The following is a 72,089-nucleotide window of genomic DNA, read 5'->3' on the forward strand; positions in this document are numbered from 1 at the left end:
CCAAAGTAGGACTGTGGCTCAAGTGGCAGAATACTAGCCTTGAGCTAAAAAGCTCAGGGACAGTGCCCAGGCCCCAGTACTGGCACAAAAAAATAAAAATAAAAATATTGAAATAATTGAGACCACGTGTCTTTCAAGGTAACACTAGCTAGCAATCACTAATAGCATCAAGACACCTTCTCCAATTCTCCCATGTCATCCTTGACTAATTGGTCCATTTTAGAACACACACACACACCACCACCACCACCACCATCACCACCACTACCATTACCATCACCAACATCAGAGTATCTATATTTAGAGCTTCACATTGGCTCTGAGCTAACCAATGGCTAAACCTATGGATGGATTCAAATTTGCAAGACTACAAGGAAGTGGTAGAACTGTGGAAGGTAGGGTCTATCTGGAGGAAGTAATCTCTGGGGAAGGGTATCTCTTGACGTGGACTGGGCTGTGTGGCCTTTCCTACCTTCCTGCATGAGGAGAGCAGCTTTGTTCTGCAATCCTCTGCCTCGCCACCAGCCCATGGTGACGGATGGAATCCCCAGAACCATGCGTCAGAAGGAATCTCACCTGCTGAAATTTGCTGCAGGTGCTTGTCATCCCTAAATGGATTATCCTATGCTTCCAAAATTTAGTTTATTTTAAACAGTTATCTTCCTCCAGCCTCATGACAGCTTTTAAGACTAGAGGGGACAACAACATCTATAATAGTGGAATACGCATACTTGGAGTAAAACATACCATATGTATGTACATATTACAATTTATGTGTAGATATGCACATAGACACGTATACATAACATATATTACACACATAGTTATGTGTATATATATATATATATATGTATGTATATGTATATACATTAGAGAGAGAGCCAATACCAGAGCTTAAACTCAGTTCTGGAGCTCTCATTCAGTTTTTTATCCTTAGCTGCCACTCTACCACTTGAGCCCTGCCTCCAGTCCAAACTCTCCACTCATTAAATGGAGATAAGGCTCTTGGATGTGTCTCCCTGATCTGGCTCTGAACGCTGGTTTTCAGATCTCAGCCCCCTGAGTTGCTAGAACTGTAGGTGTGAGCTACTGATGCTTGGCTCAATGTTATTTGTTTATATTTCAAAAAATAATCAATAAGATATTTCCCAAAAGTCATGGGAAGCAAAGCAATTCTGATGTAATCGCGGCTGATGAAGGAGCCCAGAAACCATGAATAAAATGCAGCAATGATTCTTCTCTTCCTTACTAATCTCAGGCCTTCTCTTTCTGCAGGAAGGGCATAAAATTATTTCCAGAGAAATACGAGATTTTTTTCTATCAAAGAAGGACAGAGGTTATACAAAGATTGAGAAACACCTTTAGAAATGGACCCGCTGAGTAACTATCTAAACATCACCAGAGACAACACATTTTCCCTGAGAGGCATGTTCAGGAAGGAGGTGTATTGAAACCATTAATCTCCCCTTGGTAAATGGAGCCGAAAAATCAGATTATAAACACTACAATACTAGCTCGAGTGGCTCCTCTGAGGTTTAACCGCAGTGATATGTCAGACTTCTTTTGTTGTCTTACAAGATACGACTCTGAGTCACATGAACAAGATCCCCAAATAGGGATTTACTTCTTTACAGAACTGCTAATCCTGTATCCATTTCAAAAAGGAAAATGAAAAAAAAACAAACTGCTCTTAGAGTCACCAGTTTTAAATAAATAAATGTGACACTCTGATCTTTTTAGTCTTTAACTTTCACTGAGGTCTTGTACCAATGTGGCTGATTGTGATATAAGAGCAAATTCTTCTCAGAAAGAATAGTGGATGAGGAACGTAAAAACTTTTATAACAAATTCAAAGCAAAGACAGTCTCAAGATATTAAATACCCAATGAAGAATCTTCTTGCACTAATAGCCAAATGTAATTCTTAACCTAAAGTAGAAGCAAACTCAAATTGTACCCAATTCAGGACTAACCGTAATTTTTAAATCATTTTGCCTAACTGGTCCATTTTAGAACACACACACACACACACACCACCACCACCACCATCAACAACAGAATATCTATATTCAAAGCGTCACATAACCTTGTTTTACTCCCAGATTTACAATAGCAGAACAATTTCAGTCACACAGTTCAAAAATATTGTGAACGATTTACCACTGTAAATGACTTTTAAAAATAAAAGATATCGGGCTGGGAAGGTGGCTCAGTGGTAGAGCGCGTGCCTTGCATGCCTGAGGCCCTGGGTTCGATTCCTCAGCACCACATAAGCAAAAAGAAAAAACCCGGAAGTGGTGCTGTGGCTCAGTGGTAGAGCACTAGTCTTGAGCTGAAGAGCTAAGGGACAGCGCCTAGGCCCAGAGTTCAGGCCCCCCAAACGAATCCTAAAGAAAGAAAAGAAAAGAAAAGAAATCGGAGCAAATGAAGACAAGTTAATGAGGCGAAGTTTGTATACCAATTGCCAAGCAAATCAGAATCTATGTAGAATATGAGTTTGGAAAGCCAGAGGAAGTGGGTGCGAATTGTTGTGTATTGTTTTCCTACAGCTCAGGAGAGAGTCAAAACTTGGTAAGTATTTGTTGAGTGAATTGAGAAAGTCTGAAGATTTCACACGTTTGGCTTGTTTCCATCCATTGGTTTGAGCTCCAAGGCCAATGCAATCCAGAGCAGTTCAGGTGCTAATGCCTGGGGCTTGCGGATGAGAAGAGGGCTCTGGGCACTATTTACAATGTGGGACTGGTTGTTTTGGAGTCAGGGTGTGAGTCCCGAGCTAAGGCAGAAGAGCAAGAGAAGGCAAACCTCATGAATGCAGGATGCAGGTTCCATTTGGGAGCATACACAGACTAGCTTGTGCCCAAAATTATTGTCCAAAACATTCTCACAAAAGCCCAGCTGGGCTCCTGTCTCATACCAGCCTGCGCGATCTGCGGGGCGCCTGGACATGGACGCTCTTCCGTCCTGGCATTCATACTCCCGGTGGGTTGGGCGAAGCGTGCGTAAATCTGAATCCAATGTAAAAACTCGACTTCTAAACGACGGCTTTTCCAGTCTGACCTCCATCTTCAGTGACTGAGGGCATTTTTGTGTTTGCAATACACCTATTGTCACGAACTAGATATGAAGTGTTCCTATTTCCAGACGAATGGGGTTGCCAGGGGAAGCTGGGCCCTGGCCCGCCCTCTTTCCTCTGGGACGCGTGGCCCCCTTCGCCCATGCCTTCGCCCCGCATGGAGGAGCAGCACGGGGCGCTGTCTAGTCCCGCAGACTGGTGTGCCTGTGGCCCCTGGATCCTTCCCTGCGCCCCCCCGCCCCCGTCCTCAGCATCTTCGGGGGAGGCCCCGAGAGCGCACACCCCAGGCTCCCGTCCCCTGCCCAGGCTGCAGCCCAGCGAGGAACAGCCTGGAAGCTCAGCCTCTGTCACCCAGAGCATATCCCCCTGCTGGAACCTTCTCTCACAAGCCGCCTTTGTTCGCAGCTCCCCGCCCCAGCTCTCTGCAGTCCCCCAGCTGTTCTCTATCAGAGCCTGAGCCGTGCCAGCGAGCGCTGGCGCACGGGAGCGCACGGAGCCCCGGCCCTCCAACCGCCCCCCCCCCCATCTCTGCAAATATTTTTACATGTTAATGGGTTCCACTCACCCACAACCCAGGGGGGTTAGAGAGCGGGACTCTGTGCGTCCAGGAAATTAGCAGCCCGAGGACACTGCTTGGCGCCTAAGTTCTGAACCTCGGGTCTCTAACCTTGAACTGTGGAGGCCAGGCTGCCAGCGCATAGTTTTCTAGTGACAGAGGTTAGATGAGTGGTTGACAGGGAAGTTGCTTCGAGCCACAAAAAAGAAGAAGAAAAAAGAAGAAAGGGAAAAATATAGGCCCTGTCTTTTTCCTCTGAGAGCAAGAATAGCTTTTTAAGCATCGCTGGAAAGACTTGGCAATGTTTGTTTTCTCCGCTTATTCCGGTTCAGTAAGTAGGCGCAAACAATATTTGCCCTGTGCTCTGGTACTTGGTTGATCATGTCCCTTTGGAGTCTTTGTAACAGAAAACAGGGCATGTAACAGAAATACTGGTGCCGAAGTATTGGCTAATAAAATGAAAAGTCGGATCTTATACAGGAAGGTGGGCCAGTGGTGTGTATTTGGAGGAGAAAGCAGAATGGTGGGTGTACACGTTTTCTTTCAACACACCTATTTATCTTGCTTGCATTGTGTTAAACGGGTTTAGGGCCTGATTGGAAGCAGAATGAAAAAGAATTTCAAGCTACCCGTTATGGGCTGAATGGATGCTTGTGTTTTCCCACATTCAAAGTGAATCCTTAATATTCAATATGGTATTGTGTGGAGACAAGGGTTTCTGGAAGATTAAAAGAGGTCTGTGAGTTTGAGGCTCATGGTTACATATGTGAAATCATTCTTTAAACTAATTGAATTAGGTAAGATTTATTCTTACTTGCCCCAAATAAAACACAGCAAAAAATAAAGAATAAATTCACAGCAGATCTAGTCTCAAGATAGGCTGCAAATTTCACAAGAGCTGGAAACAAATGAACAAACGGAACAAATAAAAAATGAATTAACTGACATGTAATGGACTCAGAGCACAAAGAGTGTAATTAAAAAAAAAAGACTAAGCCAAAGCCCAACAAAATAAGTATAAGGAATTGGGGAGGGGAGGGACAAGGAGAGAGGGATAAGAAAATGAAGCGGAAGAGAGGAGAATGTAGGCAAGAATGCATTGTATCTATCACAGAAATGAGAAGGATAAGGAAGCGTTGAGTTGAAGAGGGGTGAAGACCTTAAAACAAGGAGAGGAAGGCCGGGAGGAGTGGGTGGGAACATTAAAGGCGTGACACTGATCAAGAGACACTGTATTCACAAATGGCTCCAGTGAATGCAGCTCCCTTGTGAAACTTCTTACAGAGAATTAAAATACTAAAAAGTAGAATAAAAAATGTCCCCAATCCACTGTGGTTTCCAAAAACACGAGGAGCTAGCAAAGGAAGCGATGGCATTGTCCAAAAGAATTGCATTCAGGACCTGACTCCTCTGTACAACACCTTAATAATAACAATAAAATGATATTTCTGAGTCAACCTGATGGAGCTGGGAGGGGTGGGTTTGGGCTGTTCAGTGGGGAAATGTCTGTGTGCTCCCAACCAAAGTGGGAATTCTAATTGGGCACCGCTGGCTCTGGTCTCTAATCCTATTAGGAGGCTGGGATCTGAGGATCTCCTCTGTAAGCCCTGCTCAGACTCTCAGTCCTTGAGACTCACCTCCAATTCACCACCAAAAAGCCAGAAGTGGAGCCATGGCTCAAGTGGCAGAGTGACAGCCTTGAATATAAAGCTCAGGGAGGGCGACCAGGCCTTGAATTGAAGCCCCAGGACTGTCTCCCCCAGCTGCCCCCAGCTCCCCCTCTCCCCCCCCACACAAGGAAGCTCTCACTAATGGTTATCAAGAGGCGTATAGCCCCCAGATATCACAAGGGTTGGTAGTTGTTGCATCAGACAACAAGCAAGTGCCACTCCAAAGTTGCCTGAGTTTGTGATCTCTCTCCTTCGTACAACCAACAAAGGCAATGTGAGGAATTAATGTCAATCTTCAGACTGATGAGACAAGTTTGACCAAGCAGATATCAGTCTACACCAGGAGTTCTCAACCATTTTGCTTCAAGGACTACTTGGATGTCTGATGAAGCTTCTCTAAATCTCAGCTACTAGATCCCTATAGGCATTGATGACCTTGTTCTTTACTGTTGCTGTCATCCCTTGCTAGCTTTCTTGATCACAATAGTAATGCACACCTTTGTAAACAGTGCTTTTAATAAATTCCGCTCAATTTGACCATAGTTTCTATGTGTTCTGCAAACACCTCACTGTTACATGTGACATGATTGAAATAAAAGAAGTTCTTTCTTTATGAGTTTTTATTAAAACTCTACCAGATTAAAAAGTAGTCAAAATTTCCCAGACTTAAAGAATATGACATTACCTGTGGCATACAATTGTCAATTACGTGTATTGACATTAAGCAAAGTCAAATCAATCAAGCTACATACTTGACTACATGCATGGTTTTGTTCCTCTGTTCAAGTTATGTTATTAAATCAGTACTTTTCTTTAAGTGAGGACTGGAAATATAACTCAGTGGTCGAATGCTTGGATATCAGCCTCATTCCCAATTCAAAAAAAAATTGAAACATATCATGCTCTAAATATGTTGACAGTATTGCTGGGGGACTTTCATAATACTACCTGTATTACATTACATTACCACCTTTCTTTTATATATTTATGTATTTATATAACATATACTATAATATATGACACGTGTATATCTGTGAACTAGGGTTTGAACTCAGGGCCTCACACTTTGTAAACAAATGTTCTACTACTTGAGCCAAGTAGTGTGTTGTCTACCTTTCTTTTAAAGATGCTTAACACGTCACTTCTTGAATACAGCAAGTCATTTTTCCCTCTGCTGTGGTTCTGAAAAGATTCAGAATGAAAACTGTAATTGAATTCTAGAAAGTGTATTAAGATCTTGAAATATGGATTTTGTGTATTACCTTACTCTCTTCCATTTTATTTTTCCTACTCTTTATTTTACTATTTCAATTTTAGTTAGGTTTTCTACGATAGATAAATAGATAGATAGATAGATAGATAGACAGACAGACAGACATTATGAGAGATATTATATAGAAAGCACCTTAAATTATTTCTGGCCTAGCAAGTACATATGAAAGGTACAAATTTATAGTTTGTTTAGTTTTGAGGTTTTTGTTTTTCTTTGGTACTACTGTGGTTTGGATCTTGCTAGCCAAACACTCTACCACTTCAGTGATACCCCCAGCTCGTTTTGCTCAGGAGCTTTGAGACAGGCTCTTAGTTTTGCCTAGGATTTTCTGGACCAAGACCCTCCTATTTTATGCTTCCTGCTGCCGTGAGATGACAGACATGTGCCACCACGTAGCTCTTTTCTGTTGGGAGGGAATCTCATGATTATTTTTACCCACACTTACCTGGAACTGAAATTGTCCTGATATCCACCTCCCAAATATCCAGGATTATAAGTGAGTGCCACTGCAGTCCTGCCCAAACTTATGGTTGCTTGACAGATGATTTCTATTAACTAAAGGCAAACGTGTACTTTAGCCTTACTAGTTAATCCTAATTTTATTAACATAACCCAGAGACTATCTGGCATAGAATTGTTCTGATCCTAAAAAGTCTACTCGTGACTATCTATCAGATACCAATGATAGTTTATAGCCTTCATCTCCTTTCTCAGAACAATGAACAATAAAATGGTCAAAATTATTTGTTAACTATGTTAACGATTAAATGGGTCTCTTCTTAAACTATTTGAAGTCTATCGTATTTCAAAAGCATTAAGTACAGTCAGAATATTGGGATTGGCCCCAGTTGCTAACCTAGTGACTTAAACTCATTGATTTTGTTTCTTCATCTGCAAAATGAGATTCCTCTCATAAAGTTGCAACAGTGCAATGAAACAATGCAGGAGAAACCCTTAGAACAGACACTGCTGAGGTAAATATTAGCTGTATCAATTTTAATGAGATTTTTTTTTCCGGAATCTTGATAACATACTCTCATACTAGTTATGACCATTTCAAAAGATCTGATAGAAAACGCATTCAGAGCAGAAGGGAAAAGACTTCATAAATAGCAAGTAATAAACCAGGTACCAGTGGCTCACTCTTGTAACCCTAGCTACTCAGGAGGCTGAGATCTGAGGATCGCAGTTCAATGCCAGCCTGGGCAGGAAAGTCTGTGAGACTCTTAACTTCAATTAACCACCAGAAAACCACTTAGTAGAGCACTCTCCTTGACGGCGCTCAGGCCCAGAGGTCAAGCCCCATGACGGACAAAAAATGAAAAATAAAAATAGCAAGTAACACATGAATATTTTTTAAATCACATCTTTAATGGTTCTTTTTTACTTCTATTCATTTTGTCAAACCACTTATCCAGAAGCTACTTAAATTTCTGAGTAAGCCTTCTCTCAAATTGCTGCACCTGATAGGAGAATTAAGTCCCGCCAAGACTTTTCTGACGTATGCAAGGCTCCTAGATTCAACCTGTAGGGCTGCAAATACAAAGCAGAAAAAAACCCACACATAATAAAAAATTTTCCAGGTGGTTTATGCCCAGTGTAACAGTGTGAGTTCATCTTACCCAGTGAAGCCATCTTTTTTTTTTTCTCCTTAAAGTTGGGCCTTTATAAATGATAGTTTTTGTGAATGTTTAGCAAATATAAAAAGAATCCCTCTTCAGTGGTCTCGTGGGGCTGGTTGCATCAAAGGTAAGCAGCATCTGCATGCAGCCCTCTTCTCACATTTCATACTGACTCTATGGAAATCAGCATGTCACATCTACTGCTTCCTTTCGAGGAGAACTCTGTTAAACACTGCCAGAATGCATTGCTTCTAATTGGAAAGGATCAATCAGCCTTTGTAAAGTCTCCAAATTCGAGCGCCCACCTAATCTTTTAGAGCTAATTGTAGCATACATCAAGACCAGGTACCAGAGGATGTCCCAATCTGCACAAATCAAATCAAAGCAATACGGGTTTCTTTCTGGAATACTAGGCTATTTTGAAGTTAGTTTTATGTAACATCTGAACATCTGAGAACAGATCTTCAGCTGAAATAGTAACTGTTGTGGTACTTGATGATTACACATGGCAAATTAGCTTGAAAATACTGATACATGATGTAAGCGCCCTTAGAAATTCAGTCTGTTTTATTCAAGACCATTTAAATCCAGAATAGTTTATTTTGTTCTGTAAATTTTATAAAGGCATTTTGCCAAAAGCATTAAATATTTGATTTTACTTGTTAAGATTTGCAGGAACTGCTTTAAATTTATTATAAAAAATAACAGCTACAGTAACACATTTTCCCCTTTCATTAAGGTACTGAAAAACGGACTTTAAGAGCTTTTCCATAAAAATGCTCTAAAATATTCCATTAAAATTAAAAAGGCAACTGGCATTTCACACGTGGTCAGATTTAACTATTCTAAGTTATTTTAGGGATATTCGTCCCCAAGGACCAAACTACCTGAGAGACCAGCTGTGTTCAAAGGGGATGTTGCTCTCCCAAAACGGACCTCCAGAGAGAGGTGGGCGGAGACAAAGCATTGCCAGACCAGAGAAAGGAAGGATAATTCTAGGTTAATTTTTATTAATATCTTACCTTCTCCTAATCATCACTGTAGAGGAAAATACGTAGTGGAGCAAGGAGGTTGGAACGAAAGCCCATTTCTAACGTTCATAGCACGTGATCCTATGTTGGCAATGTTGAATTGAGAATCTTACTAGCAAGCAATCTTCCAGGTTGTAAAAAAAAAAAAAAAAAACAGCATCTTTGAAGTGATGCAATATATGCATGCTTTCCGTTTGGTATGTTTCTCCTTGGTCAGTGTTGTTTTACAGCAAATTAATACATTTCAAATATGGATCAAACATTAGTAAGTTTTCCATGTATTTCAGGATGGCAGTCTATTATAAACATAATTCAATTAGTCTTGGAATCAGAATATTAAATATTTGTTTTACTGTCCCAAATATCAGGAATTTAAATTACATTTTTAAGGTATTTACAATTGACTTTTGCACCTTAAAGCTTGCCAATCTTTCACTAGACTATTTGTTAGGGTCTCCCAGACCCAAACAAACATAACATACCTTTTTATTCCTTAGAGCCAGATGATGATGCCTATGGAATTTTATATTTATGGTATGATATATTATCAAAAAGGTAAAGTAACGACTATAAAAATGTTAAGAATCGTGGACGTAAACGATACAACCCACTCAAATTTAAAAATGGGAAGACTTGCCAACAATGTTTGTATCCTACTTCCTGAACTAGTGGTAGAAACAGAACACTGAACCAGGAATATTTTTGTTTCATTTGCTTGTATGTTCACAATCAAATAAAAATCCGAGAGTGAAGCACTGTATACCCATGGAGCATAATTCTGACTCCATTTACTCCTTCATTTGACCCTAAAAAAGGCGCTCATTTTCAAGTGACTGCTATACTTCACCAGGTTTTCTTCCAAGCCCAGTAAGACTGGGAAAACAAACTCATAAGCAACACTTCAGTCTTTTATTTGTACAAGGGCAGTGCAAATAATGTGAAAAGCCAGAGCAATGGTAATTTTCGGATGAGTCCACTGCCTTTTGTTGATATGTCCCAAGGTCTTAGCTTCTGTTCTAGAATGGCTCCTCCTCATACACAGTTAGACCTTATTCAAAGAGAATGATCCCTTCAGCGTCACAAGCACCCTGGCCACTTGCTAGCCAGTTGGTGGCCTCTGGCTTTTCTTCCGCATAAGTTAAGGCAGGGGCCACTTACAGTCCATTCGCCTGCTCGTTTACTGTGAGCTCAACCCTGTTGGTTGGCTGGAAAGGTGCCATACCTTTACGAGAGCCTAAGGGATATTGGATGGCTGTCATCTTTCTCCTGCTTCCACAAATGCCCTGGCAGAGTTACCGCACCTGGACACTGCGTTCCCGCAGAGCGCCTTGTTAACCAGAATTATAGAAAACTTGGACGAACTTCAGAGAACAACTACTAAAATGGCTAAGTGACTGAGGGGGCCAATTTATAAGGAGCTCAGAAATGTTTGGTTAAGAGGTAATTATACTAAAAAAAAAAGGTGTGGTGACTTTGGCACTGAGTTTAAATTCTAAGCCCCGCCTCGCCAGCCAGTGGACTCTCTTTAGGCCTTTACGTTTAGAAATGTTTTCAAGGAGGGGTGGAGGGCTGCTTCGGTCTGCTTGGGTGGTATTCGTCCTCAAGGGGAGTTCCTTCTACAAAGAAGCACAAAAGGCAACACCATGAGAACAGAGGGCTCACCGAAGCCAAAAGAGAAAGGCTTCCTAAAAGAAAATCTTCCCAGGAGTCATGAAGAACCAACCTGAGCCGTAAAGGGCCGGCTCGCCTGTTCTTCCAGGAAGTTCAAGATGGATCCACACTACTGACTGCCCCTGGCCGCTCAACGGGTGTAATTACCATTTGAGAAGAGCGACCGAGTCCAAAGGGTGCCAGGGGGTCTAGAGAATGTGCTGGGTGCTGGCTGCATGCCATGTGTCTGCACCAGTGAGTTTCTACTTGGCCAAGGAGGAACTCTTAAGAACAATTACAACAGTCAGGGAGGCTGAGGCAGAGATTGTTACCTAAGAGCATTTACCCAAATATCTTTCAAGTCTCAATACAGAAAAAGAAGAGCAAATAACGGAAGTAAATGAAGTCAACCCTTATATGTGTGTGTTGCGTTTCTGTTGAACAGTAAGATTTGGCAGAGTCATTACTACGCAAAAGTATATTATGCCTATCCTAGGAACAGGATGTGCACTGTCTCCCCAGTTCAGATTAGACTAGAAGGCCTCATTCCTCAAGCGTGTTAAAACCCACATCCGCAATGCCCTCTACAATACCGCACTCAATAAATGAACAATTCGATGCCTCAGCCCAGGCAAGAACGTGGGTCTGAAATCCCAACCCACTCTTCTGATAGTCCAGCCACTCTTCATTTATAGTGCTTTTCATTCTGCATCAAGGAAACGGGATGGGTTAACCAGGAGCAGAACGATCTGAAGCTACTAAAGCTCAAGTTTGCAGCCCCTGCACTTGAAGTCTTCCAAGTGTGGACTTACAATGTTTTCTCTTCAAGAAGGGCCCACACCACTGTGTGACTCTCATATTGTATGCTGAATGGTGGAAGGCGAAAGTGAGCTCTAGCCAAATTTCTGAGATGTGACTGAAATATTAAAACATGGATGACATTGCAAGTTAAAGTTTGCATTAATCTAGAGTCACTTTTGACAACTCCTCTGCAGTTAAACATGAAAATTCATCTGAAGAGGTTTATCATCTCTACTATATTACTGCCTTTCAGATGAGTATCTTGTCCGAATAATCACATTTTTATTCTCTACATCTGTTATCATTTGAAACTACCAGTGACCACTCTGAGTCATCACATTGTATTACCACAGCTAGAATTCTTCGCTAAGACCATCAGAAGTTTCTGCACCAGTTCTTTTCTATGTAGTGGAAATTGATATTTTTGAAACCTGAATCTACAGGACCATAATTTGGCATTCTACTTCAGTCCTTTAAGAACTTCATTTAGGACATTCATCTTGTCTTCTGGAATTTCCTGTGTGCTCCCTGAAATGAAATAACTTCCAGCTGAACCTTCATTTTGTCTTCTTTCCATGTGACAGTTTAACTTCCAGATCAAACCTTATCATTTAATCCAAAATAAAGACACTGTATTGCAGTATACAAAATCAGTGTCAGACTGACCTTAGTAATTCATTTTTTATCATGACTGATAAACCAATTTTTAGGCTTTGAATGTAGACACCCAAAGCTTTGTAGGGTCTTTTAACCTATTGATATTTCAACAAGATCTTCAAAAAAAACCCCACACACACCACACACACACACACACACACACACACACACACACACAAAACCACTATCCACTTTTGTGGTGGACCAAATCAAGATTGCATGCTCTTGTTTTTCACAGCAGCAACAAAATTATAAAACTAAGACTGGGCACAAAACACAAGTTTTGCCTTCTTCCATGTTCTTCCCCTCATCTTACTGAGTTGGTGAGAAGATGCTGAACCCAAAATAGCAGCTCTGTGCTGCCAGTCATTTCCAAGCCAGAGAGGAATTGATAGATCGCCCTTGCAGGGCTGGTGTTTGGAAATATCCAATGAAATGACTGCATGCAGTCAATTATTTCAGGGGAGAACTGGTAGGCTAATGTGGTAATTAAATTGAGAGCGGATGGGAACTGCTATACTGGAGGGTGATTTTTCTCAGCAGTCCTAGTTAATACTTTGTATGTGTTTTCATTTTTAAAAACATGTTTGAAATACTGGTGCAAGGAAAAGGAATTGCCTCTCCATTGGAAAGATATACATTTAAATGCCTTTACATTCCAGTGCAGATAACACACGGACAATTTTCCAGGGTCTTCTTACAGTCAATATGATTTCCTTGATTTTAATTGTGATGAACTCTGAAGTCAGAAATAATGTATGTGGAAAACATATCCCAAAGCAAAGACATTGTGTATCAAGACCAAACTGCCTGGTGTTAGGTAATTATTTCCTCCTGAATATTCTGTCTGCCATATGTTTTTTCACGGTAATCAGCCTCTGGTTCTTCCATCTGGCTAACTCTTCTAGTTCCAACTGGCATTTTTGGTTGTCCATCTAGCTAACCAGCCAGGCAGCTAGCAATACTAAGCCATTACAGTAGGCATCGGTCCAGTTATTTGTAATGCAGTAGGGAACAAGCGTATTTCTGTACATAGCTCTCACAACTGCCTCATAGTTATGCACTTAGGGATAGACAAATCCAAATCTGAAATCTGAGAGAAAGAGTCCTGCCCATTTCCCTAAAGAAAAAGCAAGCTGTTAACTTGTAGCATTTCATCTTTGAAGGACTCTTAACCAATAGCCACCATCTTGCTCAGTCCCTGATGCTACAAATACAAAGACTAATGAAAGGGAACTGTAACCGTGTTAAGAATGAATTAAGAGAAGTTGGAAAAAGTTAGGAACAATTTAGGGAATACAAGCCAAAATATTCCAAGGTAGAGTGACTGGCAGAGCCAGTGATTAAAAACAGCTTCTACTATACTTCAAAAATGTCTCATTTTTCCTAGATTATAAAACATCACACACCAATGTGAACTTACTAAATATTAATTTGGATAAGTAAGTAAATTCTTTCTCATTTTTTGGAGAACAAGAGTCTCACTGAATAGACCAAGCTAGCCTCCAACTTGGGATCCTTGTGTATCAGCCTCCCCTGTGCTGAGATTAGAAGAGTGTGTGACCACACCCACTACGCATACTCTTTTTTTTGGGGGGGGGGGTGGTCAAGGGGCCTGAACTCTGGGCCTGGGCGCTGTCCCTCAGCTCTTCAGCTCAAGGCTAGCACCCTACCACTTGAGCCACAGCACCACTTCCAGCTTTTTTCTACTTATGTGATGCTGAGGAATCGAACCCAGGGCAAGGCAAGCACTATACCCAGCCCTCACTACTTATACGTTTAAAGATACAATTGCCATGGGGCTTACGGAGTGTCAATCACTCACATTCTGCTCAAAAGAGCTGCTGAGAATTCACCAAAAATATTTGTCACAAATCATTGCAAACTAAGAAATGTTATTGAAGTAGATTGTTAGGAGAGGTAAACTCTGTATGGAAGACAGTTAAGAGCATAGATCCAGAGACCATATTGCTTGAGTTTAAATGATGCCAGAGCTAGTAACTTAATTTCTTGGTTCCTTATTTTCCTCATCTGCAAAATAGGAGCAATGGTGGAGACTATTTCGCAAAGTTATTAGGAGTCTTAGACAAATAGCTTAAAACAACATGGATTGTTTTTATAATGCTGGCCATAAAATGTAAGATGCGAAGATCCGGCAGGGCTTGCTTGCTCTTCACGTTGTAGATGAAGCCTTGTTGCTACATCCTCATGTAGCAGATGGGGCAAGGAGGGTCCCATAAACTCATTTCAGAAGGGTTTGTTTCCACAGCCTTGTGATGTGATCATTCCTAAAACCCTACTTTTAAATACTAGCGCATTGTGAATTCAGTTATTAGCATGTACTTTGGAGAGACACTAACATTTGAACTTTGCATTTCACAGATTCAGAACAATTGAAAAATAAAAATTAACAATATTATTTATAGTATTATTTATCATGTTATTGACTATTTGTGGACAAAACACACTGGTGGCTATGAATATTGCTGAAATGCGACTTTAAGGCCATGCAAAAAGAAAATAACACTCTGACTGTTTGAGTGTATTTTAATGTTTTTATTCATTAACCAATGAGTTCACACCTTCAAGTATAATGATATAAATGTGCAGTGTTATTCACCATCATAGAAATTTATATTAAAAAGGAATCTTAAACTACATCAAATGTGGAAATATTTCAAGCCCATATTTAATACACAAAATCTTGTTCTCTTAATAGTCAAGTAATTAGTAGTTGTCAGATCCTCTTGTTTTACATTGATTGAATAAAAGTTGGAATCGTGATCTTATGAAATAACTATTTGACAAAGGGAATAAAAATAAGTAACTATAAATAATTTATATATTATAGTTAGTACTATAAAATTAATTGAAAAACACAGAGAACAGTGGATTCTAATTAGATAAGATGGTCATAAAATGTCTCTATGTACATTGAGGCCAAAATCTGCAGACGTAAGAACTATGCAGGAAAAGGAAAAGTTAATAGCCTGAGGAACAACATTTGGAAAGCCCTGTATTAGTAAGAGAGAGAGGAGAAAAAGATGTGGCACATTTCTTTTTAAAAAACTTTTTTTTTTTTTGTTGTTGGTTGTGGGGCTTGAACTCTGGGCCTGGGCGCTGTCCCTCAGCTCTTCAGCTCAAGGCAAGCTCTCTACCACTTGAGCCACAGCGCCACTTCCTCTTTTTTAAAAACTTTATTGTACATATGATGTACAGAGGGGTTACAGATACATATGTACGGTAATGAGTACATTTCTTTTCCAACAGTGTTAAGCCCACCCTCATTTTTTCCCATTTCCCCTCCCAAGCCCTCTCCCTGGTGTTTTTGTTTCTGTGCCTTTGTCTTGTATATAAGCCTGTCTGAGTTGGGGAAGGGAGGGGCAATCACAGACCTGGTGGGACAAAGGGTGAATCAATGTAACAGAGACACTCACTAGACAGTGTGTTGGAGATGTGACAATGTCTACAACTCAAGAGAAAGCCAATCCAGCCGGCGCTGGATGTGTGGAGTAAAGAGAAAGACAGCCTAATACAAGAGAGGTGGGCATCAGCGTGCCAAGAGCTCGGTCTGTAAGCCAAGGTACTCAGGAGGCTGAGATCTGGAGGATGGAAGATCAAAGCCACGAGGCGGGAAAGCCTGGGGCCTCATCACCATTAACAGACAAAACGCTGGACTGGAAAAGTGGCTCAAGTGGTCGCAGTGACCCAGCACCGGCTGTGGCAAGCGAGTTTCAGCACAACCCCCTACTCTTCAATAACAACCGATTCAAATCAGTGCTATTCTCACCTTATTTTCACCCTATTGAAAGTATATTCATTTCCTAATAAACTTTCATTTTCTAATACATTTTATTATTTATTTATTTCAAAAAATAAAGAGTAGTAGGCATAGGTCAGATCGTGTAGAATCGTGAGAAAACTAGGATTTTATTCAACGTGTGACGGGAAGCATTTTGGGGTGTCACGAATGATTCAGTCAGGGGCTAAGCCAGCGTTTCAGTTCAAGATTGATTTTGGGCTCACAATCCTGCCTCAGCCTCCTCAGAGCTGGGTGGGAAGCTATTCTATACCCTTAGCAAGGGCACAGACACAATAAGGTTTTTATTTTTCGAGGATTATTTGATTGTAGATTACTTTAGCTGTTTTGGTGAAGGAGTGTCAATATTTGTCACATATGGTATGGAGTTTATGGCAAAGGCTCCATAAACATATAAAAATAATGAATAATGCATAATGTTTCTATTTAGCTGAAAAAATAGAGGATTTAAAAGAAATTTTTAGTTAAAGTCCTTGAAACGGTGATTTCTGCATATACTTGAAGGCCTGAAACAATAGATAATATTTTAAAACTCTGTCTCATACTCTGGGGGGAAAAAAGGCACCTGTTCTCACACACACACACACACACACACACACACACACACAGAGTTGATACCTGAGGGCCTATCTCATATATAAGGTACATATTACAAGCTGAATACATATTACAAGCTGAATGAATGATCTTAAATCTGGCTTAACACAATTGAGACTTCTAAATTCCAGCAAAACCAATCTAGAGAGACTTTCAACCCAGAATATGGAGTGCTCTCAGAGAACAAAGACCTTCTTTGAAGATAAACTCCTACTAAAATATCATACATCATTTGAACAAACCAGCCACCAGAAGGGAGGGCCAACAGAAACAAGACAGGAGACTTAGCCCCCTGGAAACTGGAAATGGTGATTGTATACAGATGGATCTTATTATCTCTTATTATATCTTGCTCATGCTTTGGCTCCCATTCAGGGCCAATGCAATATCTCTTAAAATACCATAATTACCATTTCTACTAATTCCTGAAACTCATCCAGAGTGAACCAAAGGTAACTTATGCATGAGATTCAACATGGGGCCCACAAAGGGGTCGCTCGTGGCAGCTGGATGAGTTAAATACCCTCAGGACTGGTTAGTGGCCTGTCACTGAGAAACCAAACAGACTGCCACCTCTACCCCGAGTCACGTCGCTATCTGGCGCCGGATAATCTCCCCTCAAGGCTTCGTTCAACAGCTGCCTGAAGCAGGGGGGCGGCCACCGTTCCTGGAGCCTCGCTCCCGCACCCCCCCCACGCATCCCCCCCACGGATCCCCCCACGCATCCCATCCCCCCACATCCCCGCACGCATCCCATCCCCCCACATCCCCCCACGCATCCCATCCCCCCACATCCCCCCACACCCCCCACGCATCCCCCCACGCATCCCCCACCCCCGACGACAGCCGAGCCCAGCGCCCGCACGGTGAATCTGGGGCACCCCAGAGTTGAGAGTCGGAATGGCCCACTTTGGATCCCTCGCAGGCCTGACGCACGTTGTTCTTTCCAGTTCTCTCCTGGCTGCGGCGTGGTACTTTCCAGCCCGTCTTCTCATTTCGGAATTCACACTCATTTTCGACACTCCGGGCTGGAGGTGACCAAGCTCTGCCCAGGGATTTAGGGCGGATCCAAGAGGCGGCCACGCCCACCCGCGAGACCACGCCCACCCAGGAGAATGCCACGCCCGCCAGAGGCGGCCACGCCCCCTCCCCGCTCCTCGCCCTCGGCCTCTTCCCGACTGTCTATTCTCCGCAGGGCCACGTCCCCCTACATCTGCTGGATGAGCCCACGCCAATGAGAAGAGGGCGCCGAGGCAGGTGGCGTGAGACGACTGTCTCACGAGGTTTCCTGTGACCATTTCTCCGGCACTGCTGAGGGCAGCCTCGGCCGGGCCGCGGTGGGGGCCTCGCGTCCTGGAGCCCCGCGCGCTGATTGGCCGGTCGCCTCGCGACCGCGGAAAGGAACCCGGATGTGCCCGGGAGGTCGAGTTGGCAGGCGGGGCGGCGGGCGCCGGTGGGGCGCGGGGATCCCGGGCCATGGCGCAGGGCTGGGCGGGCTTCTCCGAGGAGGAGCTGAGGAGACTGAAGCAGAGTCGAGGTGCGGAGCTGCGCGGGCCGGGGAGCCGGGGCAGAGCCGGGGAGCCGGGGAGCCGGGGAGGGCCGGGGAGGGCCGGGGAGCCGGGGAGCCGGGGAGGGCCGGGGAGCCGGGGAGGGCCGGGGAGGGCCGGGGAGGGCCGGGGAGGGCCGGGGAGCCGGGGAGCCGGGGAGGACCGGGGAGCCGGGGAGCCGGGGAGGGCCGGGGAGCCGGGGAGGGCCGGGGAGCCGGGGAGGGCCGGGGAGCCGGGGAGGGCCGGGGAGCCGGGGAGCCGGGGAGGACCGGGGAGCCGGGGAGCCGGGGAGGGCCGGGGAGCCGGGGAGGGCCGGGGAGCCGGGGAGGGCCGGGGAGCCGGGGAGGGCCGGGGAGCCGGGGAGCCGGGGAGGACCGGGGAGCCGGGGAGCCGGGGAGGGCCGGGGAGCCGGGGAGGGCCGGGGAGGGCCGGGGAGGGCCGGGGAGCCGGGGAGGGCCGGGGAGCCGGGGAGGGCCGGGGAGCCGGGGAGCCGGGGAGCCGGGGAGGGCCGGGGAGCCGGGGAGGGCCGGGGAGGGCCGGGGAGGGCCGGGGAGCCGGGGAGGGCCGGGGAGCCGGGGAGGGCCGGGGAGGGCCGGGGAGCCGGGGAGGGCCGGGGAGCCGGGGAGCCGGGGAGCCGGGGAGGACCGGGGAGCCGGGGAGCCGGGGAGGGCCGGGGAGCCGGGGAGGGCCGGGGAGGGCCGGGGCAGAGCCGGGGAGCTGGGGAGGGCCGGGGAGCCGGGGAGGGCCGGGGAGGGCCGGGGCAGAGCCGGGGAGCCGGGGAGGGCCGGGGAGCCGGGGAGGGCCGGGGCAGAGCCGGGGAGGACCGGGGAGCCGGGGAGGGCCGGGGAGCCGGGGAGGGCCGGGGCAGAGCCGGGGAGCTGGGGAGGGCCGGGGAGCCGGGGAGGGCCGGGGAGCCGGGGAGGGCCGGGGCAGAGCCGGGGCAGAGCTGGGGAGGGCCGGGGCAGAGCCGGGGCAGAGCTGGGGAGGGCCGGGGCAGAGCCGGGGAGCCGGGGCAGAGCCGGGAAGGGCCGGGGAGGACCGGGGAGCCGGGGCAGAGCCAGGGAGGGCCGGGGCAGAGCCGGGGCAGAGCCGGGGAGGGCCGGGGAGGACCGGGGAGCCGGGGCAGAGCTGGGGCAGAGCCGGGGGCGGGGGGGGGAGGGCCCTGGCTGGCCCTTCCGGAACGCGAGCCCCCGAGCTCCGGCTGGGGACGGGACCCCCGCCGCCCGGGCCGGGAGGCCGGCGTGCCCCGGGCCTGCTCCGGGCCTGCCCCTCGGGCGCGGACGCTGGTGGCCGGCCCGGGTCTGCGTGACGGGACCGGGCCGGGGTCCGCGCCGGCGCGGTGCGCGGTGCGCCCGCAGCAGCCGCCCGGGCTGCGGTTGCCGGGTGGTTTCTGCCGGAAGGGCTCTGGGAGATGGTGTGTCACACACGTGTGTGCGCAGGCTGTGCGTGTGTGCATAGACACGAGTGCACGCACCCACCCACCGTGCATGTACATGTACACACATGCACGTACACACACGTCCCGCACACGCACACGTGTGCTACCCTGGGTGGGTCAGCCAGGACCTGTGCGGCTCCGCGGCCTCACCGACCGGTGTCCAGCTAGTTGGTACGTCTTTATTGTGATGTAGCGGGCAGGGAATCCTTAATGCTTTGCTTTGATTGGTGTTTCATCAAGGTCGGTGTGGAGATCCTGTCATGAGTACCACTTCATGAGAAGATGCCGCACTCTTGGTACCAAATACACTAAGGAATTTATCTGTGAATAAAATGAAGTCCTGCCATGCTCCTTACTACGTTGGGAAGGTCCGACGTGCTGAAGTACCTTTTACCGCACATGGGAGAGTAACAGAGGGCTCATGAGTGGGAAAGGGAGCACACGAGTAACAGAGCTTCCATGCCGATTACATAGATTGGCAAAACTTTGACTAGTCTAAAGACGGTACAGATTATCTCATAAGTGTTCTACTACTAGATGTGGTGAGGTGACTGTCTAGTTGAGTGACTCATCCATTCATATGTCTTAGATGTTCACGAGTGTAGAAACTCTTGCATCTGATCACACTTCCAAATTCTAGGAATTAGCTTCTGGATTAGGGGTGCCAAGACAAACGAGCTATCCTAAACCTTCAAAGAGCTATTGCCTAATGAGACAAATCAGGAATAATGTGATAGTAGATGGTATACACGATGTTGCCACAGAAGTAGGAAGAACTTCATTATGGTAGGGAATTAGATGGGACTTTGGAAGAGTTACAGGAGTTATTAGCAGTATGTCAGGGGAAAGAAGATTTAGTATAAATTCATTATATTAATATTAATATATTAGAAATTACAGTTGGCTATGTAGAAGTATATTTTAACTTATCTGGCAATTTGGGATAAGTAGAGGATAGTAAGAAAGTGAATATCAAAGCTCCAGACTTAATAGAGAGATGGACATTGAATCACTAGTCTATTGCTATCTTGAAAACAGAGAAAGCATTGTAGCATCTCTGTATAGCCATAGTCTAATACAGTGATTGGCCTAAAGACACCACCTGTTTTCATCTTAGATTTCTCATTTGTTAAACTCCAATAAATGGATCAAAAATACAGTTAAAGAACATAGAAAGATTAGATTGATTGCCAGCAAAAACAGGACAATATTCTGTAGAAACACCTGCATGTACATTGGGCAACATGATCCAGATTGTTCTTAACCATCTTATTTATATACAACAAGCCCATTAAAAGAGAGGTGGATAAATAGGATGGCTAAACATAATCTAGTAGCTGAACATATTAATTGTACAGCTAATAGGTAAAATTAAAAAGTTGTTGATGAATGTGTACTCTGATGCCATATATTTAAGGTCAAAAATCATGTAAGGCTGATATGTTCTTTTAGAAACATAGCAAATCTAGGACTGGGAACGTGGCTTAGTGGTAGAGTGCTTGCCTAGGACTTATGAAGCCCTGGGTTCGATTCCTTAGTACCACAGACACAGAAAAGGCCAGAAGTGGTGTTGCGCCTTAAGTAGTACAGTGTTAGCCTTGAGCAAAAGAAGCTCAGTGCCCAGGCCCTGAGTTCAAGCCTCAGGACTGGCAAGAAGAAAAAGAGGAAGAAGAGGAAGAGGATAGCATAGCAAAGGAATGAAACATCAATTTCACTTTGGGAAGCATTGACTATGTTATGACCAAGGAAGGTCAAATACAAAGGGAATTTCAAAGGCATTGATGATTATGAGTCAGGTTGAGACAAGTTAAGCTGAAGTAACAAATATCAACTATTTAAAATAATGCAGCTTCGCTTTTCACTCTGGCGTCTTGTCTGCGGTGGGTTATCAGCTGACCATCATGACACCCTCCACACCATCTTCTGGTGCTGTTGTAGTTCACCCTGCAGGAAGAGAAGAAGATCGAAGGTTGACATGTGCTTTCTCCAGTAGATGACTTGTGTCATTTCTACGTTTGTTTTTAAAAATATTAAGTGATACGAATTTGGGAACAAAGGATACATCTCTCTTATATCTTCAAAGTTGGGATATGGCTCATCATGGTTTTATTTGTAAAACTTCTTAAAAATAAATCTTTACAGATTGGAAGCGTGTGTGACATATACATACATATATTTCCATGTGTGTTCTATTTCATTATGAAAAGCTTGAAATTTTTCATTCATATATGAAAATATTCTTTAGGTTGATTTGCCATACTTCTGTCATGTAATAATGATGATATGAATCAGTTTCTCAGTGTCTTTTTTTTTTTTTTTTGGTCAGTACTGGAGTTTGAACTCATTTCTTGAGCTCCCTTGGCTGGCTGGCCTAGCCGGCACTGTAGCACACAAACTATGCCTCCAGACTGACTTCTTTGCTAATTTTTCAATTTTTTTTTGGTTGTGGGTCTTGAACTCAGAGCTTGGGCGTCATCCCTGAGCTTTTTCACTCAGGGTTAGCACTCTACCACTTTGAGCCACAGTACTACTTCTGGTAGTATTTGGAGATGAGAGTCTCACGGACTTTCCTGCCTGGGCTGTCTTCAAAATGTGACCCTCAGATCTCAGCCCCCTTAGTTACTAAAATTACAGGCATGAAAATCTGGTGCCTGGCTTCTTTTGCTAATTCTTTAGGAGATGTCTTCTATCCTTTTTTTCTTGAACTGGCCTCATATTTCAATCCTCCCTGTCTCAGCCTCCTTAGTAACTGGGATTCCAGTATGAGCCACAGGCACCTGGTTTCTCATTTATTTATTCTGTCCATTGGCCATTTTGCTTATTCCTGCACAAATACCACTGTGTAACAAACCTTAATAATGTTCTTGATATTAATAGTCTAGTACCCTTGCACGTTTTCTATTTTATTAGCAAATATCAGCTGTACAGCGAGCTGGGCTCGCTGTGACATTTCTGTATATACATACAATGTTTCCTCATCAAAATCGCCCTCTATCACGCTCCTGTGGGTTGCTCCTTCAAGAATAGGTTTCACTATTGGTTTATGTTGCAGGTAAACTTGCCGCATTTATCCTGATTTACTGTCCTCATTCACCACTTTCCCCTTCTCATCCCCATCTCCCCAGCACAGCCTGATTGGCTTTCCTGTTTTGTTTTATTGTGAAGTAGTTGTACTAAGGAGGTTCACCATGGTCTTTCAGACAAGAATATATTTTAATAACGATAGCCCTCTCTGTTGTTTCCTCTTACCCTTTTATGTAACTCTTAAAATAATATTACCAAATTTCTGGAAACTAGGATAGGAATTTCTTTGGAATCTTTGGATCCGTTTGGAGAGATTTGACATCTTTATAGAGTATTACTGTATTTAGGTATTTTTTGATATTCTCGGTAAATTCTCAAGTTTCTTTCTCGTAGAAATTTCAACTATCTTTTTGTTTTACATATTCCTAGATACATGAGCATTTCTGGTATTGAAATATTTTCACTTTAAATTTTCTATTTGCTGCTGATACATAGCACAAGATACTAATTGATATTTCATAGAAAAGGAAATATAAAAATGGTATCACCACCAATGTGCAGTGAATTAGGAATTAAGAACAAAACAGAGAGATCACCTCATTACCTACTTTATTGACAAAAAGCTTCAGAAAGTAGCTTGTATTAAACTGAAAGTGCATCCACAGATTCATACATTAGCAGAGGAAATGCACTGTGAAAAGCGGCTTGACACTTGCTCTAAACTTACACTTTTCTAATCAAGTAGTCTTTAAACAGTAGCTAAGGCAGAATTTTGTACATGAGACAGAACAACCAAGTTCACAGAAGTAGTTGCAAGCCACTGGTCACCAGAACTTTTAACCCAGAGCTTTTAAGTCTAGTTTGGGAAGTTTAAATAAGAGGCCTGTTTTGCTTCAAAGTTCAAATGTAGAAGTAAAAAGGCCTATCATTTGTAAGGACTCATAATTTCATTTCCTGAGCATTTTATAGCAATTGCTATTTATACATCTTTATGAAATAGGTATAAAAGTCAAATTCTCTTGTTTGTCCTAAGAGGTCAATATTGGCATTACAAGAGCAACAAAGTTTAATAAAGGATTTGGTTTATGCTTTAAATTTTTTCTCACTTGCTTTATCTTCTTCCATTACTTTGCAAAGGTTAGTATTAAAATTAGTTTGAGTCTGTTGATGGGATCCTGGCTAGACTTTGGTAAATAGAACCTTTAATAAAACAATTTAAGATTAGCATTTCTAGAGTAAAGGACTTTGCTCAAGTGCATTTCTTTTTTTTGGGTCCGGTTGTGGGGCCTGAACTGTGGGCCTGGGTACTGTCCCTCAGCTCTTCAGCTCAAGGCTAGCACTCTACCACTTGAGCCACAGCGCCACTTCCGGCTTTTTTCTTATGTGTTGCTGAGGAATCGAACCCAGGGCCTCGAGCATGCAAGGCAAGTGCTCTACCACTGAGCCACCTTCCCAGCCCCTCAAGTGCATTTCTGTTGAGCTATCTACTAATGTATGAAGTAGCCCAATAAACAGTTAAAGAAATCCCATTTGAAAACTATCCACCATTTTCTTCCAGAAAGGAGGTAGTACCCTAAATCATATGTAAGACATCAGAAAACTTGTCTACCTAATTTGATCCAAGTTCATTGTTCTAATAATTAACAAATCAAGTTGGAATGAAAATGTTGGGGATGGAGACGTGGCTCAGCTGGTAGAGTATTAGCCAGTGAGTCAAAAATGTCAGGTACCCGCATCCCTGTATCAGACCCAAACAGAAAGAAATGCAAACCTTGTTTTCAGTTCCACTGTCTGACTCGTAATAAAAATGGACTTCTTAAAAAGGTAAGCTGAGAATGTGGTCATATTAAATGTTAATAGTGTGACGTGTGTTAAATGTATAGAAAATTAGTTGTTCTTTTTTTCCTGGGTTTTCAAGACAGAATAACTTGGAAGGATCTCTAGAATTATTATCAGAGTGTAATGTCAATACTTCATTTTTTAGAGAAATTGTACTTGAAATTATACTTATCTGCTCTTCATGCAAGCATTTCTTTCATGTAGATCCATTCGAACCTCAACGCCGTCTTCCTCTAAAGAAAAGTCGGCAACAACTTCAACGAGAAAAAGCCCTTCTAGAACAAAGCCGAAAACTCGGACTTCAAGATGGATCTGTGTCATTACCTCCAGAGCAGCTGCTTTCTGCAGCAAAACAGAGACTTAACCATCAGAACGCTCATTCTTCCTCTGCACTTCCTCATCCTCCTACACCCCCCACTCCAGTTGCTGATGGACAGCCACAAGGTGCTGAAAGCCAGCCCAGGGGACCAGGACTTGAGAATTCCTATGATGGACACAGAAGTCTTGAGGTTCCCCCTCCAAAGCCAGATTGCAAGTTGGAGGAAAAGAAAGTGGAATTGTTAGTAAGTCTGCAAGACTTTCTTCCTGTTTTGCCTTTTTCTTCCCATTGAGCTTTAAGGAAATAGAACTTGTTGATTTATTTTACATGTTCTCTAGTTTATATTCAAGCCTAGAATTGTAATTAGCAAACTACTGAAAAGAAATTACCATGTGAATAAAATTCAGGGTTTGTTAAGCATTTTAATGTTTCCTGTCAGTCTTCACAGCAGTTTTATAGTGATATTGATTGGTTTTGCTTCATAACTGAGATACCCAAGACACAGAAAGGATATTATCTTCCTAATACTTGACTTGGTGGTACACACATCAGTAATTTTAGCTATCATAGTAATCCTTAGGAGGCTGAGTCAGGTAGATCCTGAGTGAGATCAGGTAGGTTCCTGGTATATAAGGAGGCCCTACCTCAAAAAATGTTTCAAGAAAATCCTCCTAAGGCTGATACACAACTAATGATTAAGAGTGAAGATTCACATGTAAGTCTATCTGTTCAGAGTCCACAGAAGCAGTTCTAGGCCCAGTGCCATTTCAGATTGAACCTGTTCTTCGTTTTCCAGATGGGGTTTCATGAGCCCAGAAAAAGGTAGTTGTAGAGGAGACCCGAAGGTAGAGTCATAGGAAGAAGTATAGGAAGTTCAGGAGACAAGTACGTAATTTAGCTGCAGAAACAAATGCCTTTTTACTCTTTTTTTTTTTTTCTTTTTTTATCCTGGGGCTTGAACTCTGGGCCTGGCCGCTGTCCCTGCACTCGTCAGCTCAAGGCGAGTGCTCTACCACTTGAGCCACAGCACACTTCCCTTTTTATCCTTTAATGTGTTTGTATTAGAACCTTGTGATTCTGTTTGGCCACACTGATGGAAATTGCCATTCTGAAATTCTTGAAGAAATATTAGAGAAAGGATAGTGTTTTCTTTTTGTTTACTCTGAGATTTTGCAAATATCTTTTCTAATTTCTGATATTTCCAACTTCTGTTGACCCATGATATTCTGGACTATGAGTTTAACATGTTTTCTGCTTGTTGGGAATTTAAAACTAAGAATTCCTTTTGTCAAGAGATAGGAATCTATGTGAGTTACGAATCCAACATTGAAATATTGCATACAGTTAAATATCTTGAAGTATATTCTACCAACAAATGCTTCACACCAGTTGGAGGGGGGATGAGTTTAAGTTGAGCTAGGTAATTTGTTTTCTATTGTATTTTTAGCAGCAAGGTTTTCCTTTGAAGCCTAGACTTGCCTTGAAAATGATTGAACAATTTAGGTTGGATGTAATAAGGAAAACTAGTTTTTTTATTAGATGTATGGGAGAAAATTCATAGAAGCATGGGATTTGAGGAACCAAGAAACATGGATCTTGATAAAAAGAAATTCTGAGGTTATAAGCCTAGCAAAAGAAGGATGTTTCCTACCTATGCTCTAAGATAATGATCTCACTTCTCTGAGAGAGGCAAAGGGGAGACCAGAGAATAATAGAGCAATAAAGAAGGAAAGAAATAGTATGTGAGTTCACTGATGCAGCATGACAAAGCCTCAGAGGGAAAAACTGTTTTATCGAAGTAATGACTACAAATATGCCAGGTGGCAGTGTTACCATTTCAGAAGGTGTCGGGTGACCTGAGCAAAGGAGCATGAGGAGATGTCTACAATTGTAAGGTAGAAAGTTGTAGGAATAGAGGGGACTCCTGGAAGTGGTTACTAGGTTTATGAGTAAAAACTTAAAATAATGGCTGTAAGAAATGCCAATGACAGGAATAAATAGTGTTCTGTTACCTTGTTTAATTTGAGTTGGCACCAACTTCATGACTTTATGGGAAATTTTGATATATTTCTCTCAGAATTGGATAGATTGGAAGACAATATGTGTATCTAGATCTTTGAAGTTTTTCTTTAGCCCAGTTAAATTGGGCTTTAGCTCATAGTGCTTCATTACATTTTAAAATGTTTTAAGAGTTAGAAAAAAGTGAGCAAATTGAAAGAAACACATGAAATCGTTGACCATTATGTTAATGACGTTAGAGGGACTTTGCACTAGAGGAAACTACAAACTGACATATCAGCTGCAGACCAATTTATTTTGATCTTCATTTTGCCTATAACACATAATTAACTTACACATTTCTTTGTACTTCTAAGAAACTGCCACAGTACTCTGGTTTCCAGTTTGTGGGTTTCTAGATTATACACATTTAATGGATTTCAAAGGTCTTATTTGTGTAAGCTTTTTCTACTTCAGATCGTTGTCTTTGTTCCTATTAAACAGAAGAATGAGCTGCAGATGGGTCTTATAGGAGGACTTTTGAAAGAAAATACACGTGATCTGTGTGGTTAAATTTTATACATAGGAGGCAGACTTGTGAGGTGTGGGCAGGACAGTACTGTCTTTCATAAATTAATTTCTGTATCTTTTTCTCCCTAGACAAGAAAAATCTCGCTGGGAAGTTCTTCAGCAAGAGCAACGCCTAATGGAAGAGAAAAATAAACGTAAGAAAGCTCTTTTGGCTAAAGCTATTGCAGAAAGGTGAGGCACCTAAAACGGGAGGTTGTTTATACATTGTTCCTTTCATGTTTCAATTCTATTACCCTGTTCCTGTTCTGTTTTAGAAGTGTTATAAAAATCCTAGTTTTAATTATTAAGAGAATTTTTGAAGCATAGGTGAACTTATAAATACAGCTACAATTAAGATCTAGCATCACTCAGGTGCCGGTGGCTCACGCCTGTCATCCTAGCTACTCAGGAGGCTGAGATCTGGGGACTGCAGTTCAAAAGCAGCCTGGGCAGGAAAGTCCCTGCGACTCTTATCTCCAATAAACCACCAGAAAACTGGAAGTGGTGCTGTGGTTCAAGTGGTAGAGTGCTTGCCTTGAGTTGAAGGACAATGCCCAGGCCCAGAGTTCAAGCCCCGTGACTGACAAAAAAAAAAAAAAAAAAGAAAGAAAGATCTGGCATCCATTTTTTTCCGTTGTGACCATGTATGCATTCTCAAGGAGAGCAGTGGACAGCTCTCAGTTTATACCAACAAGAAACAAATTCAAGTTTAAATTTTCATGTGGAGAAGCCTTTATCATCTGGCATGTCAGGGAATCAGGTTATTCTACACAAGTGACTTATATTGTAACAGATCAAAGTGTGTATGAACAGCATATATGTAAGATAATGTAAGTTGAATGTGTATTTAAGCTGTTTAAATCTCTGCCTGAGATGTGCGTTTTCGGATGCCTCCAAGCGCTGTTCTATCCTTGTGTCAGCCTCAAACAGCCACATTCCCATTTGAGCTGTTCTCTCCGTGGCCGTTGCTTTTTTTGTCCTTTTAGTTTGTGGTTTGTAGTCTCTCATGGTTTAGAGGTCAAGGTAGGTCAAGGTTAAACACTAAAGCGTGGTTGAAATAGTGTCAATTGAATTCAAGCAAGCATTTGATAGGATTTCCTTCTTAAAACCTTTAATGAGGTCTGCAAAACTATTACTATTAAGGCTGGAGTATATAGAGAGACAGAGGAGATGAGAGGAAGGTTAGGTGGATGTAAGAGTAGTTTAGAATTTTATTTTATTTTATTTTTTGTCGGTCGTGGGATTTGAACTCTGGGCCTGGGTGCTGTCCCTCAGCTCTTCAGATCAAGGTGAGCACTCTACCACTTGAGCCACTGTGCCACTTCTGGTTTTCTGGTGGCTTATTGGAGAAAAGAATCTCACAGACTTTCCTGCCCGGTCTGGCTTTGAACTGCAATCTTCAGATCTCAGCCTCCTGAGTAGCTAGGATGACAGGCCTGAGCCAGTAATTGAGAATTTTTACCAGAAGTGTGTATGTATTTGAAAAAAAAAACTCTCAACCTAGATCTCTCCTGAGACATAGGAAACAGGTTTTTCCCTACAATCAATTGCTTTTCAAAAGGCATTTTAGTACTCTTCAGTCTAGCTGAAGTGGGGAGATGATTTGCCAGGGATTTTATGAGGTTGATCGAATTGGCTGGGTATGGTGGCATCTGACCGTATCCCACCTCAGAAAGTAGCGTAGGAGGATTCTGTAGCCATCCTGAGCTACCGCAGCAGAGCTTCAAGATTTGTAGGTTCAGTTCAGTTCTGCCCCCAGTGCTGTTGACTTCACACAGAAGTGGGAGACACAGAAATGTAAGAAAATGCGCCATCATTGGTGATTAATAAATGGATAATGAATAGTTGAAGTAAAAGGGTCACACTGATAAGTGACTTTTATCTGCAGAAGGAAAAGGAAATGCATAGTGCAGTAAACACCAGAAGAATGTTAGGCAGCATGATAGTGATTTCATGTTTAGGTGTTCTTCTCATGAATGTGTGTGAGGTTTCGAAATGAGTGGAATCATGATGAAAGATGTGTGGTATTCTTTATTCTGTCTCATAGTGTGCATTCTACTTGTATTCTTAAATGTGTCTAGAGAAGGGATCAGGTGGTGAAGTTGGATGTACTTCTAAATAAAGAAATAAGAAAATGTATTGGTTTTGAGCCCTACAGATAGTTTTGAGAATCTGTAGTTTTTGCCTAGAGAATAAGAAGTAAAGTAATGAAAGTATGGGGAAATGGAGCCTTAGAAAATGAAAGACAAATGGATATTTTCGTATATATAAAGTAGTGCTGTTTAATGCAAAAATCAGTTCTTCATGTTGCTAAGTATCAGAAATGAAAATAGGCTTAGCAAGAACGCCTTGCTGAGCCTGGTGACACGTGGTTGTAACTAATCCAGCCCTTAAAATAGAGTGGGTGGGTGGGAGGATCCTGAGTTCCAGGTCAGTCGGGGCTGCTGCATAGCAAGCACATGGCAAAACAGACTCCAAAAACCAAGGGCTAGAGCTGGGCGCCAGTGGCTAACACCTATAATCCTAGCTACTCAGGAGGCTGAAATCTGAGGATCGTGGTTCAAAGTCAGCTCTGACAGGAAAGTTCATGAGACTCTTATCTCCAGTTAACCACCAGAAAACCAGAAGTGGTGCTGTGGCTCAAGTGGTGGAGTGCTAGTCTTGAGCTGAGGAGCTGAGGGACAGTGCCCAGGCCCAGAGCTCAAGACCCACGACTGACCGCCCCCTCAAAACAAACAAACAAACACACACACACAAAGGCTGGGCATGTATGTAGTTCAGCGACAGAGTGCTTGTGCCTCCCGTCTTATCCTCAGCACTGCAGCGCGGGAGAAGGGGATGAGGAATGTCAGAACCCCTGGTACTGGCCTGGGCCTTTTAAATACCCCTCCCACCCCTGTTTATGAAAATAATATGGCCTAAGAGAAAATTTGGAAAAATAAGGAAAAGTTCCCTCAGTATAGTGTTAGAGGTAGACCAAAATGTTACTAGCATTTAAAAAATAGATGTTCTTTTTTTTCTAATCTAATCTTTAAAAACTCATGAACTGTAATTATATATAGTGTCTTTTTTTAAATTTATATTATGTATGAATCTGTGTATTTAAATGTCAATCTCCCCTCCCCCGACTGTCCTGATTTTCTAGATCTAAAAGAACTCAGGCAGAGACCTTGAAACTAAAGCGGGTCCAGAAGGAATTACAGGCTTTAGATGATATGGTGTCAGCTGACATTGGGATCCTCAGAAACCGCATTGATCAGGCCAGCCTAGACTACTCATATGCACGGTGAGTTGGAAAGGTAAACTCTGACAAGATCTCGTTTAGTTAATATATATATATAGTTTATATATGTACATACACACACACACACATATTAGCTAAGCTAGTAGGTTTTATGAGACTCATCATTTAAGTCTCATAACAACCCCTTAAGTAATGCATTTATTCCTCTTGGGCCAATTTGAGTGACAGAATCTGCCTACCTGTTGTAAGTTCCTATTAGAGCATTTTCTGCATTATTTATGTTATTTATTTACATTTTAGTCTTCCTGGTGAACTTTCATGTATTTATAACGTTTGGCGCTCTTCGGCCTTTCAGAATCTAACAATGTAAATGTCTGAGTGACCTGCACCAACAGTATTATTATTCTATCACTAAGTCTAGGCCCCTTCCATTTAAAATGCTTGACTGTTTGATGTAGTCTTTGTGGGAGCCAGATTCTCACTTTAGTTTTCATCAAAGTAAGGCCTAGCTTATTTTTTTAATGCTTATGAATATTTTAAAGAAAATACCACCGTAAGATTCTTGAGGTTTGTTTTGTCTCTTTTGGATTATACTTGGTACAAAATGGTTTGATATCATATGTTTCCTTGGATCCAACCACTGGCATTTTTCTGAAGAAAAAAAAAATTCATAGAGTATTTTTTAAACGAACTAGCACATGTAAAAAATTACATGGCCCTTACAAAGAGATAAAAGGGCAAAAAAGTATTCCAATTTCAGGGTTTTCAAGTCCCTTCAGCATTGCTTTAATCATCCTGGTTTGTCTTTCTCACAAGGGAATTCTGTGTTAATGACTCTGTTTTGCATCTTTCTCTGTAACACTAGAAATCAATCAGAACGCCTCATTAGTCCAGGGTGAACCACAACATCAGAATGTTTATGTAACAATTTAATAAAGCGGAAATGCTTGATGATGGTTTTTAATTCACTGTTCAGTGTTTAGGAAAGAGGTTTGTGGTTGTCCTTGTGATTTTTTTGTAATTGTTCTTTGACCAAATGGACTGCCTTTATTAATTAACAACCTAAATCAATGTCATCATTGTCTGACAAATAAATACTCTAGATTCTACTAATAAAAATAAACTTGTTAAGAGGCTAACCAAGATTTTTTTAAGAGTAAACTAAGCCTTGATATTTGGTACATTTTATTCTCATGAGTCACCTTTATAGTCTTATAGCCTTTCATATAAATAATTCATAGTATCAGGTATAATACTAGGTACCTTGGCTGGAACTATAATTTGATTTTGTTTTAATTCTGTCATAGTGGAGGCTGGGGAAGGATACTTCATATTAATATTACATAAGATTAGTACTCTTAAATTATATCTTACAATGCTAGCCTATAGAGAACCATAAAGAAGGTGGAATTATTAGGGGAGAAAATAACCTATATTATGTAAATATTCTTAATGAAATTTTAGTAAATTTTTACATAGTAAAAATGTTTTACATGATATATTTTGCATCTTTAATGAGTTAATAATGTCAGTTTTTCATGATACTGCTATTCATGTTACTTTTTGTAAACAGATACTTTATGTAAATGATAAGGCTGGTTTTAAAAGCCTAAGCTCATACCAGGCATGGTGGTGCATACCTGTAATCCCAGCATTTAGTAGAAACACAGGAGAATTGTGAATTCCAGGCTAGCCTGAGTTACCAAGAGGTTTCAAGGCCAACTTGGATTATACAGCGAAACCCTGACTCAAAGACCAAAACCAAAGAAGCCTATGCTTTTAGAAGTGGAACCTGGTTTTGGTGTTGTTCATGCATCAGACTGAGACAACCTTTTCTAATGTGCCTTCATAGTTACTGAGGAATTCCAGATTGAGAATATGACCCAGGGCTGGGATGGCTCACTGCAGCAGCCATGGCCCGCCCCCAACACTACAAATACTGTCACTGTCCAGATTCTACTAGAAGGTAACACTTGGGGGATTCAGTGTCCGTGAGGGAATCCCTTGACTGCCTTAGTACTGGCACAGTACTGTCCACAGAAGGTTCTGTGTAACAAGTGAGGCACATCTCATTGTAAAATTGGCACATGCAGAGCAACTTAGGATAGTGGCTGCCAGCTTAAGCGAGCCGCTGCTGCTTCTGTGAACAGCTGTGGCCCGTGCTGCTCCTTACAGTGTGGGGTGTGCAGAGAGAGCCACGCTTCGAACCCTTCGTTACCAGGAAAAACACCTGTCCTTGTCATCTAGATGTAATGGATATATACACACATACACACATTTTTAAGTCATCTTATTAATAATTGACAGAAGTAAAAATAAAAGGATTGTGGAAGGTAACTTTATAAGACTATAAGCACAATAAACCTCTTTGTTTCAGGTCAAGTTTGACTCAAACATTAAAAGATGAAAAAATGTAGCTACGCTCTTTTAGCAACATAGGAGAGAGCCGGTTACTTGGAAAATATTGGCTGATTAAGTTCTTCCTGTTTAAATGATTATCCACTGCATGGGAATATCACGTTTCTCTTTTTATTTTATTTTTTTAATCCTTAGAGGTATAATTTTCACTCATTGATTCTTGAGTTTGACGCAATTCACCTGCCTGGGTTTTGCACAAGATTCACGATCTGAGTTTCACTTTTCTTGTCAGGGTCATCCCTCACATTCTAGAGAGTATATCTCTGTATTGCACTCGTTTCTTAGTAATGTCCTAACAAATTACCGCACACGGAGTGCTTTGAAATACCAGGAATTTTCTCTCGTGTTTCTGGAGGCTAGACATCCAAAGTCCAGGTGCCCAGAGGCTCCGCTTCCACAGACACCGCAGGAGTCCATGCTGGGCCTTCACCAGCTTGTGGTGGCTCCAAGTGATGCTAACCATGGCCACTCCGCTCCCTTCTGTGCAGCCCCAGAGACGCAGTCTCCTCGTCCATCTTCAGAGAATACTTGAGATGGCATTCTAGCCCAGCTGGTGCCTTAACTCCTCACAGTCCTTACTCACGTGCTTTTCCTGCAAGGTAGTGTTTTATATAAAGTAATACTCACTTCTAGTTCCATAAACTCCAAACTGAGTGCTGTTTTTGGAAGGCCGTGTTTCACCGCCACAGCAGTGATCTTTGGATTTCTCCCACAAGAGTAAAAGGTCTTCCTCTGTCAGTTTTCTCTATGTTGCCAATATGTGTAATAAATGAGAAATAATTCTCAACTCTTTGCAGTGCAAGTTAACAGATGATGCCTTTTGGCTTACCTTCTTGAGGTGAAATAAAGCATTCAGATAAGTAAGCAATGATAATAATTTACTTCACTATTGCATCTCTTTACATCGTCTCATCGGTCTCTGGCTTCTTACTGTTTTAATTTTTAGCACAAACGGGTAGTTTTTGAGTAATGATGAAAACACTGCTAGTGCAATAAGATGGCAAAATATCTCAAGAGAGAGAAAATGACTTCCAGTCCCTAATCTAGTTCAGATGTGTAAAAGGGTTCATTGAACCCATCGTAATCATTGTAAAACACAATCCATTTTAACCCAGGTTTTTAAAATAGTTTTTCTTGTCCATTGAAAGACTTCTAAGAAAGTATAAATGTGATATATTTATCCATGAAAATAGGTAAAACAACTTAGAAACTAAAAAACCAACAAACTGATAGTATACCAGGGGTTAATGATTGTAATTTTTTTTGCTTTTTTTTTTAATCTCAGGGATACTAAAACCAAAAGACAGCTTCTAAATCCTTTAAGTAACATTTGTGAAATCATTCAGTGTTCCTTTAAATAACAAAACAGTTCTGTAATTACATTTCCAGTTCAATATGTCTTGCTCCGTTATGCATAATGCTGTTACTACTCTCTTCCACAGTATGTCATCACACTCTTAATTTGGAATTATCCACCAGCCCCCCAGGCTAGTAGCGCAGTGTGTGCAGCTAATCAATATTTCAAACATAAATCACTCTGTACAAGAATATAGATGCATGTTTCTGACTAGAGGGACTTTAAAAAAACAAAATACAAAAACTTCAGTGATTTACCTAGGGTGAAAGATCAATAGAAAAGCTATTTGCAAACAGCTTTTGCACATGTTAATTTGCAATTAACTAATAGGACCTATTCTCAAATGTTAATTTCAATTCAGTATTCATGAAACTAGCCTGTAAATTTCTACTAACATACTTTGGCTGAGGGAGACCACAAACTTGCAGAAAAGAGAAATTGGGTAGAAGCCGGTAAGATATTCATACACACACACACAAACAATTTTGATTTCTATAGGTACTCAGCTAATAAAGATTGTTCTCCTTAGGTTTATTTTGTGAGACAGTTAAAAAAAAACAAAATATTGTTAAATGAGTACAGATTTCAAGTATGAACACCATGATCTTAACTTTTAGACACTTGCTTACTAATAATCATGCTTTAAAAAGGTACTCTAAAAGGAGAATTATCTTTCTCAGGTACCAGTAGGCGAGGTGTCTGGCCTATTGATACTGTTCAATCCTAGGCCACTCCTAAGATGATGATGTTATCATCATTATTATATTTTATAGCTAAACTAACCAAACTCAGCTAATAACTGCCCGGGATCACTGAACTGAACTTTTCAAACTTCACCTCTACTTCCACCCCTTCCACAGGGATCCGCCTGTGTTTTTTACTCCGAATTTTGACCCTAGGACACAACTGGTTAGAACAGAGATGGGCAAATCACTTGTAAGACATTTCACCCATAGGCTAACAAGCAGCTTCCAGCCACCGACAGTAAGAGTTCTCTGGGTCAGGCTAACCAAGGTACTCCTTCAGGAGGCGTAAGATGGATCACTGGCAGAGGGAAGTGGATTTGTTGTAGAGCTTCCAACTGTAACCATATTAGGCTACGAATTTGACAGAGAGTTCAAGTCAGAGAAAGGAATGGCTTCTACGTATTGAGGAAATGCCTGATTCTGATGACTCGCGTACGGTATTGCCTCTATGTCCTTCAATAAAGTTAATTTTTCTTTCCCTGAGCTAGTTTGACAGGATACTTGGTTCTTTGTATCCAAAGACCAAAGCAGGAAATGACCAGAAACTTCTGAGCCCCAAGTTCTCTAGAGTCAAAACCTTTTATGATTTTCACTATCTTTCTTTCCAAGACTGTGTCTTACATTAGGAGATAGAACTGGGTTTAAATAGTGGGTGATGGTAGGAGGAGCCAACATGGCCTCGACAGCTAATTAACTTGAGAACAAGTTGGTGAATAGAAATCAGAGAGGAAGAGCCTTCATTGTTGCTAAAGTCACACATGATGTAGGAAAAGCAAAAGGTAATGGATGCAGATATGGTAACTTTTCTTTTTCTACCTAACCTACGGGAAGAGGAAGAGAAAGGGGCCGTTGGAGCTGCCTCTCCATTCCAGCTGTCCTAGTTCAGCAAGACCTTCAGTAGAACTAGCTCAGTGTGGGGGAGGCGCATGCCTGTCTCTCATGCTACAACAGGAAGTGTTAAAGTAGGCACAACTGGCAGAGTGTGCCTAAGCAATAAGCAGCTCAGAACAGGGTTTGAGGTATGACTCCCAAGGTGTAGAACATTTGCCAAGCAAACACAAGGCCCTGAGTTCAAATTTGACCACCCCAAAATAAGTCTGAAGCCAGGACCTTGCGCCTGCTAAGGAAGCTTTTTGCTACTGAGCTATATCCTCAGCCCATAAAACTTCCTAATAAGAGCGTGACGGGTATCTGTTGCTGCCAACTGCAGAAAAACTTAAAGAAAAAACTATAAGAAAAACTTAACCCGGGAGTTCTTTTTTTTCAGCTGAGAATAATTTTGTCCATCAAGAGATGTTTGGCAGTGAATATCTGGAGACATTTTGGATTGTCATGATTGCAGGTTGTTCTAGCAGCTAGTGGGCAGAAGCTAGTGATGCTACAGGATCCTATAAGGAGCCGGCAGCTCTGCACAGGAACAAATTGCATGCCCAAGTTGTCAGCAACAAGAAAAACCCTGCTAAACCTATACTCAAGCTTTCCATTCCACCTGGTGTTCACATCCCTCCCTCACCTGCTGCCGTCTTGTTTTGTGTGTTCTGTCCTGTTCGTGTTCACCACCCACTACCCTCCGAGCCTTCTTCAAAATGTTTCTTACTTTTCTAATCCACACATTAGGAGGTGCAAGTTTTCTGTTTGCTCCATCTCTTGCTTTACCTCTCATACATTTAACCAGTTGTGGGCTTCAGCTAGCTAGTGCTAGCTCATACTAGCGGACCTTGTATATTTCTCCAATTCTACATTTAAAGATGTCATACCAGTAGTTTGAAACTGGCCAGCAGGGGAATATGCATACCACAGAAGCTTCACAAAGCTGTCAATCAGAGTTCCGCACCTTCCACCCTCATCCCAGAGCTAACACACTACTGAATTAAAATAAGCCTGTTTGCACACAAACACAGCTTTGGAAAGAACTGCGTGCAGAAGAGTGCTGTTGTAGGAGATGAATCCAAATAAGGAAGCTGTGAAAGGCCCAGCCTCTGTGACATAGTTTATCGGGTGTGGAGACAAGTGTTCAGACGGTATTAATATCCACGCGGCCCTGTGCATTTCTTTTCCAATTAGAGTTTATTATTTCCACACTGTCTCTCGAGTGTCTAACCCTAATGGGCCAATCTGTGTATCTGTCCTGATACAGAAAGCGTTTTGACAGGGCTGAAGCTGAGTATATTACTGCGAAGCTAGATCTGCAGCGCAAGACTGAGATAAAAGAACAACTCACAGAGCACCTTTGTACAATCATACAGCAAAACGAGCTCCGGAAGGCCAAAAAGTTGGAGGAGCTGATGCAGCAACTGGATGTACAAGCCGACGAGGAGACCTTGGAACTCGAGGTGGAGGTGGAAAGATTGCTTCAAGAACAGGAAGCAGAAGCGAGGAAACAGGCGGGTTCCGAGGAGAAGCCGCGTCCATCTGCCGGGCAGAGGGTGCCATTAGAATTCGCTAAAGAGAGCAGTAGTCCTCATGAACAAGCTGCCTCTCCAGAGGCAGACAGACAGTGTGACAGTGCCAATAGAGTCCCTCATCGCAGTCCAGAAAGTCCAAACCAGGGCGTTAGTAACATTTCCGCTGCTCTGGCATCATGAAGTGCCAGTGTTCTTTTCAATTAATGTGATAGTAAGTTGTTTATACCTTCTATGGTAGAGTATATTCTCACCCCTCATAAAAGCCTCTTTAAAACTGTATATTATGTTTGACTTTTCCAAAGTTCAGAATGATGGTAATTTTAAAATGATGGTAATTTTATAATGAGGGGGCATCTTTCACCTTAATTTTAATTCCGTTTTTAAAATTATTATACTGAGCTAAAATGACTGACTTAAAAAGGATAGAAGAGTTTGAAGCCATGGATTTGAGCCCCAGCATTTGGAAAATCAAAAAAGATAGGAGAAGAACTACAGAGCTAGGCTGTTTTCAACCATATATGAACGATAATAGCCAATCAGACTCATTTGTCTTGTGGGAAAAACATTGAGAATACTGTTTTATGTGATTATTGACACAGAAATTACTTTGTAGGAGTCTGGAAGAGAACAACAAAAGTAGTAGATTGAATTATCTACATCTTACTAGAGCTGCCAAACATAGCTTAAAACTATAGTTTATGTAAATAACTAGGCAAGTTAAGCTTTTGCCTTCAATTTTCCTTTAAGTGGTTTTAGTTATAACCTGAATGTTAGTTGACATACATATACATATATAAAATTTTAATGTAGTCTGTTTTCCTTAGTCAAGAAATTCAATGAGTTAAATTTAGATAATTCTAATTTCTAAAGTGAAGGATAAAAATATATATGTAGAAAATCTCGTTACTTTTGATTATCCAAACGATGTCTTTTCTTTCTGAAGTTATCTGTTGGGCATTAATTATCCTATCACAAAGCATTTAAATTGTTAAAAATGTTGTTTTTTTTTTTTTACTTTAGTAGTTGGTTAATTACCTATTACTGATACTTGCTCATGACGTGCTATATGTGAATGTGTATATAAGATTTATAATGTCTCAAATATGTCAATGTTACCTTAAATTATGATCTATATCAGAACTTTTAAAAAAAACAGGTTACATTTTAAGTCGTGAAAAGAACTTATAGAAAAGTTATGGCTACCCTATTTTTTGGGGGGGGGGCGGGGTCAGGTCGTGGGGCCTGAACTCTGGGCCTGGGCACTGTCCCTCAGCTCTTCAGCTCAAGGCTAGCGCTCTACCACTTGAGCCACAGCGCCACTTATGGCTTTTTTCTTATGTGGTGCTAAGGAATCGAACCCAGGGCCTCATGCATGCAAGGCAAGTGCTCTACCACTGAGCCACCTTCCCAGCCCATGGCTACCCTATTTTAAGTGAGTTGGTTTGGGACTGTTACCTTCTGATAATGTGGATGAGCTTTGTACTTTTTTATAATTCGAGTTGAAACTGAAATTTCCATTACTGATTTGTCTAAACAAAAGCATATAGACAGTGCAGTGCTGTTTTTATTTATGAATAACATATATATAAATTGTGTATTGAAAGCATTGCACAAGACATTTATTTTTCTAAGCAGTAAACAAGTCTGATGTATTTATAGTGTGGTGTCTGTTTTACTATAAAAGAAACAAATTTCAAGCAATTTAGTAAGCATTCTTAAGCAGCATGTGTCTTTTACCTTACAGGTAAAAATTTGCTCACTCTGCTCTGAGCCTCTGTTAAAGAAAAGTAGTTAATAAATGAAGTCTCAAACTATTCCTTAAATACAAGTACATGCGATCTCAAATCTCATTGTAAGGACTTGTAAACTGTATGGAGAGATGAAATTCATGAACAGAATTAGTTGGATGAGGACTCAGAGATCACCTGTTCAGGCCATCTCATTTTCGGCTATGGATGTTGTTTCGGTCAGTTGTGGGGCTTGAACTTGGGGCCCTGGTGCTGTCCCTGTGCTTTTTCACTCGAGGCCATCTCATTTTACAGTGGGGAGCTTGTCCAGAGAGCCTCTTTTCCTCCCCTTCTCCCTCCCTCCCCTTGCGTTCCCCTTGTCTTCTTTCTTTTCTGTGTTGTCCTCTCTTTCTTGTCTCTCCCCGTCACTACCCCACTTTTTCTCTCTTTCTGTTCAAGGGCTTGAATTCCGGGTCTGGGAACGGTTCCTGAACTTTTATGTCAAAGCTAGTCAGTGCTCTGCTACTTGAGCCACAGCTCCCCTTCCAGGTTTTTGGCGATTAATTGGAGATAAGCACCTCATGGACTTTCCTACCTGCCCTGGCTTTGAACCATGATCTTCAGATCACAGCCTCCTGAGTAGCCAGACCAGCACCTGCCTAAAAAAACAAAAACAAAACACAAGGTCTCACTGTGTAACTCATTGGCCTTGGCGCCACTGCACTCAGCACAACACGATACTCGTGATGCATGTGCAGCCTGCATCTCTCAGGCTGTAAAGTTTGCTGTCTCCCTCTACTTAACCATTTTGCTTTATAACACATTCAAGCATTGTGTGTGTGTGTGTGTGTGTGTGTGTGTGTGTGTGCGCGCGTGCAAAATGCTTTCAAATACGGCTATAAAAGGTCCACTGAAACCATTATCTTGCTTGCCTTTTCTAGGGTGGTATCTGAGTGCTCAGGTGATGATATAAGTGACAAAATCATATTGCATCAAGTTCATATCAAGGCAGCTGTAGCCCATGTGTGTGGAGAGCAGGGGCAGGGAGGGAGCCATGGGAGCTCAGCGATATCGGGGCCATATGCACTGACTTCCAGGAGAGCTCTGATACTCTTAAAATAATAACATCTGAAAGGCTTTGATATATAAACTCACAAATAATAACTTTCTGGGAAGGAAATTGTTAGTTTAAAATTGCAGCTAATTGTTATCTTGTTGGTTTTATTTAGAAGATAATCTTTACCAAATTGTAGTTTTCACTTCTTATCTTAAAGCATCCTAGTTATTTTGGTACACTTGGATTCCCGAATTTAAAGGCTCTTGATTCTCCACGACTTCCTTTGAGCTGGAGCTATTTCTCATTGCATTGAAAATAGTACGCTGTATCCCTCACCCGACCTCAAAATTTTCTACTTTGCCTAATTCTGAATTACACTTCTGCAGGTGTTAAATCCATACTCACCCAAAGCACAGCTGGCTTCCACGCCTGACAAAAATCTCTGATCGGAGTTCCTAGAGCATATTTCACTACTAGATTGGCATTTGAATTATAGAGTAAAAACTCAGCTATAAACCTCTCTCCTCCTTTGTTTGGATTTAGCAATATACTACTCTCAAGGAGCTTATCTAAGTATTCAGCCACTTCCTCTTTCATGACATTGGCACAGAACGGACTGAAGTTATTCTGACCCAGGTCGTTGCCAGTGACCTTTATAAACGATGCTGGGGGGTTTTGTATTTCTAGGGAGCCAAGTCAGCATTTTAAAAGGCCCTGATAGATATAACTCAGTTTGCTAGACAAGACCTGGGGCCACTCTGGACCAAGGTAATTATGCTTCTTCTCAACATAGATCTACTCCAGGCCTGGCTTGAACTACTACTCTCTGGAGGGAAGGAGCAGAATGCTGTTCTCCAATCTGCCTTTACTTTAATGTTAGGCTACTTTTGCAAGCTCCTAATCCCAAACAGCTGTGGTGAGAATGCAATGTCATCTGCTTCTGCAACTGATCAGACTGCACGGAGCTACCATCATCAGCTACACTAGGTAAGGGGCATGGGATCTGTTCTTTTTGTCCTGAAGACGCTTGTAGTCTAATTGAGGGAATAGAACGTGTGTCATCATTAAAGCTGATAGAGAACCTATTTGACTAGGAGGAAACAAAATAAGAGGTTGGCATAGGGATGATTCCCAAGAAGGGCACAATTTTTAGAGCATTCTTAATTTTCAATATCCCACCCAGTTGTTTAGCAATGACAATCAGTGTGTCTAGGAAGTACCATATTTTTACATCCTTTTTAGCACCAGGAACAACACATATAAGTAAAATAAAAACATCTGTGATAGACAGGATGGAGACTTTTTAGCTTAAAGTGCTTAGACACCAGAGCAAGAATGAATTGGAAAGAAGGTAAGGTCTTGAATGTCCTCCATTTAAAATAGGGAAACTCTTGGGATTTCGTAGGGCCAAACTCCACCAACTATTGGGGGCGGGGGAGAGAAAGTATTCTGCCAAGAAGTTGGTAATATCTTCCCCTATGGAAAATAGCCTGAATGTAAGAAATCATTACAATTACTCAATGTATTTCCAAACCAAGGAGCAGTAATCATTTCAGCCAAAAACAAGATGGATATAGAACAGTCTGAATGCCAAGGTATTTCAACATGGAGACTGGTTCAAGGATCACACATCAGAGAGGTCTTTCTAAGCCAGATGACTCTAGGAGCCTAAAATAGAGACGTAATCAGGCAGTAAGACGGGATGAGGATAACATTTCTCTGCGATCGTTGAGTGCCTCGAGGGTGAGTCACCGGGCAAGGGCTCTGTGAGGAGCGAAGGGACGACCCGCAAGGCCCAGTGTCCGCCGCTCCCCGGAGAAGAGGATGAACGAGGAGTCACTTCTGAGCGCTTACTTAGTTGTTGACTCCAGGATACTGAAGTTAGGCATTTATACCAGAGCCTTCACTTGCTTAAATCTTCACAGAATTGCAGTCTCTTCATTAGCCAAGCAAAAACCAAACAAACACAAATGTATAAATCCATAGCCCCATAGATACAGAAATATGGAAATACAATCTGCTAGGATAACAACTAGTTTCTTGGACCTGGAGTTTATAACTGAAAAAGTAGTTGAAGCAACCACATGGAGTTACCTTCCTTAACCTGATGTGAATTATCTCAGGAATTACTAATAAACATGTCCTCAGTGTGGCATAGTCGAAACTTTCCCTTCCCTACCACCATGCTGCTTGTAGAAGAGGAAGGATTCTAGAGCTTGTGACCTTGGGTACAAGTCTTTAACCAAGATGAGAGGTAAGATTCCCAACAGCCATAGGCAAAATAAGAAATACTCAAGAAGAGTTCCTGAAAAGCCCTTCAGACAGAAACAGGTATCATATTTCTCACCGTGTTTCAGAAAATGGGATGAAACTCAGGGCAAGGTTTTTCCATGGTTGTTCCTTACCACAGCACAGGACAAAGCCAAGGCCTGGACAGAATTCCAGGCAAACTGGCTCTTGGACAGTTCAGCTGCTCTTTGAGATGACTGTTAGTCTCACTGTCTTAAAATTTTAGGGAAAGATCTGAAAGCAGGGTAGGGAAATCCAAAATTTCCCCTTTAAAGCTTCACTAGTTTTGTCTATGATACAATCTGGGGGGAAGAAAAAGCACTCAACATTTGTTAACACATAGAAACTCAGGAAATCTACACAGAGTATGAGACTCAAAGAAGAGGAGAGATATTTGAAACTGAAATACTTACACTGTCTAGGGGAACAGATCCGTTTCTCTGCCCGTTGCAGAATTAGAAGACAGTAAAGAATTTAAGGTAAACAGGGTAAATTTGTTTGACAAAGAAAGTAGCTCTCCATCCAGAGAGAGGCCTAAAGAGGGCTCCAAGGGAGTTGTCTTGGAGGGCCGTTTTATGGCACAAAGGATCCCGTGTCCCCTCCGCTGGACTTGCACTGATTGCTGAATGGCTTGTGCCACCCCTGAGCTCTCTGCCTCCGTTGAGGAGGGACCCAAGGCATTATGGGAAGAAGCAGCATTGGGGAGCTCAGAACATGGGGAAGAAGCGTTTGAGTAGGAGCGGCATGTACTATGGACACGAGACATGCCGCCATGGGACACATGCTATCTCCCCCATGCTAGTTACGCCCACCACAGTTTGAAACCCTCTCTAGCTGACATTTCCTTCTTTCTCTCAATACTATCTTTATCCAGGAGAGGAAAGAAGGATGTAGGCAATATTAGAAGCGTAGCAGATTATTTTTATCATAAGGATTAATGGACCCCAAATGGGTGCTTGCTTGCTTGCCTGCTGTCCTTCCTTCCTTCCTTCCTTCCTTCCTTCCTTCCTTCCTTCCTTCCTTCCTTCCTTCCTTCCTTCCTTCCTTCCTTCCTTCCTTCTTTCTTTCCTTCTTTCTTTTTTCTCTCTTTCTCTCTTTCTTTTTGGTCTGGGACAAATTTCTAGAATCTAGGTACAACGTTGGACTTGAGTCTTTCTGCGATGCGAGTGTAGTTCATGAAAGTTCGGTGAGAAGGCTGGGGGCAGTTGTGCTCCTCTTCTGGTGGATCTGGTCAGGCAGCTAAGAAAAGTGAGAAACACCCCCCCCTCCCCCCGGCTCTGGGTAGGGAGCCAGAGATGGTGAAGTAGAAGAGGTCTCTGGGTAGGAAGGCAGAGATGGTGAAGTAGAAGAGGTCTCTGGGTAGGAAGGCAGAGATGGTGAAGTAGAAGAGGTTTCTGGGTAGGAAGGCAGAGATGGTGAAGTAGAAGAGGTTTCTTAGGTTTCTTGGAGTCTCAAAGCGCCACTTTTTGAGCTCACCCTGGTCTGAGGCTCAGTAAGTGACTTACATCTTAGAGAAACGCTTCCATCAGTTAGGTGACTTTTCCCGAGGCAGTCTGGTGAAGTGTTCCATGCAGGTAATGCAGAGACGGATAGGCCCCACAAGCTCAAATTGCTATCCGACAGGAAGCCATGCTGCTTTCCCAGATGTGCACGAAGTTTTCAACGTACGTCACAGTCTGATTCTTGGAGAGGATTGTTTATCTGGTTGCTTTTGAGATTAGGGCTCTCTAGGTATCCCAGGCTGGGCTCAGGGTGTCACCCCCTCGAGTGCTAGGACTCCAGGCACACACCACTACGCCCAGCCTGATTCTTTTCTGTTGTGTCAGGCTAACACCCTCCAAAGTACATAGGGTGCCATGGGTGCCCAGTCCTCAGCTCATGCACATGATCGTCCCTTACACTGTGCGGTGGCTCCACATCTGCGTCTCTTGGCCATTCCTGTACGTCCCTCAGAGTCACGGATCCTAGCAGGCTCTCATCTCTCTGGGAGGTGACCCTTCTCTGGTCTGATGTGCCATCTTGTTCTTGGAACCTGAAGAGCCCACACTGCAGCCAGGGCTTCCCCTAGGGAAAGGGCAGAGGAGAGCTGGCTCCTCGGGGACTGCTCAGCCTCTCACCCCTCCCGGGCTTTGCCTATGGCCTCTTGTGTCCCGGCCAGGGGAATTTTTATCTTACATGGGCAGGAAGAAAATTGGCTCCAATGGATCAAATAGTCTTCCAAATCTTTTTTCGTCTGAAGCCCGAAGCTGAGCTTTTTCAAGTCCAAAGCCAAGAATTTGTCTCTTTTGTTCTCTGGTTCTGCTGTGACAGCTCTCCCTGGAGGGAGGAATGACTCACGGTCTCGCTGCCCAGATGGGGGCGGGTCAAGGGTAACAGGAAATCTTGGGGAAAAACACATTGGTTAATACATCAAAATATGAGCCTGCTGCATTGGGGTTTCTATTCGTTTCCCATTCTCTGTTACATGGAGATGAAGCCTTCTTCCTTCCTTATAACCCTTCTGCATTAGCTAGGTTTCTTTGGAAGTAAGTAATAGAAATGAGCTCTTTTTTTTTTGTTCCCCTTTTTCCCCAGAGGAAATGAAATGCAGGTGTTAGGCAGAGGCCACAGACAAGAACTGGAGTCCCGCCCTGACTCTGCCTGGAAGGACCCAAGTTCGGGACTGCCATGAGAGTCATGCTTTCCTCGGTCTCTGCTCTCTTCCAGGTGTTGACTCTGTACATCTTTCATGACTTTACCTCCCCTGTGGAAGGAGCCTCCATTTTCACTCAGTCTACCTTGGGGAGATTGAACTCTTACTTAGATACCTGAACTCTGACAGAAGGGCTTCCATACAGTCCAGGGCGGTCCCTGGACAGCAGCTAGCTGAAGGCACACAGCAGAAAGGCCAAGGTCTGGCTGAACAAGTGTCTGCACGGTGCCCACCTCCAAAGGAAAGGAAGAAAACGCTTGCCAGAGGTGAGGCTGGGCACACAGCCTCTTCCCTGGTTGGACATGATTTCGCCTTTATTGAACCACCTGGGTAGTTTTTACATGCCCACCACATAGCAGTCATGTTGTGCATTGTCTACTCTTCATGGCTCCATTCTCTATCCTCTAATAGACCACCAGCAAATTGGGCCTCCATTTAACTCCTCATCTCCACAAAGCCAAACACTGGGCTTGGCGCACAATTGACATTCATTAGATGATCAAATCCGTCGACGAATGGAAAGGAAGGAGTTAATCGAATCAGTAAGCCCAAACAATTAACGATCACCATGATAAAAGATGGTAGATATCATTAAAAAAAAAAAAAGACAACCAGGTACCTTCAAATGTACAGAGCACACTGGGAGTTTTCTCTAGGCAGGGAAATAGTTAAGCAGTTTGCACTGTCTTCATGGACTTCTGACATGATATAAAACACTACAATTTTGGCTTTTCCATTTTAGCTGACATAGTTTAAGTTGATGAATATTTTGGTTTGTGCCAGTCTCAGGCAGTTTTAAATGCGATCCCTGCAGGAGTCGAGAAGTCCAGTTATAATCATAACAATATGCCTGTCAGTCAAAAGCACCGGAAGATTGTTTAGGTGCAAAGAAAGCATTTTCCCCTGAAAGGAAACAGGGCAATTGAAATCACCTACTTTTCAAGGCATTGAAGTCAAAACTGTTACCAGCTTCATGGTGTGAAAATCCAGGGCTCAGCACCCGCCTGTTCTAACTCCGCTATGTCCCGGGGCTATCTAGACAAAAAAATAAGTTACACACTAAAGTTCAGAAGAAATTAGACGGAGGAAAGGCACAGCAATCAAGGCTGATTTCCCCATCATTACTTGCGGGTCACTATTTCAGCAGGGAATGCATAATGAATTCTCCTCCATTTCTGCAGTCATTGCACCTAGGGATAGATTTGCAGAGCCAACGAATCAGAGAATTCATGCAATTACACGAGAGCTGGGCAAAAACTCCTGCCTTCCTCTTTCTCCCCCCCTCCCCCCAGCAGACTGAAGAAATCACACTTGGGAGAGCTGACCTAAGAGTTGTAGTATAAGAACTGGATGCATGATAGCAAAAAATTTAAATCCACGTAGAATTGGGTTCATTAGAAAAAGGGAGAAAGCCAGAAACCACTGTGGGAGAAAGAAAGGAAGAAAAGAACAGCCTAGAAAAGTAGATTTCAAAACTGGAGGCAGCCCAAAATTATTCAGATCTTTGGGTATGTTGATGTCAGGACCTTCTCTTTTCAATGTTAGTGTGACCTTAACAATTCCAGCTGCTCAACAAATTTGCTCAGCAACTTTACCCTACCAAAGGAAAACTGAAACACAGACCTGGTGTGCCCTTTCAAAGTTTATTGCATCAAGAGCAGTTTTAAGGTGGAAATGAACTGGTTAAATAAAGGGGTACTATAATAGAAAGTACACCTTTCACCCCCAAAGAATTCCATATACCCCATGCTGATATCAAAAGAATCTCCTCATGGGAAACAGCAATGTGGAGAGCAGAGAGAAACACAGATCTGGTATTCAGAGTCCGCTGGGAGCATCAGACAAATATGAAACAATGACTTCATGTAGTAGATAAATTTCTCACATTCTTCAACCAGTTTTATTAGCTTAATATTCATGTATCCAGTTATAAGAACATAAAGCCTTCTCAAATAGGAACCCTAGTGGGTATTAAAAAATACACCCAGGGTGGAAATCTAATCATATGCTGGTCCTTTTGTCTGTAAATTTATAAAAGCTTTTCAATAGTGGGTGATGCTTTTATTGAGGGGGGGAAGAGGAGTCCGATCCTTGAGCGCAGGGTTGTGGCCTGCCGGGCAGCCTCTCTGCCCCCTGAACCGCACCACCAGCAATAGTTGTTGATTCTTTTTGTCAGGCAAAGATTACCTTTCCTTTTGGATAATGCCACCCTTTCCTCATTGTTGATTCTAAAAGTCATTGAAAAATATGTCTAGGAAATAGAGTGTTGTATTTTAGAGATGAGGGAATAACGTTAAAGGTAAAATTCTGCAGCAGGACCTCACTCACGCTCCTATGTCCAGGTCTAACCCTCTGGACTCTGCTGCCCCAACATCAAGATGCAGGGCACTCTCGGATGCTCAGGGCATACAGTTCATCCCAGACTTGCCCCTGTGGCTCCACCCCTTTGTTCTCCCCTTTCATGGCCCATTCCTGCTCGTAGAACCGAACCGGGCCACGTGCGTCTGCCTCAGCCCCTCCTGGCTGATTTCTGTCTCTTGTCTCAACTCCATCACTCTGGAAGACTCAGCTCCTCCGTGAACCCCTCAGGCCCCTTTCCCTTCTTAACTGGCCCTTATTCTATTTGTCTTTCCCTGTGGTTATCTCGTGATTTCACTGGTCTCTAAAGGCTCTATCATATAGCACATGGCACGCAGGTCTTGAAATCCAAGCCCCTTCCTGAACAAACTACACCAATTTAACCTCTCTGAAGTTTTATTTTCTCACCTATAAATAGGGAGTCATATTATCTAGTTTAGAACTCTCGTGGAAGATTGAAGAAAAAAACAACAGATACAAAATGCCTTGTTCCTTACACTATAAGTAAATCAGTCCGATTTTGTCTTTGTGGATTTTATCTTTGGCGTCTGTAAGAGTTCCTAGAATCACAGCTGCTCGATTAATACCTACTGAATGAGCTGGTGATTGATTGATTATTGGTGATGATTTGCCTTAAACATTGGTTCTCTTCTATTATTTTTTCCTCTAACAACCTGTAATCCTATGAAGGACAGGGCTTTCACCGACAGCTCTTGGTACACTGGCTTCAAGGCGTTTCGACGTGTGACTTCTCATGAATCTTCCTACTTACTAGATAATTCCTAGTGGCATATAGAGACCGCTTATCCGGGCAGTTGATTCACTGGTCTATGAGCTTCAGTGCTAATCTTCCCAGATGGAAACAGTAGCAGGGTGTTTAAAAAAATAGAAAGTCTTAAGAAAAACAAAGAACTAGAATTTAGCCCTGAAAAATATGGACAATTTTTAACCTTTTCCACCTCCCTTGCATGCTGAATCTACCATAGAGCATAATAATAAAATCAAACCATCAAGAATAAAGGTATTTAAGGAAGAAGAAGGAGACTGGGAAGGTGGCTCAGTGGTAGAGTGCTTGCCTTGCATGCATGAGGCCCTGGGTTCGATTCCTCAGCACCACATAAGCAGAAAAAGCCAAAGTGGTGCTGTGGCTCAAGTGGTAGAGCGCTTGCCTTGAGCTGAAGAGCTGAGGGACAGCGCCCAGGCCCAGAGTTCAGGTCCCCGACTGACACACACACATACACACACCAAAAAAAAAAAAAAATGGAAAGAAAGGAAAGAGGGATGGAAGAAGGCAGAAATACAAACAGGCAAGAAAGAAGAGGGAGAGAGAAGGACAAAAAAATGGAAGAAAGGAGGCAAAAAAGTGAATAAGAAAGGAAACAAATGTGCAAACGTGCTGTCCCTCAAGGTTGCATGCCTTCTGTTTGTTCCCAGACTTTCCATGACCATTCGTTGCTGAGGCTCCAAATAGCCTCAGAGAAGCCAGAAATCCCTAAAGAACACTGGTATTTAAAGTCAGGCCTTGCCAAGATAACGTACCATCAGCATCTTCCCTCTGTATCTGTCAGAGTAAGAAACTAGATCTGAGAGGCTGGCTGTTCTTTCCTTGGTCTGAACCCAGGGACTCCTCTAGATTTTGAAAAGTCAGTTTCTGTGAAGGAGCGGCAAGGCTGTGGTGTCCACACAGTTTGAAGTAGTTAGGACAGGCTGTCCCTTGGCATAATGGAAACCACATGCAACCATTATGGATTTCTGGTGCTCCACAGAGGTAGGTACACATGGCTTTGAAGAAAAGGAAGCCATTTCCACCCACAACTTGCCTGATTTATGCACCAGTCCCAGAAGGGCCAGACAGGTTGGAAAAGATTTGGTAATCGGAGAACTGACAGGGGGTGAGAAAGTATATTTTACAAAAGACTGCAAACTTGACTCTCACTCTAAATCCTGGCCTTGGGCAGTGTGTGCATTACAGAGTCTAAATCATGTGAGTAGTTTAAGTCAGATTGAGGGTGAAAGGCTACACCGCTCTATGAATTAAGGCTGGATTGTTTGGGTAAAAACATTTTCTAAGTTGCTTCCACATAAATCAGTCCTAACGAGGCACCTGTAGTACGGGCAGGTCTAATGACCCTCCCTACTCTCCGCTCATTCTCATTTCATTTTTCCTATTTGCGTTTTTCCCAACCAAAAAATATAGATGCAACCAAGGGATTTTTTTTACCCCCAATGTTATTCTCAGTCCAAAAGAGGAAAGAAGAGTCCAGAGCACAGGAAACGAGTGGTTGCAAGGAGGCTAAAAGCAGAGCGCACGGGCCGTGGGCTTGAGAGAATTTTCCATGAACAACTGGGAATGAAAATCCCATGTTTCAGTGTAATGCATTAAGAATTGACATCAGCTGTCCCTGGGCAGCCGCCTGCCTGCCTGCCCTGCTTCAGTCCCCCAGAACTGGATATCCACCAGCTACCTCCCTGGCCATTGCTTCCTCCTCCTCCTCCTCCTCTTGTTCTTTAATCTGTGAGTCATCTTGGTTCAAGAGATTCTACCCTCCCCCCCCCCACGTTTTCAGGTGGTTCTTGTCTGTCTGTGGAAAACATTCAGAGTTGTTTCTATTAAACTTTGGTTATTGACATTAGTGTACCTGTTCGTGGTTGTTCAGTTACTGATATATCGAAGAAAAGGGTTTCACCTCTGAGTCAACAAGTATCTTTCACATACCATCAGAAACCTAACAACATTGAAAAGGATTCCACAGTCATTTTGTCTGTTGGTGGACTTGTAAACTGGCCGATTGGACTTGACATCATTTCTGCGCCAAATCCAGCGGTCTTGGGGTCAAGTTGTATGGTGGCCATGTCCACTCTTTTATCTAAATCATCCACTGTTGTGTTCTCTGCTATTTGTAAACTTTTTTACAAGCTTCTTCTTTTGCTGCTCATCCTTTGCTACAGATACTTTGCTTACTGCTCAGAGTTGTTACTGAATTCTGAGATCTCATGGAAAACAATGATCCTATTTGTAAGCATCAGCAAGGCAAGTCCTCTGTGTTATCACTAGAGAGGAAACAGACAATGGCTCATCTTCAGCGAACTGATTGATCCAGTTCTCACTGCATATTTTACATAATATCTTTAAGAATCCATTTATTTTCACCAAATCATTGGTGGTATCTGATCTGTCAAACTCTTGATCTGTCAAGCTCTTGTCTGTTTCTCTTAATTGATCATAGTTAAAAAAAAACAAACTTACATGAACGAAATCTCCACAGGCTGTATCTGGCAGCATGATGCTCTTTTTCAGGATTAGCGTATTTAATTTTTATTCTTTTTGGCATTCCCAGGGCTTGAACTCAGGTCCTTGAGCTTACTCAGCTTGCTTGCTTGGCTGATGCTCTACCATTTGAGCCATGCCTCCAACTTGGCTTTTTGCCCATCATTTTGGAGATTACTCTCTGCAAGCTGTCCTCAAAGCTCAAGCCTCCAATCTCAGCCTCCTGTATAGTGAGGATTAGAACAGGCATGAACCACTGGCACGTGGCTTAGCCGCATTTTGAGATGAAAACAGAAAGATAAAGTAAGGCCCACTTAAGATCACGGAGTACTCAGGACTTGAGCCCACATCTGAGTCTAAGGCCCTGTGAGCAGTCTTCTGCGGCTTCTGACTCAGTACCACCTTTGCGTTCTTTCCCACTTCTATATGGCATTTGTTTACCCATGGGAGGAGATGAAGTTGTTGATGATCTTATAAATGATGAGGACGGTATCCTGTTACAGTTACAACAAAGACATGCATGATGTTTTTCAAAGTTAACTTCATTGACTTATTAATGCAAATCAAATTTGGAGCCTTGTACATGCTAAGTACATACACGAGGCAGGAGCTTCACCCAAGCCTCCTACTTAATTATATTATTATTTTTGGTCAATTGTGGGGCTTGAACTCTGGGCCTGGGCGCTGTCCCTCAGCTCTTCAGCTCAAGGTGAGCGCTCCACCGCTTGAGCCACAGCGCCACTTTCAGTTTTCTAGTGGTTTATTGGAGATAAGAGTCTGACAGACTTTCCTGCCCGGGCTGGCTTTGAACCGAGATCCTCAGATCTCAGCCTCCTGAGTAGCTAGGATGACAGGTGTAAGCTACCAGGCCCTGCTCTAGTTAATTTTTAATTGATAAAAAGTATATACATATATATGTATACTGTTAATTATATATACTCAATGTATAATGGAAAGACTATCTTTTAAATTGTTATTTCATGTCCTCTTTTTTTCTGGTGAGAACACTTAAAGTTGACTGTTAGAGCTCAGAGCAGGGTGCAGTACCAGGGTTTGAATTCATTGTTCAGCTTGCTTGTTGGACTAGTACCCTACTACTTGAGCCATTCATCCAGCCCTGATTTCTGTTGTTTGTCTTAGAGAGAAAATCTAGCACACGTTTCTGCCTGGGCTGGCTTTGAACCATGACCCTCCAGATCTCAGCTTTCTGAGTGGCTAAGATGACCAGTATGAGCCACTGGCAATAGCTGACTGTTAGAAAAAAATTAAAATATAAAACATTGTTCTTAACCATGGTCACCATGCTATACAACAGATTTCCTAAACTATTTCTCCTGTCTAAGTGGAAGTTTGAACCATTTAACCAATATACTTCCAACTCCATTTCACCCACTGCGTCTGGTAACCATCTATGTATTGTTTTTATTTTCTAGGTCTAACTTAGATCGCACAGTTTGTGTGTGTGTGTGTATGTGTGTGTGTGTGTGTGTGTGTGTGTGTGTGTGTCTGTCTGTCTGTCTGTCTGTCTAGCTTGTTTCAGTTAGGAGAATTCCAAGTTCAACCATATTATCAAAAATAATATCAAAACAACAACAACAAAAAACCAATAGCTGGGCACTGGTGGCTCATGCCTGTCGCTGAGATCTGAGGATCGCAGTTCAAAGCCAGACCAGGTAGGAAAGTCAGTGAGACTCTGATCTCCAATAAACCACCAGAAAACTGGAAGTGGTGCTGTGGCTCAAATGGTAGAGCACTTGCCTTGAGCTGAAGAGCTCAGGGACAGCGTCCAGGCCCAGAGTTCAAGCCCTATGACCGACAAAAAACAATAACAGCAGCAACAATAACAAAAATATCACAGTGGCCTTCTTCTTTAAGGCCAAATAGTATTGGATTATATATATGTACCACAATTTCTTCAATTTTTTAAATAAGTTTATAAACTCACGGTTTCTTCTGAATAAATCCTCTTAACGCTACCGTACGCCACGTACTTTGTATTTCTCTTTGGTGATTTTCCTCCAAAGACATGGGTAGACGGTCCTGTCCGCCCCAGGCCTCCTGCGTCTCCCTCGCCTGCAGAAGAACTGCTTTAAAGCAGCAGGAAGGCCCGTCCTCCTCCAGGCCCTGGAAGGGACATATTTACTTGAGCCAGTCGCTATTGGGAGGATTTCACAGGAAGCCAGCATTGCACCCACAGAGGGTGTTCGTACCCCCTTTTTCAATGATTCCAACAACATTTAGTGCCGACTGTTAAAAGCCAGTCTCTGTTTCTGAGAAGACTTCATTTCGCTCTACTATCTGACTCGCACCTGACCGACAATGAGGGCGGCTCCTGGTGGTTTACTCAGAGTGAGGAAGAAGGGCGCCACCATCGCTGGCCACTGGGAGGACGGTGAAGAGACGTGGCTGGGTGCGTGGCGGATGTGCCCCGTGCAGCGAGGCCGTGGTCAGAAAGTGTGCTCCAGGGAGATGGACGGGTGTGAGGAAGAAGCCAAGGACTTCCCTTGCTCCCACAGGAAGAAGTTGGCTGGGAGGGCGTTCCCACTTTCCGCCTTGTGGTGGCCTCGTTTGGTGGCCGCGGTGTCCGATGCTGTGTTCCGTATAGAGTCTGTCCCTGGCGTCTGAACTGACGGGAGGCGCACGCTGCTCCCCCCACAGTCAGAGCTGGGGCGAGGCTCGCAGTGGCAGATCCACCTGCGCTCGCTGATGGCGGGCGTGCCAGACCGGGGAGGGCTCCCAAGTAATCCCTGCGGGTGTCAGCTCCCCTCACGGCTCCATCCCGCCCTTCCCCTCAGCCTTGTGATCATTCCAATTTCCCCCGCAACTGCACCATTTAGCACAACGCTTGCTTGCCTCTGAGATGTATGCCTCGTAAATACAGCGCACTAAATTTGGACAAAAGGTCAGGTATAATCAGTTATGAAGCCATATCCAAAGCTCGAGAACAAACAGCTCTAATTAAACAAGATTTCTCAGTGACCTGTCACACCTACTTCTTTAAAGATGAAAACACACAAGTACCTGACATCTTAGATAATAATGAAAATGGTACAAGGAAATCTGCCAATGTAAATAACCCAGGGAGACTCATTTCCATTCTGAAAACACCTCAGATTCCTTCAGAAAGAAACACATTGATGTGGAAATAGAAATAAATGAAAATAAAAACCGCTACACCCCAAGACAGCATTGTTTAGCTCACGTAGCAAAATGCAAAGTGGCTTTTGTTTGGATCTTTTCCGTTTGTTTCCTTACAGTTTTAACTTCTCCCTGGTTAGAGCCCAAGAAACTATAAGTTGCTGGTGGGCTGGAAAAGATTCCATTTCCTTCTAATGTTTAGAGAAAGCAATCTTCCCATTCCAGTTCGGATGGAAAAATATCTCCCAGCTAAAGAACTTGTGGAGGCCAAGTGTGGTGGCAGACCCCTGAAATCAGTCCTAGTACTTGGAAGGCTGAAGGAATGGAGTTTGAATCCAGTGTGGGCTACCTAGCGAGACCCTGTCTCAACCTAACAAAGCAAAATAGAAATCGGTTGGCACCGGGGCAGGGCCTTCTCCAGAGTGTCCTTCTTCAACTTCTGAAGTAGCACTGCGTTCCAGATGTTCAAAACTTACCATCTTTCCCGGCAGTTTGGTTTCGTGTTATTACATCCCCTTCCCCAGGCTGTCGTGGTATTTATGTGGAACTGGCTGATGTGGAGACATGGAGAAACCAGAAGGACACTTCTACGGACACGGAAAAAAAAGAGAGGCATGAGGAGCAGGCCTTCACTATTTGACATGCTCATAGAATTCCAAATCAGGGCTTCGGGCTGGGAATCCAAACAGAGAGAAATGCGCATCTGTTGAAACGTCTATATTTTGATCTTTCTTACAATGTAATTCATTTTGGCAAAAATCCTTTCTCCTCAATACACGGGCTTGGCATTCAGCAGGGACAAGACAGTAATAGAGCTCCTCCCAATAGTAAGAACGAATTGATGATGCAATTTTATATTTACTAAAGGATAGGTAATAAACTACGTAAGGCATATCCTAATAGAATCTAATCAAACCACCACCAAAGCACACTTCCAAGTGGGAAGGCTGCTTGTTGGGAATTGTACCTACTGTTTTTGGCTTGGATTCCTATTTTTAAAAAGGATTTGGCAAAATAACCAAATGCTTCTGTGTATCTCCCTCTCTCCCGTCCAACTCCCCTGCACCTTAACAGCGCAGTGTCAGAGGCGTTTGGCAAGAGAGTTAATGGTCGTTCTTCAAATTAATGCACAGGAAGGCCAGAAATTCTCCTTTCCGTAGAATATCTCTGGTTACTGTTTTGACTATTTTACTACTAAATACTGGAGCTGGAGTTGGGGATCACGGGACGGCTGGAGGGGGTCATGGGAGACATTAAATACTGGAGCTGGAGTTGGGGATCACGGGACGGCTGGGAGGAGGTCGTGGGAGACATTACCTCATTTCAACATGTGTGATGCAATCTGCCAAATTGTCAGCAGAGTTGACAACAGAAGAACGCTTTCCCCCGTGCGCTGCCCGCGAGATGACCTCACGTGTACTGCATCCTCTTGGTTTCTCTGAAGCTGCCCGTAGCCATGCGGAGGACTTGCTGCTTCGGTAGAGAGGCCAGCGCCAGCCACAGTTCAAACGAGCCACTCTACACCCAGCACTCCTCGATGCTTTGCCACGTTATTCCTTTAAGTCTTCGTAACTTTCCTTGGCTCCCCCGTTTAGAAAGGAGGGAAGTGTGTGACTTCTAAAAGCGAGGATCTATCAGGAGGGATCCTACCCTGGCTCACAATGGATAACAGGGTCCATGGTGTGCTGGCCAGGTGGAGGTCCCTCTCCCCCAGCCCAGCCTCTGTCTGCCACTGGCTCAGAGTGAAGAACTGGGGTCAGAAACCCTCAGGGGACGGACCTGCTGCAGCCCTTCCAGTGATGGTAGCTCACCCTGTCGCTCTGCCAGTGCAGCCTTCCTGACCCTCAGACCTACTGCTAGCCATGTGCACACACATCCCCATTGCAGACTCTATTTCTTGAAAATCTGACCTCTGACTGTAACCTGGGTCTAATTCTAGACACATCGCCACCATCATCATCATCGTCACCATCATTATCATCATCATCATCGTCATCATCATCATCGACCACCTAAATGTCAGAACACAGAAAACAACCCAGAAAATAAATAAAACAAAAATAATGAACATTTCCTATAATTTCAGTATAGAAACTTCTACGTAGGGAACTTCATACATGAAAGGATATTACTCTTTTTACAACTAAAATGAATACTGTGTCTTTTTCCTTTTTTTTTACACATCAACTCCCACTCACTTCCATATTATCCTTTAGGAAAAAAGTAAATGAAGTGTAGGAAAAGTGCGGAGTCTGAGATACCTCTATGAAACATAGCCAAGGTCTTATGGAACTTTATTTCACTAAAAATACTTTCATGGTGCCTGTGTTGTGCAAAAAGCATTTGAGTCAGAAGTGTTAGCCACCCTCTGTAGTAATTACTGAGTTAGTGCCCTATAACTAGTGTCTGTAAAAATATAATGAAGGGGAATTGGTGTCATGACTCATGCCTGTAATCTTTGCTGCTCAGGAGGCAGAGATCGGGAGAATCACAGTCTGAGGCCAGCAGGTAATGAAGTTGGCCAGGCTTTGTCTCAGTACTGAGCTGCGTGTCATGGTGTCACACACCTGTATCCTGTCTAGCCAGGAGCATAGGATTATGGTCTACCATCAGCTCAAAGAAGAAAAAAAAAAAGCCCTGTTCAAAAAAAAAAAAAATCATGAAAAAGGAATGTAAACGTGGCTGGCAAGGTCCAGCATTTGCTTCGCCAAGAGCAAGACCCTGAGTTCAAACCTCATTATTGGTGAACTAATAATAGTAACCAGGATCGTCATAGTAATAACATCATGAGCTGAAATGACTCACCCTCTGCCTTCACTAGTCCACGTTTAACTCTACTTCCTTCATCCAAGTGGCCCCTCTACACACCGGAAGCAATTAGAAATCCACAGCTATACGCAGGGCATTTTCTCAATCATCCTGTCCTGAGTCAAGTACACGTTTCACACCCATATCTGATAAATTCGTTTCCTTAAGAGGAATGACTTCAAGCAAGCCTTCCAGATCCCTGAGTTTGCTGCTTTCTGCAGTGAACTTGGTTTACAACTGCGTCCCAGAACCTGCAAGAAGAGTCAGTGGCAGGAGAGGATGCGTGGGGCTCCATGGTTCTGATCTCCAGTCCCCATTCACTTCAGAACGCACGCAGCACACAGCCCGTTCTCCACCAGGAGTTAGAGCACCGTGGCCTTTTGTTGCGTGGCGGGGATTAACGTCGCCCGCTTGCTTAGAGAGAGAAAGGCCTTTCCAAGCTGTAACATGTCGGACGTGTTGAGAGTGTGTGCTTATGTAACACCATATTTTTTAATACAACTGACAGTCTGTCTTGAGATTTAAGTGTTTTTTGACAGTTTTTATGCACCTGTTAATTCAAAGCTCTTAACATATGCCAGTTAAAAAGAGTCAGGCACTAAAACATCTAGCCTTAGAGCTAAATGTGGCTCAGCTGCGAGCTCAGGCAGCCAGGCTGACGGAAGCAATTCCTTCCTCCAGGATGGAAGTCAGCTGCACGCTCCTCTCCGGGGCCTGAGCCAGCCGGTCTCGAGACGGCGGCCGCCACAGCCACTTGACTCCCTGAGGAACAGAAGCAGAGGCCACGTAAGGCCTTCGCCGTGGTTGGCTCCTACGTGTGACTCTGTGCTGTGCAGATTGATTTGCAACGCCGTGTTGTTGGTAGCGGATGTCCAGGGTGAGCTGGGCAGGAGCTCGGACCTCAGTTCTGTTCTGTGCAATACTGTCTGTCCACTCACCGTCCGTCCCTCCCACCTGTCTCCGGAAGGACTCAGAGCCGACGCCTGCATTCTTCCCGGGCTCACTTTGTGGTTTTCAACACTTGTGTTCACTTACAATACAAAAGAGCAGTCTTTTCTGGAATCAATGAAGAAATAATTCTCATTTCTACCTCCACAGCCCCTGGAGATGAAGCCTGGCGCCAATAAAGAGATCATGTTCTTCACACCTTCCGCTCCACTCTGTGACTGGGGATCGAACCCACGGCCTTGTGCATGCCAAGCAAGCCTTTGCGTCACCATGTGAGCCATGTCCCCCTCCCAGGTGGTTCTGTTTGGTTTATTTTGTTCTTGCTCGGGCTGTCTTGTGATTCATAGCCACCTGACTCAGTCTCCAAAGCATCTGAGGTGACCGGCGTTTGGTACCACTGCTGGCTTCTCATCAGCCTCAAACAAAGCATGACTACGGTTACTAGTCACGTTCCAACTGAGAAATGCTCGTAAGAGTCATGAAGAGTACCTGGTAGCCACCAGGAGGGGATGGGTGCAAAGTAAATATTTGCTTTCACTGTGTGTGTGTTTTAAGATTCCAGAGATCTGATGTGGATGCATACATTCTGTGCTTGGGGTTCTCCATCAATCGTGTCCAACAGAAACATAATGTGAGTTGCTGTATAATTCACATGTGTATGTGTGTCATGTAAGCCAATGTATGTACGTCATATAAACATGTCTGTGCAGGATTAAGCAACGAAACTCCACATAAACTTTCTAGTAGTCACATTTAGAAGAACAGAAAGAAACAGGTAAAAGCAATTACAAAAATGAATTTCACTCCTATCCCCAGAACTCTCATTTCAGTATGGAATCAATCAATGGGGTATTTTACATTCTTTTTATTCCCTCTCCTTTTGTCCTGACATCTGCTGTATAGACTAACAATTGCTGTATAGACTAACCATTTCCAATTCCCCATAGCCACATACAAGTGTAGTTCTTCTTGCAACTAGGCTGGCCTCAAACTCATGGTTCTCTTCCCTCAACACAAGTGCAATTCTAAGACGTCAACCATGAAAACCCTCCAGCCAATAAAAATCATACTCAATGACCCTACGGAAGATTGCTAGCACCAGATAGCAGTCAGAGAACCTGTAGAATCCAGCGGCTTTTTAAAATTCCATATTATACAATATTTTTGTTCCATAAAATTGTTTCAACAATGTTCCTTTTGGCTTCAGAACGAAGATCATCAGATTCCAAGGGAGGGACTGCAGGAAAAGACACCTACCAAAAAACAACAACAACTTTAATGCAACACTTAGTTAGAAATGCAAAGTTGGTACCATCAGAGTTGTTCAGCAGATCAGAGAATAAGAGCAGGGTTTGAATGATTATCTGCTATACAAATCAACATTAAATATCCGGCAATGAACAGGCTGAGAAATCAGGAAAGCAATTTTATTCAAAATAGCCTTTAAAAACTAAAAACAAAATAAAATTAAAAATAAAATTAACTAAGAAAGTGCAAGACTTCTACAAGGAACTATAAATTCATAAGGAAAGAAATTAAAGAAGTCATCAAAAGATGGAAGGCATTCCATGATCATGGATTGGCTAATTCTCGTGACAATAGATACTAAAAGCAATCTACTAATTCAACAGAGTACCCATCACAAATCGTAATGCCATGCTTTACAGAAATGGAAAAACCAATCCTAAAGTTCATCTAGAAGCATAAAAGGCTTTGAATAGCAAAAGCAATCCTAAGCAAGAAGACCAACTCTGGAGGTATCACAATATCAGATTTCAAATAATACTACAGAGCCATAGTAACAGAAAACCTCCTGCAGGGTTCTGGTACAAAACCAGACATCAAAACCTACAGAACAGAATAGAAAACCTACAATTACAGCCATCTGATCTTTGACAAACTAGCCAAACCCTGTTTAGTTTTATTTTTATGTTTTTTGCTCACAGGGCTTGAACTCAGGGCCTGGGCACTGTCCCTGAGCTCTTTTGCTCCAGGCTAGTTAGTGTTCTACCACTTGGAGCTACAGCTCCACTTGCAGGTTGTTAGTGGATAATTGAAGATAAAGGTCTCACAGACCTTTTCCTGCCCAGGCTGGCTTTAAACCTTGGTCCTCAGATCTCAGCCTCCTGAGTAGCTAGGATTAGCAATGTGAGCCACTGGCACCTAGCTAAGTATTACTTAAAGAAATTCTCTTCAACCAATGATGCTGGAAAAACTGATTATGTGCATGCAGTGCATTGAAACAGATCCTTCTTATCCTGGCCAAATGGATCCAAAACCTTAATGTAAGACCTGAACCCTAAAAGTTATCATGGGAAAATTCTGGAAGAGATAGATATAGGTAATTATTTATTTTTGAATGAGAGTCCAATTATCCAGCAAATAAGAGCCAAGAATTGACTGATGAGATCAAATCAAATTAAAAATTTCTTTACATCAAAAGAAATAATTGCCCATAGAACAAGAGAAAAATCTTCCACAGCTATTCAATAAACAAACAACATCATGTTGAGAAAGATAAACTAAACTTAAAAAGCCAAATGTTACGTGCTTTTGCATATTTGCAAAGCCTAGGCCTAAAACGATGATGATGGTGGTGGTGGTGATGGTGATGATGATGCTAATAATGGGACATGAATGTGAAAGGGGTTCTGCTTGTTTGGAGAGGGGTCAGCGGGAGGCTGAATGGAAAAGAGTAGACGGAGTAATGAAAATGTAATGAAGACACTCCCGTAATCCCAGCTACTGAGGAGGCTGAGATCTGAGGATCACCATATGAAGCCAGATGGAACAAGAAAGTCCGTGAGACTCTTATCTACAATTGACCACCAGAAAACTGGAAGTGGCACTGTGGCTCAAGAGGTAGAGCACTCGCCTTGAGCTGAAGAGCTCCAGTCCTTATCTAAAAGGTATGCCGTTGAGTTTAAACAGCTTCTCAGTGGTCGAGCACTAGACTAGCTTCTCAGGGACCCTGGGTTCAGAGAAATCAAAAACAAAAGCAAACACATAAAAAGCCTTTCCATGTTTGCTCGATGATTTCTCATTTCAGAAGAACTTTTTCCCCAAATTGTGTAAAAAAAAAAAAGTCAAAAACGAGAGTGCAATTATTCTCACGTTGGTAAGATTTCTTTCCTCTTTGGATGTCTCCAGTTTGCATAATTCATGGATGGTCTGGGTATGTTAAAAGCCTGTTTGCAAACAGGACAATCAGCCAGGTTCCATGATGGCAGCATTTAAAAAAAATCCTCATCATAAACGAGAATTTCAGATGTTCACTATCATCCAAGCCATCCATGGATTGCGTTTAATAAGTCAAATACTTACACACCTCAGCCCCAGACTGCTTAGCCTTTTCCAAGAAATGTAGCATCAGAACTGTTCCTTGCACTCTGCCTTGCTTTGAAGCAGCTACTCTTTGTTGTTGATGATGATTTTTTTTTTAATAGACTGAATAGAAAAGCCAAGAGGTCCTCTCTCTCCTCAAAAGAGGGGGAGGGTGACAGGAAACTAGTTGAAAGACACTAGGTGAAGACATTTGGATTTGAGTATTTGACTTGGCTGGAGACCCGAGCTGGGAAGTGATCAAGAGATTCAACACCAGAAAACATTTTCAAACCGCAGTAAGTTTAGAGGAGCTAGGAATGGGAGAGGAGGAGGAAGGGAGCGGTTTCTCCACGACTTAAAAACAGTGGGGGCAGGCAGGGGCCAGCTCATCTTTTTCCGTAAGAAATTGCAAACTCTTTCTCCCGAAATGAACATGTAAAGCTGCCTCTGTAGACAGGTCCTCGAGTCTCTGAGGCGGAGGCCGAGCTCTGCTCCAAACCCTGTGAATTTCTCCCGCATGCATTTGTGAGCCTGACTCCAAACCATTTTATTCTTCCCTCATTTCTGTCTCTGTGGAGTCTGTTTTGAGTTAGTTGTTTCTTGGCATTGCTTCCGTTGGAGCTGACAGTGCCTGCTCTTTTCTTTCTTTCTTTCTTCCTTTTTTTTTAACCCCTCTTTTATTTTTTTCTTTTCTTTTTAACACTTTACTTTTTGTGTTCTTTCTGCTGGGCTCCACAGTGACTCTGCAGAAATTGCCAGACACAAGCAAACAAAATCTGAGCCTCCTCTGTCCACTTCTACCAGATCTTCACACAAAACCCGACCTGAGGAGCCGCCCCAAGCAGCCCTTCCCAGACACTCTGGAGAGCGACCCACGTTGCTCTGGGGGTCCGCAGCCCCCCAAACCTGCCCCTGCCATTGTGTGCGAAGGAATTGCTTCAAAAATCTTCCTTTGCTTAGTAGAATTAGTTTTGTTTTTAACTCAGAGAGTAAAGGTTATTATATTCCTGTATTTATAGAACTATGTTGTGTTTTATTGGAGCTATGATTTAAAAAAAACAAACAAACTGGCTTTGTCCCAATATATTACAAGTTGCAGGAACATGAAAAATAAAATGACACTCATCCTCAGGCCACAGATAGACATTAAAAAGAAAATGGCTTGTTTGTTTGTTTTCCTAAGTTTAGGCAAAGGCAGTTTGATATCTAGGGCAAGGTTTAAAGAACCACATGAATTCTATTCTACAGTAAACTGAAGCACAGGACATGTCCTTTTCTTCCTATTTTTGGTTTAGAGAGTTACAACTGATTTAGCTGGATTTCTACCAGTGTGTGAGCAGACTTCAGAAAGGCCACTTAACATCATAACATGCTCATGAGTGCATCAGATGAGCCTATGAGAAGAAAAAGGCAAAGTCAGTTGATCTAATCAGTTGGGAGTTAGGTAAACTTGAACTGGCCCTGTAGTCCCAATAGTACAGTAAACGCTGAAGTGTTTCTTCCCATCGAGATCAGCCCAGGTTCTGTTACTGAAAAGCTTAGGACAGAAGCAGGCAGCCTGCTTTGTCTTCAGATAACACTTGAAGTGAGAGGTCCTCTCCCCCCCCATCAGCCATGGGTGGTGGTGTGTTTTTTTAAGAGATGGACAACCAACTATTTGTTGATAAATCTACAGAGGACTTAGGAACAGATCAAAATCTCTTTGGGGATACAGTTTTAAAATGCTGGGTGTGTGGCTGAGTGATAAAGTGCTTGCCTGGAATACGTAAGGTCCTCAGTTTAGTCTCCACCTCTCCAGAAATGTGGTTAATTTCAGGAACCCAAAATGAAAGACAACATAATCAAGTGCACAGACTGTTGAGGGGGAAAACCATCGCAAGGGGTAGGGTGGGAAATGTAAATTGGAATGACTTGCTACCAACAAGAAAACACAGTATTCAGGCCTTCCTCTCCTGAGTTACGCAGGCTGCAAAATGCCAATCAGTCTCTTTATAGGTGCTCCACCGAAGACTTTTGAAACACCTCAGATCTACAATTGACAAGCCCAGCAGAAAAGTAACAGAGCTGCGGGCCCTGTCAGCATGAAGCCTGACACCTGGATGGAAGCCAAGGACATAGGCCAAGGCTTGGGTTTTTCAGAGCACAGATCCTCGACTGTATCAAAGGGAGACAACCCAGAGGGCCGATTAGATGGTATCAGTGTTCTTTGTGATGTCTGCCATTACATAGCTACACATAGTAGCTTGGTAAGCAAATGTTCTCCCCAATAAAGCAAGGGGAAAAAACCATCATGATTATACTGGTCCAAGAAAATTAGGTAATAATGAGACACAAAATAAATAGCTGAAAGTCACCTATGGGTCCTCAGCATACACAGAGTTAGATCATGATCAAGTGTCTTGGGTTAAACAGAAGAACAACACACACACACACACACACACACACAGTCAAACATCAATTTAGAAAAATAAAGTCAGAGCAGCCTTTGACCTTTAATTAGCTGACTTATTATTTTGACTTTGTTCACCAACAAGCCAGAGAGCTCCTATAGGAAAAAAAAAAATACTGCTGAAGGGTCTGATTTCTTTTTCTAAATCTGTAAGCCATTTTTCCTTCTCTTACTGGGAATATATATGCTGTGATTTGGCTGTGTGAAGACAGTATCGTCTTTTTAAAAAAGTACATTTTAAAGTCATTGCTCAAACCCAGAATGCTCTGGATCTCTCTGCTGTTTTAGCGATTACATGGACATGAAATACAAGGAATCAAAGCACAAAAAAGACCCTTAACCTTAATTTCTAAAATATGCATTCTAAATATCATTTCTAGAGCAAATCGTTGAAGCCACTTTTCAGTAGAAGTAAAATTTTTATCCTAAGAAAATGTGATTACTAATCTGAAATTAATGTAAATATTTCATGTTTTGGTCATATACTCTATTTACCAAGGGAATTACCTTCTTTTCGATTAAATGAGAAATGGAAACAGAAATGAATTTAGAATAAAGAGCGACATGTGTTTTTAAGTGGATTCTTAATGATTTTTGAAGTTTTCCTAAGATGTGGAAAAGAAAATTTTGAAATGGTTTGATAAAAATTGCTCTGGGGAGGCACATGGAATATTATAAATAGACCTTTTTCCTGACCTGAAAGTCTCCTGGCTGCAAGGCCTACTCATAACCCCAGAGCAAGAGAGGCACGCTTGTCACACCCAATCTTCTTGTCATTTCAGTCACTCATTTTCCTGAAGAATAAGCCCACCTCCTATTTCCTTGATTTCTAAGTGCCGATGCCTGAAGGTCATAGGCCACGAGATGGCATTGAGTTCCAAGATATTGAATGTCATAACTGAAGACACTTTTAGATTAGAATCAGGGTTTAAATTCTCTGCACAAAGACAGATGTGTGCAAATAGCATTAGAATTGTATGGCATTATCTATAAAGTTACAAATTATAATGTCTGAGAAAATACTTGAATGGACACTGAGAAACCATATTGTTAAATAAAAACAGAAAGCCTTCGATCATACCCACGCTTAGTATAAATGGCTCCACAGACACAGATTGCGTGTCTTTATTATTTTAATGGTAATAAAATATTTTGTTTATGTACATTCACTTTAAAACCCACTTTAAAAAGCATGGCGTACATCACATTTATACACATGTTTACCATATATCTAAAGAAGATTTTAATGAGGCGTGGTTAGAAATCCATAAAGGTTTACACGTCAACACGGTTCCATTGTACGCACTGTTTTCTTTTCCACATTTCATTCCTAAAAATATGAAATGTTTGGAGAGAGTTGGAGGGTAACAAGGAAGAATGCTTTGAATCATACAGAGAGACTCCCAAGGTAGGTTGGCATCGTCTCTTCTTCTTTCTTTTTTTCTTTCTAAGGAGAACAAAACCCATTTGTGCAGTGGTGAAACTGCACCAAAAATCAGCTCGGGGCTGCGCGTGACCATGAGGCGGGCCTTTCTGGCCGCGCTGGGCACAGGGTCAGGCACAGAGGCCTCTGCAGATGCCTTTGCCGGAACTTCAACACAGCGCACCGTGGTTTGAGTGTGGCAAATCCAAGTGAGTACCACACAAGCTGTTACGATAGAGGACAGAAGCCGGAACAAAAGGGAAAGAAAGAAGAAAGAAAAAGGAAGACAAGAAAAGAAAGACTCTAACATCGGAATGGTATGAAAACCAGGAAAATAACTTTAGGGAAGGGCAAGGCGGATAGAGTTAACAGTAGATTGGAGAAATCTGATTTTTCAAAAAGGACCGAATGCAAACTTAAAAATATAAAAGCACAACAGAGTTGCAGCTATGGCCTTAACGAACCCCAGTCCCGCAGGCTTTCCTGCTCCACACGAAGTGTATTTTTCAAGAAAATTGGTTACAGCAGTTCCGTGCCTTCCAACAGCAGCCTGTTGAAATGAGGCTCCAGTCTGGAAGGGACTTTCTCCTCTCTCTCTCTCTCTCTCTCTCTCTCTCTCTCTCTCTCTCTCTCTCTCTCTCTCGCTCTCTCCCTCCCCCCCCTCCCTCCCTCCTCCCCCCACCCCAGCTGCACATTCTCCACCTTTTCAATCCCTATCCTACGTTCTGTTCTCCTCCTCCTCCTGACCATATGGTATCCATCCATTCAAGGACACAGCCCGCAAGAGGTGCTGCAGGAGACTTGGGCCGCTGCTGGCTGTTTTAACGGCATGCCACAGGAAAGTTTTATTTCCCATTGATTGGTTACAAATCAGATAAATATCGCTTCTAATGAAAGCAGCTTTGAACTGCTAGAAATGTTATCTGGAGGAGTCTGGGGCTTATCAAAAGTCAAACTAGCTTTAATCACATCAACATGCTAATTATAGGCAAACAATAAAAGCTTTAAGCAATGATTGTGTGGGTTTTATTACTATTGACAGTCACTGAGGTATATTTATTTCGGGAGGTAATTGTCAGAAGACTTTCTCCAGAAAGGCTTGTTTGTATAATTAAGTGCGTGTTATGCAAGCTTATCTACTGATCTGCTCCTGCTAGTTAAGTGGCTGGAGCTCCCGCCCCAGGCCCCAAGACAGAGCAGCAATTAAAAAGAAAGGCTCCAGGAGAAGGCTTAGCGGTAGTTCATTTGTCAAGGATAAAAATAAAATAAAAGGGCTAATGTGTCCTCACCAAACAGAATGTACCAGAGTGAGAAATGTGGTTAGTCAACTGAAGAAAATAATGAATAAACCAATAAAAGGAGGTAGGAAATTTCATGATCATTGATGTAAGAATAGAGAGTAGTTAGCATGGAAAGCGTACAGCTTCATGTAGCCTGCAAATGGAAGGTGAGAAAGCAGGCATTTTTTTCATTGGTGTCCAAAAGATCATTCAATGGGATGAGGTGATACAACCTGAAAATACATCTGATGAGGAAATAAAATAGAAAATAGCAGTGCCTGGCTGGATATGCCCAAGACTGCTAGTTTTACTTTATTGTGGTTTTATTTTATAACTCTCCAAAATGCATACTCTAAATTTTTACTTTTAAAAATCTGATAATGTCATCCCAAAGCAACACAGAGGTAGCTTTCCATCCAATTAATCAAGCAAATAGTTGATGCTCTTAGCAAGAAAATAAAATAAAAATCAAATAAAACTTTTAAACCAAGACACCTGAAACATAGATTTCACATTTGTTCATTCTTATTTTTTAAATGGAAAAATCAACTGCCTTGTGACTAGAGAGAGGAACAAAATAAATCCTTCAGACTATAAACTATTTTTGTGCCATAAAGAATCATTCAACTGCAAAAGGGGATAAAAAGCTAATTTTAAAAATATCATAATTATATCAAGAGGTGTTGGACTGCATTTAATTCTTTCCATTCCCTCAAATATTGGCCTCTGTTCACTTTTCATTTAATTCAAAGCAATTAAGAATGTGGCAAATTCTTGATCATTTTTTTTTTTTTACCTTTAGACAGGGTCATTTCTGAAGTTGTCACATTTTAATGGGTTCAGACTCAGTTTATGCAAGAGACAATCAAATGTTTGCTTTTAAAAGGTCTATAAAACATAAGAGCTTTTAACCTTTAGAATGCATTAATAAAATGCTAATGACATCATGGCCAAGACCACATTTGGAGGTACCCCAAAACTCCAAATGACCGTTGTGAAAAGAAAACAGAATTTTAATCAAATGATCTGTTATTTTAATGGCCACTTACAAAACAAGGAGATTTATTGAGAAGCATAAAGTTTGTTTGCATGAGTGAAGGCAAAGCTTTTAAGAATTTCCCTCTCTGGTTTTCCCTCCCAGTTTCTTGCAACATAATACGACTAAATATTTGTGAATTGTGAGTCGAGTCTGCAGTCTTAGTTCTTACAGAAAATAAAAGAGAGGCTGGAGAGAGAAAAAGGTGGTGCCAATTTGTCTGCCCAGGCTCTGATTTTTGGATGCAGAATTTTTCCCCCCTTTCAGGGCAGAAGGATTTGGTGGGAAGGTTTCTCTCCCTTCAGGGTGAGATATCGGATATCCATCCTGAGACCGGTCATAAGACCATACTTTCATGGAAACTACATAAGGAGAAGAAAAAAAAATGAAGTCCTTGGGTACAATTCTCATCTAAATTTGCAGCCGATCTCTCGTTTCCGCTGGGCAATTATGGCTCTTTTGACCATTTCTGATTGCAAAACACATTGATTTTTTTTAAAGCTATTTCTGATAACTTGAGAACTTCCATGCCATTCCCTTCCCCCACCTCTTTTTCCTCCCCTTTAAATCTCTGTTCCTCATTTCTTCCTCTCCTGCCTAGAAGTGCTATCCAGTGACCCCTGGTGCTGATTAAAGTTTCTCGGGTGACCCCTGAATGCATTTTATTACACGGCTGGTCATAAAGCCTGCTTAAACTGCTGCCTTAGCCCAACTCCTGCCTCTTGGGTGGAAGGCCCCCGTCAGGCCAACTTCAGACAGGAAAAATGCAAACAGCAACCCAGGAAGGGCAGAGAAAGATGGCAGGCCATCTCTGCCCAGTCATCTGGCAGATGGACAGACCACTGAGAATGAAGACAGGCCCCGCAAGCCTTCTAGAGGATGTCAATCCTAACACTGCTGTGGGTGAGGTGAAAACAGAAAAAGGGAAAAAATTATTTGCCATTTTGTTCCTTTTCCTCCCTAAAATGCAGTTGCACTATCAAAATAGCCCTCAAGCTACTATGGTCAGGTTTAAGGACTGTCACCCAGGCTGCCGCTATGGGGAGGTCGAACCTAAGGGGAGGTCTTTAGGTCATTGGAACCAGACCCGAGAAGGAGATGGTGAGATCTTGTCCTCCTCCTAGTCTCTTCTTTGGTCCCTGGCCTTGCGGCAAGCAGCTTTGCCCTGTCTGGTCCTTTCTCCAGAATGTGCTACCTCATCCATCAGGCACAAAGCAACCGGGTCAGCTGGCTATGGTCTGGAATTTACACAGCTGTCAATCAAAATAACCTTCACTCTTCAAAAGTTCATCACCTCAAGTGTTTTGTGGTTGCAAAGGTAGGGCATAACGAACACAGATTGGCACAAGGCATCTGAAAACAAGCTGCTAATGTAAATCCCAGGAAAACAGTTACTCCGCTTCTGGAAGCCTTCGTGTATTTGTGTACTGACTGCGTCTAGGTAACACTGTGCCATTTATTTTTAATTTAATGGGCTCAGAACAAACCAATTGACAGTTAGCTTTGGTATAGCTATTTGTTTTTCTGGGTTGCCAGGAACCAAAGGGGACCAAAAACAATCTATACTTACAAATCCATGGATGGGATTTTTTTTTCTTTTTTTTTTTTTAATTCTTTTTTTTTATTGTGAAAATACTGTACAGAGGGGTTACAATTACATGGGCAAAATAATGAGTACATTTCTTATCAAGCATTGTAGCCTCCTCCTTTGTTTCCCCTTCCCATCCCTTCCCATCCATCCTCCTCCTGCCTCCCACCCAATCCTCCCCCCCCCACCCCGCACCAAAGTTGTAAAGTTCGTTTTTGACATAATGACTTGTACATCTCATTGTTGCAATGGATCCACCTGTATCCCTATTTAAACGACTTGTTTTTCCCCTTTCCCTCCACAAATTATACCAACATCAAATACAGTGAAAACAGGGGTTATACTGTGGGGGAGGGACATACAAAGCAACAAAGAAATAATCTTATAAATGCATTAGAAACAATCTCATGAAAGAAAAAAACATTTGAATACATAGCTTAGGGTTCATTTCCCTAACATCAACTTATCTGACCTTTTCTGCTTGACTCAGACATATACTAGATATTGCAAAAGGGAAACCATGGGACCTATGTTTCTTTGGACCTGGCTTACTTCACTTAATATAATTTTTTCCACGCCTTTCCATTTCCTAACAAATGGGGCAATGTCATTCTTTCTGATGGAGGCATAGAATTCCATTGTGTATATATACCACATTTTCTTGATCCATTCATCTACTGAGGGGCATCTGGTTCCATACCTTAGCTATAGTAAATAAGGCTGCAATAAACATAGTCATGCTGGTAGCTTTAGTGTGGTCTTGTTTGTGAGCATTTGGGTAAATGCCCAAAAGTGGGATTGCTGGGTCATAGGGGAGCTCTATGTGGAGTCTTTTGAGGAACCTCCATACTGCTTTCCAAAGTGGTTGAACAAGTTTACACTCCCACCAACAATGCAGTAGGGTTCCCTTCTGTCCAAATCCCCTCCAGCATCTGTTGTTATTAGAGTTCTTGATTATAGCCATTCTAACTGGGGCGAGGTGATATCTCAATGTTGTTTTGATTTGCATTTCTGTTATGGCTAGGGAGGTTGAGCATTTCTTCATGTGTCTACTGGCCATCCTTCTTTCCTCTTCAGAGAAGTTTCTCTTTAAGTCTTTAGCCCACTTATTTATTGGGCAGTTGTTTCTTTGAGGATTTGTTGTTGGGGGATTTAATTTTTTGAGTTCCAGGTATATTTTAGATATGAGACCCTTGTCCGTTGTATGGCTAGTGAAGATCTTCTCCCAATCCGTGGGCTTTCTATTGATCTTGCTAGCTATGTCCTTTGCCCTGCAGAAGCTCTGCAATTTCATGCAATCCCATTTGTCCAATGTTTCTTTGATTTGTAGTGCTTCTGGGTCTCTATTAAGAAAATTTCAGCCTGTGCCAAGGAGACCTACAGTTTCTCCTATTCCTGGATGGGATTTCGTTAGCAAGAATAAAGCATGATATTGTACATGGGAGTGTCCAGAGCAGTCCGTGCTCAAAAGGAGAATGGCACTGTTAGCCACCAGAAAGTACCAAGCTTCAGCCTCCCTGAGAACAAAACCAAACACAGGTGAACGTATACGTGTCAAGTCCAATTCAACAATGGGTGATCAAAGGTGGCTCAGTGGTAGAGTGCCTGCCTGGCCCTGGGCTCGATTCCTCAGCACCACATAAGCAAAAAGAAAAAAGCCGGAAGTGGCGTTGGGGCTCAAGTGGTAGAGCGCTAGCCTTGAGCTGAAGAGCTGAGGGACAGCGCCCAGGCCCACAGTTCAAGCCCCACAACCAACAACAACACCAACAACAAATTCCATTCCCATTCACAGAGTGTGGAGGTCAGTAGGTGGGTGTTGATGTCTGAACTGGAAAAGTATAGGTGGAGTGTTTGTGAGAAATATTCACTGGTCTAGTCGGCCAGCAACAAGATGTCTGTTGATTTGCTGGCAACAGAATGAAGATCGTAAGCACAGCTTCAGCCACTGGACATCTGGACAAACACTTTAAGATCCACAAGAAAAGAGTGCAATATAGCTTTGGTCCCATCCCTGGGTCACATCTCCATTTTTTTAACGATGAAGTTGTTCAGAATTGCGAGTATGCACCCCTCATATCTACACTCTAAGAAACTTGGCATTCCTCCTCTTCTTCCTCATGGGCATCATAGTCCTCTTCCTCCTCCTCCTCCTCCTTCTTCTCTTCCTCCTCCTCCTTCCTCTCTTCCTCCCCTCCTCCTCCTCCTCCTGCTCCTCTTCCTTCTCTTTCTCCATCTCCTTCTCTTTCTCCTCTTCTTCAGCTATTGAGAAAGAATTTTGCTCTCTAGCTGAGGCTGGTCTAGAACTCACTATGTTCATAGCAACTTTGTTGAAGATCAGTTGACCCTAGATGCATGTTTATGTCTAGAATCTCTATTCTATTCCTTTGGTCCAAGTGTCTATTTCTATGCCAATACCACACTGTTTTCATTATTATAGCTTTATAGTATATTTTTAAATCAGGTAGTGTAATGTCTCTTGCTTTGTTCTTTTTATTCAAATTTGCTTTGTCTGCTCAGGGATTTTTGTGATTGTATGGAAATTGTGAAATGTTTTTTAATCTAGTTGTTTCAAACATGATGTTGATATTTTGATAGAAAATGTATTGAATCTACACACTTGAAGTAATATAGACATTTTAGTAATGCCATTTCTTGCTATACATCAAAACAAGATAGCTTTCTATGTTTTTCTATTTTAAGTCTTCCATCAATGGTTTACAGTTTTTATGGTAGAGAATTTTTAACTTCTTTGGCTTATGTTATTGCTGAACATGTATTTTCTTGTGGCTTTTGTAAACAAGATTGCATTCTTGCTTACCCCCCAAATAGTTCATCGTTGGCACAGGGCAAGCTATTTTGTATATTGATTTTTGTATTCTGAAATATGAGCTTGTCACTTCCAGTCTGGGTAAGGTAAGCTGTCTCTTCTCTGACTTGTAGCTACATCATAGTCTGTAAGATCATGTTGCCAGAGCAGAGAACATTTGGTTATTAGGCCCTAATAAAGCAATACGGAAATATTACAGAATCAGGAAGCTATGGTAAAGAGC

The 72,089-nt window shown here is 42.6% G+C and overlaps 1 protein-coding gene across 4 annotated transcripts; it reads left to right on the top strand.

Annotated features, from left to right (window-relative positions):
* Positions 1-18,144: 18,144 nt before the first annotated feature.
* Gorab (golgin, RAB6 interacting) lies at positions 18,145-38,797 on the top strand. 4 transcript variants are annotated; one of them, XM_042674634.1, is made up of 5 exons: positions 18,145-18,286; positions 24,802-25,168; positions 27,575-27,676; positions 30,630-30,770; positions 37,387-38,797. In XM_042674634.1, the coding sequence occupies exons 1-5, from the start codon at positions 18,226-18,228 to the stop codon at positions 37,832-37,834; spliced, it is 1,119 nt and encodes a 372-aa protein (XP_042530568.1). In that variant the 5' UTR covers positions 18,145-18,225; the 3' UTR covers positions 37,835-38,797. The 4 variants fall into 4 exon arrangements, with proteins under 4 accessions (XP_042530568.1, XP_042530567.1, XP_042530566.1 ...); XM_042674633.1 differs by having other exon boundaries at positions 18,160-18,286; positions 24,802-25,156; XM_042674632.1 differs by lacking the exon at positions 18,145-18,286 and adding an exon at positions 19,732-19,905 and having other exon boundaries at positions 24,802-25,156.
* The last annotated feature ends 33,292 nt before the right edge of the window (positions 38,798-72,089 follow it).

This window comes from Dipodomys spectabilis, unplaced genomic scaffold (assembly GCF_019054845.1).
Source record: "Dipodomys spectabilis isolate Male_0828 unplaced genomic scaffold, ASM1905484v1 ptg000019l, whole genome shotgun sequence".
NCBI lineage: Eukaryota > Metazoa > Chordata > Mammalia > Rodentia > Heteromyidae > Dipodomys > Dipodomys spectabilis.

What these genes read in the sequence shown, in the direction of transcription:
- Gorab (XM_042674632.1), top strand. Translation starts at nt 19,800, where the DNA reads ATGCACGTACACACACGTCCCGCACACGCACACGTGTGCTACCCTGGG. An exon ending in GACCGGTGTCCAGCTAGTTG is followed by an intron (nt 19,906 to 24,801) that starts GTACGTCTTTAT and finishes TCTTTCATGTAG; the next exon opens with ATCCATTCGAACCTCAACGC. An exon ending in GCTAAAGCTATTGCAGAAAG is followed by an intron (nt 27,677 to 30,629) that starts GTGAGGCACCTA and finishes CTGATTTTCTAG; the next exon opens with ATCTAAAAGAACTCAGGCAG.